The sequence below is a fragment of the Sebastes fasciatus genome, chromosome 15 (assembly GCF_043250625.1).
Source record: "Sebastes fasciatus isolate fSebFas1 chromosome 15, fSebFas1.pri, whole genome shotgun sequence".
Lineage (NCBI taxonomy): Eukaryota > Metazoa > Chordata > Actinopteri > Perciformes > Sebastidae > Sebastes > Sebastes fasciatus.
The window spans coordinates 23,586,994-23,659,082 of NC_133809.1; the positions used below are offsets into that span (position 1 = coordinate 23,586,994).

At 39.8% G+C, this 72,089-nt stretch overlaps 1 protein-coding gene across 2 annotated transcripts; it reads right to left on the reverse strand.

Annotated features, from left to right (window-relative positions):
- Positions 1 to 1,441: 1,441 nt before the first annotated feature.
- Positions 1,442 to 52,916, reverse strand: lingo2b (leucine rich repeat and Ig domain containing 2b). Of its 2 annotated transcripts, none has more exons than XM_074660124.1 (2): positions 52,586 to 52,916; positions 1,442 to 4,674 (listed from the first exon to the last, which is right to left on the reverse strand). In XM_074660124.1, the coding sequence occupies exon 2, from the start codon at positions 4,629 to 4,631 to the stop codon at positions 2,763 to 2,765; it is 1,869 nt and encodes a 622-aa protein (XP_074516225.1). In that variant the 5' UTR covers positions 4,632 to 4,674; positions 52,586 to 52,916; the 3' UTR covers positions 1,442 to 2,762. The 2 variants fall into 2 exon arrangements, with proteins under 2 accessions (XP_074516225.1, XP_074516226.1); XM_074660125.1 differs by lacking the exon at positions 52,586 to 52,916 and adding an exon at positions 7,594 to 8,273.
- Positions 52,917 to 72,089: the final 19,173 nt, after the last annotated feature.

The following is a 72,089-nucleotide window of genomic DNA, read 5'->3' on the forward strand; positions in this document are numbered from 1 at the left end:
AATTTTCTTCCGGGGGTTCATGACCCCGGACCCCCCTAGAGGGTCAGACGTCCCCCACCACAGTCTCTCACAATCCTGTTGGAAACACTGTATTAGCCTACATCACCCAAAGCTGCCCCCTTCCCCACTTACTTAAAAACTCATTCTGGCGCCACTGGCCCAGGCGCTATGCTTTTATCACTGTCAGTGAATATTATTCACCATGTTGGGTACTGTACACTGCTCCTAATGTGAGTGTGTGATGATCAGTGTTCAAGCTTGACTAGTGCATTAACACCTGTAACCGCTCTGGACAGGAGACACAGACTGAGCTGTCAAAATAGCCTGCAAAAATGCAAGATGGAAACTGTAATATACAAATCACATCGCCCTTATAATATTATACTGTAAAAATGACATAAATGTTGAGTAGTTACAACAAAAGGTTTACTATATGACATGATATAAATAGCAAAAAAAAAGCTGGAATAGGTCATGACTGTAGATCAATACAATACTCAGTGACAGAAATATCATGGGTAATAGGAACATTTTTTTTAATATTATAACTGCTATTATAATTAAGAGAAAATGGTGGTAACACTTCATTTTACAGGTCAGCAAATTTCATGGTAATTAGGTGATAATTATGAAGTAACCTATTTGAAATATCTTTGGAATTACTGCCAAATTACCCCAATATTTACCTCAAAATGTATTAATAATGACTTTATTATAAACATTATTTAATAATTATATTCCGCTGTTTCCCAATAGCTGTTAATTCATTTAATACATTTCCAGGAAAAGAATACAAAGTTAACTGATATGTTTTATTTCCATGTCTGCTGATAAATAGATAATAATTAGCAAATTATTTATTATAAATTTCTTTAAAAAACTCACTGAATCATGAAATTAGCTACCAGGTTACATTAGTGTAGACAATAAGTCTGATCAGAAGTGTCTTCTATTAGTTTTTGGTTTTCCACCGCCGATGAAGAGCAGCGCACGGCCGCTTCTCAAGCCTAAGGGCCCTATTTTAACGATTATATGCTATTTTAGCAAATATTATTAAATCATGTTTATAATAAAGTCATTTTCGATCAATTTTGAGGTAAATATTGGGGTAATTTGGCAGTAATTCCAAAGAAATTTCAAATAGGTTACTTGCTAATTATCACCTAATTACCATGACATTTGCGGACCTGTAAAATCAAGTGTTATCAAATTCAAAGGAATTAAAGGATTTAAAGGAAACATCACTGCAAAGTCAGTAAACAAAACGTCAACTACTGGAACTCCAATTTTTGGGGTATGATTAAGATTTATTTCCTTTTGAAAATATACCCATAAATTTGTCATATGAAAACAATTATACAACCTTGAACATTTTTATCACAACAGGATCACACAAGTTAACACCCACGTCCCTGCATTACAAAGAATTGCCCTTAATTGGTTTCACTGTTTTTTTTTTTTCTAAACATTTAAAACATTTTCAACAAAAAAAACTAAACAATACAAGATTCCACTACGACTTTCAAATTTGCCATCTATTAAATACCCAGAACCCCCTTGGTGCCCTAGGGAAGAATCCGGACACGCTATAGTTTGAAGTGGTGCGATCAAAGAAAAAATGTGAGAGGGGGGAAATTCAACCCATAAATCTGTGAAGCTCAACTTTGTCTTGTCCCAAAGAGGGCACCGGCCCGTAAATCTTTGCCATTGTGTCTGGCCACCGACTCTTTTATATCATATCAGGGGATTTGTTTGGCAGGAAAATCTGCCCATGATTTATTATGTTATAAAACGGGTTTAACATGTCATTTCTGTTGCTGGAAGCTTTTCCAGAGTAATAACAGCACTGACCACTGCAATTTCTCAGGAAAAGTGTTGCTGGTAAGTGCGCTCTATGGTGAAGACAAAGCTCAGACTTCACACTGTAACTGTGTGTGTGTTTCCTTGAGTTTAGAAAAATCCCCATCCAATTCTTGGAGTCCAAGGGGGGGAAAATGACCTATTTCAAAATCTATGCAGCATCTCTCTTGAATATAATAATTGTGATTTTGCATACAAACATAGAGAATCCTCTGTTTTACCCAACAGTGACAACACTGCTGTTACAACGACCGAACAAGAACAAAAGGCCTGGAAAAACTGCTTTGGACCCTATCACTCGTCTCAATTGTTCCGTCCAACGAGAAAGGCAATGCGTGCACATGCACAAGGAAACGCACGAATGCAACATGCGCACACGGATGCACTCACGCAGACACGCACGCACGCACACATGAACACAACGCACACCTCTCGTACTGCAGCTAAGATGGGGGTTATTTAGACGATTCAGTCCCGGCATGTTGCGGCGATGATAGCTCTGCGCACCGCGCGAAGATGTCCCCGTCGCTCCCGGCGGCTAACCTCCTTCACCTTGATGTCACGGTGAGTCGACAACATCATTACTCATCACGTCACCACTGAAACACATGCCTAGTGCAGCACTATATCACTCCCATATTGATATGTTGGTTATAGTATTATATTCAATGTACTGTATGAGAACATTATGCCATATAAACACGTCCACGGTTTCATATATCACTTTTATATTCACATGCCCACTGTATCACTAGATCACCGTCATATCGACACCCACTATATTAGTACGTCACTTTCGTTTGTCACACAAATCCACTATGTCATAGAAAAAAAACATTTTTTTCAGCTGATATGTGCACTTAGTTGTAGACTTTTGCTATGCATCAGTCTTCATTGTTTTTTTAAATCATTTTCATGTTGACCCGTCGTGGGCCACTTGATTCTGTCGCGTCTGCTGACGCCCCGTTGGATTTGCGAGGGACATACTCGATATCAAAGTTGCTCTTATGGCGTCCTTTCCCTCGGCTCCAGATGAACAGAATCAGGAAGCAGAAGATGACCACACCTAGGAAGGACAGGCAGCCCATGGCTGTAGATATAATGATAGTCTTAATGTCTATAGGGACTGTCATGTTGTACAGTACTGTCCCATTACCCCATGTGTTGTTAGAATCTGTCAGATAGTTTGAGCTCCTGTTGCTATAGTGAGGTCTGTCCCTAATGCCCAGGCTCTTCACAGCTAAAGAGGCTGACAGGCTAGCGTTGCCAGCAGGGTTGCTGGCAATACACAAGTACACGCCGCTGTCATGCAGCTCCGCGGCCTTGATCTCCAGGGTGCCATCTGGTTGGACTTCCACCCTGCCACTGCTCTTGGTTGTGATGTAGCGTCTGTGAGGTGTAATCCATACCACTGAGGGCCGTGGCGCTCCCTCTGCCATGCAGCTCAGGCGGGCGGGCTGACCCTCATCAGCCATCAGCAGCTGGGTCGTGTTGGGTCCAATCCGTGGTTTGGTGCAGGTCATGTATCTGGAGACCAGAGGCTCCTTGAGGTCACGGAGAGGTTTCCCCAGGAGGTGCTCGGGGGCGCTGCACTCTGGCTGCACATCCAGAATCTGCAGAGAGGGCGGCTTGTGGCTATTGAGCAGCCAAAGCAATCTGCAGTCGCACACTAATGGGTTTCCACCCAGACAGAGCCTCTGGAGGATGTCTGGTGAGGCAAACACTCCGCTCTCCAGAGAGTCCAGGCGGTTCTCTGACACATCCAGTAGTTGCAAAGATTTGAGGCCCACAAATGCAAAGGGCTCGATAGTAATCAGATGAGACCCTTGGAGGTGGAGCTCCAGCAGGTGTGGGAGTGGGCCCAGCTCTCCCTGATGGATGTGCTGGATGCGGCAGTAGGACAAGTTCAGATGTGTGAGGTAGGGCAGGCTGCGCAGGGCGACGCCGGGGAAGGCAGACAGGTTAGTGTTGGTTATGAACAACGTCGTGAGGTTGAGGCCGTGCAGTGAGAGGGGAGGCAGCGTGTCCAGCCAGGGCCAGTAATCAATCTCTAGTCGGCGGAGACGTGACAACCTTTTATAGGAGAAAGGCTTCAGATAACTAATGCTCAAGTAGCGCATGCGCAGTTCGACCAGGCTGTGCAGATGTGCCAGAGCATCGGTAGGAACCACGGTCAGATTGGAGCGTTCCAGGGTCAGACTTTGGAGTCCGAGTAATCCCGTGAAGGCCCGCTGAGAGACGAAAACCAGCTCGTTGTCACCCACTTCTAGGGACGTGAGGTGGCGCAGATCTTGGAAGGCATGATCCAGGAGAACCACCAGTCGGTTGTGGCTGAGGTCGAGGCGGGTGAGGTTGGTCAAGCCCGAGAGCACGCCGGCAGGAACCAGCTGAAGCAAGTTACTGCGAAAGTTGAGCGAGCGCAGAGCGAGCTGGAAGCGAAACGAGCCGGGCTCGACCACGCTGATGAGGTTGTCGCTGAGGTCCAGGTCCTCCAGCTGCTGGAACGAAGAGAAGTTGTCCGGCGTGATGATGCGTAGCTTGTTCTTGCTGAGGTCCAGGACGCGCGTCTCGATGGGGATGCCTTCGGGGATGGTGGACAGGCGCTTACGGTGGCAACTAACCGACTTGCTTTGGGCAGAGCACTCGCATCGGGCGGGGCAGCTCAGAGCTGGGCTGGCCAGGAGAAGCAGCAAGGCCCCGCCCAGGAAGAGGTGGCAGTGGTTCAGGGTCGGGTGTCGCATGTCTCTTTTACCCACGTTGCCCTTTGTCATGGCACAGCTTCTCGTCCATACAGAGCACCATCACGAACAAGCCCTGCAAGACACAATACAAGAAATGTGTTAGAATACTCCACACTCTTAACTGCCTTCACCTCTTTACCCCCACAACCCCCGCCTATTTTACATTTCAACCTTTTACACTTTACGTCTCTTTAAACTGCCATGTCTTTTCTCCCTTAATGAACTGTCCCTTTTTCCTGGCAAGGTGGATGTAACGGAATTAAACTCACAGCGGGGCAAAGACACAGCAAGAGAAATATCAGCTGCAGAAAAATGTGAACGTTCATCAACTGTGTTAGCAGAAAAGGTTGCAGGCTAACTGGGGATGTTTCACGAGAAGAGAAGATGTTTCAGCCCGATGGCGAGAAATGACCCTCGTTAGAGTGCAGCGAGGCTAAATGCCCATGTGGATTTAGTGCTGCTGCATGTGTGCGACTGTGATGTTTGCATCACCGCTAATGGTTTGTATGTGTGTCTGAGGGGGTGGGGTGGTGAATGGACTATGTGGCAAGGGTTCAAACTAAGATACAAACTAAACAGGAAATGAAATGGGAGCTTATGTTTGCTCCTATAAGTGAGTTTAGAGCAGCGTGTGCTAAGTGCACATAACCTCAGCAACAAATATATATGGGTGTTTCTGCAACTAGGGTCAGTTTTGACTACCAAATAAAAAAAATAAAAAAATCAAACTCTATGAATTTGAATTTGAACCATCACAGTATGTAATACATATAAACAGATACACACAATTACATATAGTCGTTATGGTCCTTACCGTAAGGACTCAGAAGTGTGGGACAGGTGCATTTTGATAAAAAAAGGATATAAATGATTTGTAAAAAATTATAATTTGGTGTCAAGTAATATGTATATGAAACAATTCCATTTGAAATAATGTAATATTATAATTGAATTAGCTCATTTTATGTATCTCAACATTGAGACCACAGTTGAGAGACATGAAGAAAAGTGGTGTTTGGAGCCATAACATGCTTCATAAAGTAAATTAAATCACATTATTTGGTAATATTTATTTTATGTCAAGATGGTTAATAACACTGTGTATATATTTATCAAGCATTGCACTGCAAATTTTGCAGAAACACCCATCTATATACAAGACTCAGTATGTTGATTACTTATTAAGGAGTCATCTCAGTGGTTCTTACATTGAATGCACAGAGTTTCTATATGTATCACTAACATCTTGTGTTTAAACCGTACATCATCTTTATGCAGAGAATGCATATATCTCCTTTTAAATAAATCAATAAAAAAAGCAAGCAATGAGCACAAGAACTGTGAAAAATAACAGATGCATACATTTACATAATTGCTTCAACAGTTTCTATTTGCTTTATTGCTCTTTTTTTTCTCCCCCTGTTTACTGCTTATTACTGCAAATGACTTCTGCTTCTTTATATTCTATATTTGTCTGTATATTTTTGCTGCATCACTTGTATTCCCTTAAATGACCCGGCCTTTCCGAAGCAATCAGTAAAGTTTTATCATATGACACAGCCATTTGATGTTTAAATGTTTGCTGCATTACTTGCAGGCTAAAATCCCAGTCTATACAGTATATATGGCGGGGTAACATCTCTGCAGTCACTGCTGTGCTCGTCTCTGTAGTGCACACACAGTATCAGCTCATGAAAGCATACAGCAGTTTCTGCTTTACATAACAGGATAACTGCACTTTACATGTGAAAAGCAAGCAATAAAATGCCACATTATTTTGCCTTTGTACACTGTAAACAATTGCTGTTAATTTACAGCAGGATTTCAACAGTATTAACCTGTTATTGCTAAAACAGTGCTTTACTGTTAATACAAAAGAAAACCTCATAGGCCGTTTTATAACTGAACTATAATGCATTCTTAAAAAACAGCACTTTACTGCTGATCAACTCTCTAAAGTATCACCAGTAACAGTTTCATGCAGTATTTTTTTAATTCTGGGACCTGATCTGCACATGTGAGGCTTGTACATTGTACATGATTGGAAAATCAGTGAATTAGCTCTGTTCTTCACTCACATGTTGTTATGGTTGCATTCTGTGCTTGTAGCCAGCTATAGACCTAACAAGTGCCTTTAAATGTATTTAGTGTGACTATTCCTATGTCTGTAATCTGCTAAGTCTATTCATCTATAGGCAAAAAATAATGTTTATTAAAATGTATGAAAAAAATACAACTTAAATAGTGCATTAAAACAAATCAGTAAGATAATGTAAAAGAAAGGTGAAAAACAGCTATATAATGTATCTTTAGACAGTAAATTAACTGTAAAATACTGCGAAATTAATAAAAAAAACCCAGTTCAAACTGTATTTTTCATTAACAGTACAAAGCTGTAAATTTCTCAATGAAACATGGCTCCAGTTCCCAGCACCGCCATACACTGGGGGGTGGAGGGGGTTTACGGGAAGAAGAGAAGATAACAGCAGGGTAATGAGGGGGAAGGATTCATCGCTCAACTGTACAACATTATGCTCTCTGAGAGCCGTGCCTCCTCGACACAGACCTTGACAGGAAAAAAAACACCTCTCAGCAGCCACAGGTTGTTGAATTGACAGATGTAGACAGTGAGGCTGACCATAATTGCCTCATTACCAGTACTATCTGCATTCTGCTCATGGCTATCTTCGTCAATTAGGTGTGTAAGACACATCTGTGAGCGTTGGAAAATTTGAGTTCACATCATAAAGGCAAAGCAAAAAAATAAATAAAAAATGCTGGGAATATGAAAGGTGCCTTTTTAAAGGTCTTTTGACTGCTCTGTCAATCACTGCCGAAGCACAAATGCAGCCAAGGTAAGCAGGTGATGAGCACACAGACAGACACTTTGATAGCAAAGTGAGTGACATTCAGAAAATAGCTGAGATGAGGCAGAAGGAGCCGGAGAGAGCACACACACTCACTCTTCTTCCTCTTTCCCCACAGCACTCACCCCTCCGCCCGGCTCAGCAGCTGCACTGCTCGCATCTCCATCCCTCTCCTCTTTTTTCTTCCTAGCGCTGTTTTATCTCTCCGTCCTCCCGTTCACACATCTTCCACCTAACTCCTTTTTCCTCTCTCCTCCAGGTCCTGCCTGGTTTGGCAAAAAGCCCCAGTCCGTTCATCAGTCCCTGCAAGCTGGCTTTTTTATCGATCGCAGCGCAGAAACATCAGATGCCAGGAATGTAGCCTTTAACAAAGAGCAGGCCGTTGCCACAGCAACTACAAACCCTTACTCCCATCCGCTCTATGTAGTCTGCCAATCACATTAATGAAAAAAAAGAGGAAGAAATAGAGTAAGGAGGGTGAAATTTTTTCATATACCCTCTTTCCCTCGCATTGAGAGAGCACACAGATTGAATACATTCCTGGAAAATTCAGTTTCAGAGCTATAGCAGAGCCTAGTTTAAGGTGTTTCCAATCTGTCATTCTGGCCGCCTTGCTATTTGTCGACCTGTCTTGTTGCCCATCCATCTGGTGCTCCGGTAACTATCTCTGTCTGTCTACCTTATTATCCGTCCACAAGCTTCGCTTCTGTCTTTGTGTATTTATCTTTCTGCCTTTACCCGTCAGCCTCTGTTCCTCTCTGCTCTCTCTGTTTAATAATTACAGTCCAGTTGTCTGTTGCTGTTGCTGCTGCAGTAGTCTGGTCTGGTGATCTGCCGGAGAGTTGCGTGTGTCAAGCAGCAGGCAGTCTCTCTGCTCAGAGAGTTGGTGCGCCACATGAAAACACCACAGCCTTGTGAGTTATTTAAACTCATATCAGGGAAAAAAACAGCACATGATGAATTTGTTATGCTGGACCTTGTTTTTGCTTTCTCTGGAGTTAAGAATGAAAGTGCTGCTCCTCTGATAGGCCACTAAAAAAAGAATGTCTTTAATGTAAATATATTGGATTTTACAGAGACTAACAAGTCTGACACATTTACAGTAGATACATAAATAAATCAAAATCTGTCCAGATCCAGTGCAGACACTGAAATAAAGATGAGTCTCCAAAGACTGTAAACACGTCCTTGGATTAAAATACTATTTCAGCACTTGTTTAAACCTGCAGTAGGCAGAACGTTTTTGGCATCATTGGGCAAAAATTCCATGATAACCTTTCAGCATATTGTAATTCAAGTTTTCTGAGAGAAAAACTATACGTTTTTATTTCAGGCTTTAAAAATCTAGCCCTTGATGGGAAACTTTGGCCAATCACAGGTCATTTCAGAGAGAGAGCGTTCTTATTGGCTGTTCATTCAACAGAGGCAGCTGTCACTCACTCACTTAAAATGTTTTCTAGATTAGACAGTGGATACCACCATTATAGCAATAATGGCATGCACAGAGATGCCACTGAATTTACTCAGCAACTCCTTGACTAAAACTTTGCCAAAGCAGGTATAAATAACACAAAGCACATAGATTCTACAAAGGTTTTAGTAAGGATAGGACCAGGCGGACTCTCCATTTGGCCACTTGGATACAATACTAGCTTGTCGTGAAGGAGGCTAAATAACGCTCCAAACGAGCTACATTTTGGCGAGGAAAAGCTGACATGGCCGTTTTCAAAGGGGTCCATTGACCTTTGACCTCAGCATATGTGAATATAAATGGGTTCTATGGGTACCCACGAGTCTCCCCTTTACAGACATGCCCACTTTATGATAATCACATGCAGTTTGGGGAACATCATAGTCAAGTCAGCACACTGACACACTGACAGCTGTTGTTGCAGCATATTTGTCCACTCCAATGTTGATAAGAGTATTAAATACTTGACAAATCTCCCTTTGCGGTACATTTTGAAGAGATAAAAAATGTGTGATTCATTTGCGATTAATCACGATTAACTATAGACAATCATGCAATTAATCGCAATTAAATATTATAATCGATTTACAGCCCTAGTAATTATGCCAAAAAACTAAATATACTAAACAATAAAATAATTTTTAAAAATATTTAAAAAATCTAACCTAAATAAAGTAAACATCTAGAATAATAAATCAAACAATACTACTTATTATTAGTGAAACAATAAATAAATACTAACAATAAATAAATAGCTCCTATGCTGTAATCCTCCTGACAAATCTGACATATTTATAGTAAATACATAAATAATTCAAAATCTGTCCAGATCCAGGTTTCACAGTGCAAACACATAGGCTATAAAATAAAGATGATTCCCCAAAGACTGTAAGCATGTCCTTGGATTAAAATACTATTTCAGCACTTGTACAAGAGCATACACTCTGAACGCTTTGATTCTGCTGAAGACCAGAAGTCTGTTTGATGTCCCAATCCATATCTGGCATACAACTGCTTTTTTTTGTTTTCAGTTATTTGCCTTAAAGACATGTTTCTTTCACCACAGAGTGACTGAATGGGCAGCTGATAAGGCTTGACAGGATGTAATACAATATAACAGTATGTGGTCCTTCAAGTTTATATGTCAGAATGCCGTTTCAAAGAAGAATACAATACGGAGAAACAAATATCCAAGAAAAAGTGCTTTGACAATGGCAGTAACTGCTCGCAAATCCCTAAACTGTAGCTAGCGTTTTAGAAAATCACTTCTTCAAACATTGGTAGGATTACAAGAAATAAGTGAGGTCACTGTTGAAAGAAATTGGTGGCTTCTGCAGCTTCTATTTTCTTTTGTGCTGTGTGGCACCTGTTCAGAGTTAGCCGGAGATTTAGTAGCTTGTTTTAACGAGGTCTCTGTTTTTCTAGCTAAATACTGTAGAGCTAAAGCTTTTCAGACTCTCTGGCAATGGCAGATGGTGGTAGGAGTGCAAGGCAGATGGAAACAAAAATCATTTCCAACATGGTAAGGAGAAAGAACAAGAAAGCTGCTATAGCTTCATGGGAAATGTGGTCTCACGTAACATTCGAAGGATACCAAATTCTGTGCTCTGTGATCTATTTGATTGGTGGTCATTGAATCAGAGTATCACAGCTAATAGCTAGCACATTTGCAGATAATAACAATGACCTTTTAAAGCACCATTATTTTTATATTAACAATGAGGAAAATGACTATGTGGAATGTGTTTCTAATAGTGATAATTATCCCTTAACTCTGAAGTTCCCCTCAGCGCTAAGGAGCATTTTAGTGCCTTTCAACTCATTGTTTTGATTTTTACGTCCCAACACTGTTTACATTTCTGATAAACCCACCATTGTTACCTGCCTAGCACTGCATTAGCTGGTGAACATAAGGAGCCATGCCATTGTTTCAATGGCCCATTACATCACATTCTGATGCTTTATTAGCACCCCTTGATGTAACTTTCTAACACAATGGGTAGCCCAAATTAAGATGCTTAAGTTTAGAAAAAAAAACATCATGGTTTGGCTTAAAATTTCTACGTAGAGTGAAAATGAAACTTATGAACAGCGGCCCTGTGTTTGTTGGACGAAAAATGTCCCATTGGACCGAAAGCCCATTTGTCCGACAGCCCGTTATCCCAAAAACAAATACCCATTGTTTGGAAGGCCCATTGCTCCGATAAAACAATCTCCATACAATGAACAGAAGCACATGGCTAATTATTGTGCTAAATTACATCATCGACCCTCCCTGTCACAATATGTTTTCCTACCATGGCGAAGGCCAACCCTGCTCTGCCTCTAGATGGCTTACCCTGATAGGCTTACCCATTACCAATCTAACTCCTCATGCCTAAACCTAACCAACCCAACCAACGAAGGCAATAAGTAACAAGATGCAGAGTGGTGGTGGTCATGCCTTCACTAGTAGGAAAACAAATCAGGAAGGTCCGATGATGTCATTTTACATAATAATTAGCCACGTGCTTCTGTTTGTCGCACGGAGAGTGTGTATTTTAGGAGCAATGTGCCTTCGGAACAATGTTTGTTTTCATGATAACGTCGGACAAATGGGCTTTCGTTCCAAAGGGACAGTTTTCGGACTATTGGGGTTTCGGAATAATGGGGCGTCGGAACAAGGAGCAGTCCCCGAACAATAGTGTAGAATATAGCTACGAAAGAGCCAGATATTTCCCTCAAGAAAATAGAGCTAGAAGAGTAAATATTTGACTTTTATTTACTAGGTGGACAGAAGCACAACTCCAAATGAATGCTAATGTTGCTTCATGTCTCTTGGATGAGTAAATAAGCTGTTTGCTAACATGTTCGCAATATCAACTTCATATAATAAAGTTATTAATGGAAGTTCAAATAAATAATTTACAAACTTGAAGTCATCTAAAGCACATAACTGGCACATGACTCTATACTCTGAGTGGCTATACAGCTATGTCTCTGATAGTCTGACCCAGGCTGACCGAGGTTGCACACATATACAGTTCTGTAGTGGCAATTTCTTGACTCCCTTCGAGCTCCGCCATACTTTTTAGAAACACTCAGAGCCAACCGTGTCATGGGCAAGATGGAAAACATACAACATCCCATAGAATCCTGGGTAAATGGTAATGGTGAGGGGGGTCATTGAGAAGGGCAGCCTACAGGGTTGAGCGTTTTGGGATTTGGTTCTGAATTGGATTAGAGTCAGTGAAACTGTAGAAAATCTGACAGCCGAAAAAGGAGCTGTAGGGTGATGCATGAGTCACTGTGAGAGTGAGAGCGAGAGAGAGAGAGAAGAGGGAAGAATAAAGAGAGCGGCGTATAAGATAAAGCAGAAATACATGAAGAAATGAGGAAAGCCTCGCTTACGAGATTACACAAAACCCTTGTTTGCTTGAGTTGACTGTGATTTCTAATGTGAATTTAACCGAGTAAAGCTGGAGAAAGTGATTCCGGCTCTTTCAGGAGATCTTTCGCAACACTCAAGCAACACTCGGTGCACAATGTTGATGTTAATTTGTCAAGACGAGCGTCGCTAAAGCCCCGTTCATTATCACACCGCTTTCCAAATCTGCGGTCTTTGACAGGAGCAGAGTGAATGCATTTTTACACTGAGAAGGACTTAATTGGACTGCACCAATTAATTTTTAAAATGACTCCAAAGTACAGTATTGATCGCCGCAAAATTATTTATGAATTAGTAATGACTCTTATTGACAGAATGTGTGCTTGACACTTCTCTCTTTTTTGCCTTCGGATGTCCATTAAACCTGCAGTAGGCAGAATATTTTTGGCATCATTAAGCAAAAATTCCATAATAATCATGGCTCTGTTTTTCAGGCTTTAAAAAATCTAGCCCGTGACAGGAGACTTTGGCCAATCACAGGTCATTTCAGAGAGAGAGCGTTCCTATTGGTTGTTAATGCAGCTGTCAATCACTCACAAACTCCGATCAAACGGTCAAACTCGGGAGCCCTTATCAAATACTGTATGAATCAATATTCTGTTACTGTAATGCCTTTTTCTCTCCTCAGACGTTTTCAGAAACATCTTTTTTCTGACATCTTTTTTTTTTTTTTTAATTTAGATTGGCTTTTAATACCTAGTAGCGCTGTGACATTTGCTTGTGCTTTTTAGGTACCTTTTTATGATTTTATGATATGTTGTGTTTTTTATTCCTGTTATTTTTTTATGTTAATGTGAAGTGCTTTGGGTACCTTTTGGTTACTGTAAAGGGCTTTACAAATATATGCTCATTGATTGATTGCTGTAAAATTCGAAAGTTTGCTCCGGCTGGTGGGCGCTGCTTGATATTTCCTCAACTGATCTCAACATGGCTGCCGGGTCACAAACTTTCTCATTTTACAGCTAAACAGTACACTACAAGATGTTTCTGAAAACATTTGAGGTGAGAAATAGGCATTACAGTAACAGAATATTGATTCATATTTGATCAGCGCTGCCTAGTTTGACCGTTTGATCGGAGTTCGCGATTGACTGACAGCTGCTCAGGGACGGCAAGGTTCCAGCTCGGCTCTGATTGGTTGTTTTCTTGCGGTCTGTGAAATCTTTTAGATGCCATTCGGAGCACCGGAGGACACAGAGGCACATGATTTTTTTTCAGATTACATGTCTCATGCGCTACTGTCAAGATATAGTGACAGTTTTATAAAAATAACTTTTTTTAATCACATTTGTTCCAATTCTACCTACTGCTGCTTTAAATCAATGCTTTGTGAGAAGTACTATCTGCAATACTGCAATTTAATGTTATTAGCACACCCAATATGTGTGGTTAGAGGTGTACATATTAAAAGGTCTGGGTGGCTGTTGTGGTGACCGTGCATGTTAATGTGGACTATAAATCCTCCCTCCTCCTCTTCACGCAGCCTTACAAACATGGGACTCGGAATTCACTTGCATGGATGCAATTATCTTGCACCAGACTCCTTGGAAAGAAGCCATTGTTATTCCCCTCAACATAAATCTTATTCAATACAACCTCTGCAAAGATGTTTAATGCACAAATTTACACTTATCTGCTCATTTAAAAAAAAAAAAAAAAAGCGTATGCATTTCTTTTAAGTTTCCATTTGTCACTTTGGATCACCAGAGTCGTAAAAAAACTGCACAGTATTCATTCATCCTGCTGTTTTCCCTTGAATTATTAAAGACAGGCAAGACTGTTCTGCTATGCTCATTCCCAGATATAATAGTGGCATGAATAATGGAATTATTTCACATGAGAGAGTTCACATGTTGGCAATTGTTGCAGCAGAGTGAGCACGTAACATGACATACTCCGCATGATAATTGACCTGAAAGGACACGCAGTTAAACGCGATTATCCTTTTACTGCGTCTACGTGTTGATGCTCAAACAAACGTGCATGCAAATTGTGTTTACGGACCCGATAGCGGCGTTTTACATGACGATGATTCAAAGGGAGACCTTGTTGAGATACAGTGAATTAACAAAACATGAGGGTTACATTCATCAAGTTGTCTGATGAAACAAAGAAAATCCCTGTTTGATTACTCTTTTGTCCATAGCATTACGCTGAAGATGTAAGGAGAAGCAGAGGAGCGACGGGACTTTTTAAGCTTTGAGACAATTGAGATGTGGATTGTGCAAAAAGCATCAAGCAATCCCTATCGCTTTGTACTGCCAGCCCGAGCTCAGATTAATGATAATTCACTGTTGCATTCACAACAAATGCTAACAAGCCGAGTGCATTTTCTATTCTGGGAATTGAGGCACTCTGCACACCCACTGACCACCCTGCAGAGTGCGAAATGTCAGCGGCGTTTTCAGGATGCTGTTGGGAAATCGGAAGTTGAACCGTGTTCTTCGCGGCTAATTAGTGCTTGTGCATTCAAACTCTGCCAATTATTAAGCAGCTCCTTTCTGCACCACTGGCCGTGTTTCCTCTGAAGCGGCGCCTTGTTGAGCCATCAACAGTGCATCCTGTCTTCCACCATGTGGCTTGTTGTTCGTCTGCTGTGCTGCAGGCTCACAAGGGATATTGCTTTACCCGGCAGTCTCTGGATTTAGAAAAGTCCAGTTAATACTTAGTCAGTGTTTGCTCATACTGATAGACGGGAGGGAGGGGATGGCATAGTGCCTTCAAACTACAGCCTCCAGAACTGAAACAAAGAGCTCAAACACTCTGTCACTTTTAAATTCAAATTGAAAGCCCCTCTCACCCTTACCAAAATTAAGTTTATTCAAGTGTGCTATTAGTATACTTCTTTTGAACTTAAAATAAGAGAGTATACTTTCAGTTTACTTTTTATATGCTAATCAGAGATATACTTAAAGTATAGTATACAGGAAAAATCTAAGTATACTTGGCTTATACTGACAAGTATACAGAAAAATCGAAGTATACTTGGCTTATACTGACAAGTACACAGAAAAGTCTAAGTATACTTGGGTTATACTGACAAGTATACAGAAACATCTAGGTATACTTGGCTTATACTGACAAGTATACAGAAAAGTCTAAGTATACTTGACCTATACTGACAAGTACTGTACACAGAAAAGTCTAAGTAAACCTGACTTATACTGGCAAGTATACAGGAAAGTCTAAGTATACTTGACCTATACTGACAAGTATACAGAAAAGTCTAAGTATATTTGGCTTATAAGCCTACTTAAACTTTTGATCAAGATATAAGACAAGTATAATTAAGTATTCTTGCCTTGTAGGCCTACAGAAAAGAATACTTGGCCTGTAGTTGTGTTTACTAGAGTAGCCTATTAAAGTGTGTGAGAGTTTGAAAGATGATGTTTTGATATGAATTTACTTCAATTCATCAAGTTTTTGGATTATCCGGTCACTGTAGAGGCATACGAGAACAACACATTTTCTACATTTTTTAAATCTCATCACAAATCAGTTTTTGCAAGTCCAAGTCAAGTTTCAAGTCCTGATATGCTCCTCGTGACATAGATACGATGGCAATTTTTCGAATGTCGGGCTCATGTCTGAATAAACACCCAAGACATTTTACGTAAAGGTCGTGACAGCAATCTTATTAGCTCAGACCTCATGACATTTCTGTGACACTTTCAACATGGCACTGTCGGCACACGTCTGAATCAAATGCCGTCAGATTAGCAATGGATCAAATGACTGTGTATAATGTGAAAGATGTCACTCATAGTGACGAACCCACAGAGAATTATCACCCAACTGTGCAGTTCGTCACAGCTATCGGGGGCACTTTAGTGTCTTTTTGTTCATTGTTTTGGTTTCATGCTCGCAACTTTACTGTTTTGAATCAGTTTCACTGCTCTCATCAGTGTTGTTTTAAAGGGGACATATGCTTATTTTCAGGTTCATACTTGTATTCATGTTTACCTGCTTTAATGTTAAAAAAACAAAGTATTTTTCTCATACTGTCTGTCTGAATATACGTGTGTTCACCCTCTGTCGAAAAGCTCCGTTTTAGCGCCTGTCTCTTTAAGACCCCCTCCCGAAAAAGCCCCGTCTGATCTGATTGGCTTGTGAGACAAAATATGGTGTACCTATGCCAAAGAACATATATTGCCAAGAAGTGAAAGTCAATTAGTTCAATTGCAACATCAGCGCCCAACAGCAGAGCTACATTTCCGCCATTTTGTACTGAAAGTGACTATCAGACGCCAGTAAAACGTCCGCTTACAAAGTGCCGTACAAAAGTAAAACAAAATTATTTCTATTCTACTGAAGTGGCTTGTGTTGAACAATAAAATTGTATATATATATATATAACACACGTTTTCAGTCCAAAATGGCGTCAATGGCTGTTGTCAAAAACACACCAGAGTTTCGTCTCTTTGTTATCTTATGAAAAGTTATTCCCCATTTTTTGTGCGTTTTCTTACGGATGTGAAGCAACACGTGTCCGCTCGTTACATGCAAACAGTCTTTTCAAAATAAAACGTCCGTCTTCACAGCAGGAAACAACTTTTATGTAACAAAACTACTTAGTTAGGTTTAGGAAAAGATCGTGGTTTGGGTTAAGATAACTATGGAAGTGGAGTAACTTAAAGTATGGAAGTTATGCGACAAATAAATCAACGTTGACTTCTAGTTTCACACAAGGTACGAACACCGACCTCCTGGGCAAAAGTCTGATGTTCGGCGTTTTTATAACACTACTTTATAATACAAATATTTTTTTGTAGATAAAGCCACAAACGGTGTATGAGAACAGCCTGGCCTGTAATATAGGAAGGGGAGCCAAATGTGAATGGCTTGTTGAATCACATGTTTTTTGATCAAGTCCACAAAAAACTGACTCGGGTTTTCTTATTTCACAGTTGTTGGTTGGTAGGCACTCAAGATACCCAAATGTATGTACACAAGCACTAAAAAAGTGAGTTTTTCATGACATGTCCCCTTTTAAGATGCAGCAGGCAGCTGTGTTCTGCAAAAAAACACCAAATGTACAGTAAGATGTTAACAACAAGCTGGTGAACATACTGAAGCATTTCACTGCTAAAGAGCCAGATATTTCCCTCAGGACTTGGTGGACATAAAAACAAAGTAAAAAGGAGAGTGATTATTGGACTTTCAGGTAGATGCAATCACGACTACCAATTAATGTTTATGTCGCACATACCTCAAGTGGCCAAAATAATCAATTAAGATGAATGTCTTGTCATTTTATGCTCACGCTGGTGATTAGGGCTTCAACAGCAAAATATGTTTTGAAATCCATCGCTGATGCAGCCTTTTAGAGAGCAGAAAACATGCACCAAGTACGAATTATCTCCAAATTATCTCGTAGCACCACGTAAACTAACATTGTTATTATATTCTCTCTCTCAAAGCCAGAGAAAAGTACGTGTCAAACTTGTGATGTCATCAAACAGGGCAATTTTAGACTCTTATTAGGGGTGCTCAAGCACATCTAAATTTCATCTCAGTACACCTAAAAACAAATTATCAAACCCTCTGAGACGTCGAAATTATTGTCTTTAAGAGTCTGTAGCAAACTCAGTATTAATGCTAGAGTGAAGATATATTGTAATGATATGAAACTAGAAAACCTAAGGAATCCATGCCATGTTAGCTTATCGAGAAGGAGGTTAAATAACGCTCCAAAGTTAGGCTAAATTTTGGCGAGGAAAAACTGGCATGGCACTTTTCAAAGGGGTCCCTTGACCTCTGACCTCAAGATATGTGAATAAAAATGGGTTCTATGGGTACCCACGAGTCTCCCCTTTACAGACAATGCACACTTTATGATAATCACATGCAGTTGGAGCAAAGTCATGCAGTTGTTTGCATGCAGTATAAATGTGTTATTTTCGCTTATTTTAACATGGTGTATTTGAATACTTCTGCATACTGGGGTCCCTAAACAGTCTTGGAATTGCATAAATTGGGTATCGCTAGAAAGCTGAGACTCATGTGGATTCAATTTGTGATGATGTTAGTCCCCATAGTAGCCATGTCATATTCATATCGTAGAACTTGACGTCAACTGTATAAAATGACCTAAAAAGCCCTACAGAGCCTTACTGCATTATTCCATCATATTTTTGTTAAGATTTTTGAATTGTCACCTGGTGCCTGAATTTTGTGTTTTCCTTTACATAAATAAAGACATTTCCAACATTACTTGATGCAGAAAAGGCAGAAATGGGTGCATAAAAATTAGCCAGAATGCAGGAAATTAAGTGTTTGACACTCAAATATTCCTGGAGGAGGACCCCCAGATCCCCCACTTAATATGTCTCCATGGGCCTCCCCCCCCAATGTTGAAACAACATCTACAACAATGACTGTAGGGCACATTCTAATTGGGGGAAAATGACCTAAAAGTCTGATCCTAAAATTGCCCCCTGTCATAAAGTATAGTATGGAGCTGCTCCATAGACAATGAATGGGAGACTGATTTTGTGCACCCACAGAATGTTTGTTTTCTTTTTCATACCCAAATGAGCTTTTTCTGTTGTAGTGTTGTCAGTTGTGAAACAGAAAATGTTCCCATATACTCAGAACATTCCCCTGGGTGCTCTCAGTGTCATCTGTAACATCTCTCCCAATTCATTGTCTATGGAGCAGCTCCACACTTTATACCCTATGACATCACACGTTAGAGTTTTAGCACTCTGGTTTTTGGATTTGGGAGAGAGTTGTTCATGTTTATTAATATTTTTTGGAATGTCTTAGACCATGGGAATAACATGTATGAATTTTGAAAACAGGCACAGTTCCCCTTTAAAAGGTGCTAAATGCGAGCATTCCTATTGTCTCTACACAGCTCTCAACGTAGTGAAGGCCGAGCCAGGCGGCTCGCAGCTAAAAGCGCTAACAGCGCTAACAGTGCTAACAGTGAAAACAGCGGCAACACCGCTAACAGCGCTAACAGTGTTTACCTGTGGGGGGAAACTAGAGGGTGGGTGCTACGTTTTCGCAATGGTGCCGTCGGTCGGGACGGCGTTTTCAGCTGTAACCGCCATATAAGAGCAGTGCAGAGCGGCGACCGTTAGCCCAAATGCACTAATAGCGTGTCAAACCGGCCCGGCTATGTCAACAAAGCACAGAGAAGCTTGGATTATAACACACAAACAGTGGGAGAGTGACTTCAGTCTCTGCTCAGGTAGACATTACTCCACTATATCTTTACATAGAAAATAGTTGTTTGCTGTTATATTAATGCTCTGAATATCGTATAGGCTACCTTTAACAATCTTGTCAAGTCTATTAAACCATACAAAAATGTATGCAACGGACACCTTCTGTAGGTTTGGATGAAAAAAAGCAATTACTTTCTGCTTTCAGACACAACAAAAACTTTAGAGAAGGTTCAGGGTAGTTTTTGAACGACTAACAGTAATACATGAATAAAAGAGCTTTAATTGATAAATTAATAAGCCATTAAGCCTGCACTTTTTAAATGTTTGTAAGTAATTAATTACTGGCTGTAGCTACAATTGCTTCTTCCAGAAGCTAAAGGACCCAAAAAAAAGTCCATTAATTAAGGTCTTTCCTCATTAATTAATGAACTAGTTAAGTAACACATCTATTAGCTGCTTGCCAAATTAGTCCACTTGAAATGTATTACCCCAAAACATCAACATGCAACACACTGAAATCTGTGGCTAACAGTACAGAAAATTGTGTATCAATATTCATACTGCGTCGTACATTTATCCTTCGTGCCATTTTATATTCTACCTCAGCGCCGTTGTCACTCAAGGACAGTCACACAATAATCACATTGTGGGAAATGATTGCTCGAAAAAGACGTCATTGCTTCATTTCAATGGCTGCTTAGGTATCCTCCAAAAGGAATAATCAGATTTTCCACGGCGTGTCGACCGGCATTACGCTTCTCTACCTATCTTGGCAAGTCTTTTGTGGAGTAGCAGATTTTTTTTCTCTCACCCCGTGTGTCTTGTTGTTGCTTATAAATCAAAGTGTTACTTGAAGGACACTCACCATATTAGGTTCCTGTCTAATTTTAGTCTCGGGAGGTAGAGCTCATCCATTTTTCATGGTATATGTGTACCACCACTGATTCACAGGCCCTCGTCCCCATTCACCAAAATGAGATTTGTCTTTGCATATTACAGCAGTTTTTTTTGTCCCTCGCACCCATTCTAATAATGTTATCTTCTGCAAACAAGTTCCATGTAATGAGTTTCAAAACTGCATTATCGTTCAGTTCAGAGTTTCAGCAGTTTTTGTAGGAGTGCCGTCCAAGGCTCACTGCAGCTGGGGTATAGGGGTTGGGATTATCTTTAGTTGAGCTTGTGTGAAATCCTAACAACCATAATAAAAATAGCCCACAAACAGGGTTTTTACTTAAATCCACACACAATGTAACATGATTTTCTTTCCCAGTAGGTGAACAAACTCCCGTGGCTCCATTCAAATCTCTGTCTCTTTCGATTCCAGATGACGCCAAACCACAACAGCAGAGAGGCGTCGCCAACCCGAAAGGTCAAGTGTTAACTTACATCTATTCAAAAATAAAAGGGGAAAAGCAGCTTGTTGATGACGGTCTCTTGTTGTAGACATTTTTATGTTCGCCACAAAACTCAGGGGAGGCATTTGTACTGTCCGAGTAGGGGCCTGTTGCAATTATATGGTGCGCACATCAATCCCCGAGTATTGATTAAAGTCCGTCCTTGATTTTAAGATTCAACAGGCGCGTCTCTCCATTTCAGAGGAAATGAGGAACAATGGAAAGTGCTCTCATTTGAAAACGGCCGGGGACCTCATAAATAAGGCATTTTTATTTACTTTAAGAAGAGAAGCATAAATGACTTCCTACGTCTTGTGTCTGTGTTGTGTTCATGGGAACTGATGCCTTGATAAGAGCCAATATAAACAGCAGGATTCAATTATTGGGAGAGATAAAGCAGATATGATGCCATAGCCTTTTTTTTTAAATTCACTTTTATAGTACAGATGGTATATTGAAAAGAATCAAGTTTAATCCATCATAGCATTACGACATGAATACAGGAAGCAACACATCTCGCTCGCTGTATGCAGGTTTTGGTACAATGCCAGTTCTCCATGTCCAAAGGCTCTCAATATACTTATCTCATATGCACAAATTAATTAATGAGTGGAACATGATAAACGTCCATGTAAGTATAATATTGTTACTATTTTAATTGTAGTGTAAACCGGGAATTTTTTTTAGTGACTGTTGAAAACCGGGACATTGAATGTTTTTTACAGATATTTGTCGGGAGTCGGGACATCCAGCTTGAAACCGGGACGTCTGGTCACCACAGGCGCATCAGCTGTTTTGCTCTTTTGGAAGCGGCTGCGCCTATAGCGACGCGTCTTGATGTGATCGGCACTTTAGATGAGAACGTCTTATATCTGTCCATTCAAAGTGAAGCTGGAGCCATGCAGAGACGATTAGACATTAACGCGTCATATTGTGTTTGCTTGAATTAATTATGGAAGATTATGTGCCAGATTATTTTGTTTAGTGATTCCTGAAGTCTTGTTGTCAGCGGAGACTCCAGCAAGTCACTGCTCCCGGCCAAGAAATAGTCCCACACATAATCCCCCCCCCCCATTTAACCACATTTTGTTGTTTTTACGCTTCAATTTTGTACGGATTAAACAAAAGAGATATAACGTGTTAATTAGTGAGCTCTAGGGGTGCTGGTAAGCGGATTTTGTTACCTTGGACAGACTCAAGCTCGCCGTTTCCCCCTGTTGTCAGGGTTTAAGCTAAGCTTACCAGCTGCTGGCTGTCGCTTTATATTCAACCCACCATTTGTATCATATTTGATATACACAAGTTTCTGAGACCTCTGCATTGTGAACAAAATCAATAATTGCCTGACAAACCTATTGTATACCATCTGTCACGTTTAATGCCCTCTAGCAATGTAATGCTGGAAGAAGACGGCCCTATTTAACAAATTCAAGATGACTTGTTGGATAGTGACTCACATGACTGATCAAGCTAATGATTTTGCTAATATTGAGGAATTTGTGGTAAGGTTTTTAAATGAGTGTATCAAATATGATACTATAGGTAGCTATTTATCAATGTACTGTATTGCATTTCATGTTTTCATGGTTTTAAATGTTGCAATAAGTAGAGGAGAGTGAGAAATAAAAATTAGATGCAATACCCTTAGTCCATGTACATAAATGTTTTATATGCATAAGTAATTAGTAATATTTGTGCAAAGAATGATTTCATCCAATAGTGGATATTCCCGAGGATAGTGAGATAGTGATAGATATAATAGTATATTAAATAGTAATATACTGGACTAATAAAATATCAAGAAATAAATAAAATAATTAAATACAACATAAATATGTATATGATGTTATATGTTATCAATCAATATGTACGTTATACGTGTTTTAAACTGTATAATGTAATATGAATATAATAGTTTATACATAAATAATATTGTATATATGTAAAATATTAGTAAAAACAAAACTAAATACATAAATATAATGAAAACATATTTTTGTTGACAACAAAAACCATTGAGATAAATAATTTATCATAAAAGTATACTCTGTGATACAAACAGAAAAAGATATATGCAAATTAAATTTCCATTATATATATATATATATATATTTTAAAATCTGTCTAAATGTTCAATAAACACCTGAATTACATTTTTTGATAATTATTTCAGACAGAGTGATCTTCTCATCTATCAACTCTTGGCAAGCAAATGAATAAGCGTATTTCCTTAAAATGCCAGATCATTCCTTTAACTTTGTCCATTTGTCTGCAAGCATGCTCTACAATCAAAAGATCATTTTTAGACCTTTATGTCATATCTCTCTGTCTCATTCCCTCCGAGCTTCAGGCCTCTCGTTCGGTCAGAAACGATGATTCATCTCCGTGAACGAGAGGCCCAGTCAACAATACTGTAGTTGCATCCGAGTGCTAATAATTAAGCGAATAAGTCATGCAGTTTGAATACAAGTTTCCAATTCATTTGCAGTGCTTGGGGACATAATGCTTCTATTTTTTGCACACTACCGCTGGGTCACTGCTCATTTCCATCATTTCCTCTTAAAAATAAATTATATCAACTTATTGTAGAAATTAAGTATCGGAAACTAAAGCAAGATGCTCCTGACAGCTCTATAATTAATACCAGCTTTAAAAGTCACTCACTTCCTATTAGCTGCCAAGGGATTTGCGTTCATGATATGCTCTCATTCCCAATTTCTTTTCTCTTAGAACTTACACTCCTCTCATTCCCTGGAAAGTCTCCCCCACTTACAAACTGTGTCAGCATGGGACCTATAATATTTTCTCTGTATTCAGCTCCACATTTCTAGGAAGTAATTTTTGCCTCTTACCAATTATTAATAACAAGACCAAAGCCTGAATGCTGGGTGGATCTAGGGAGCAGCAAGTTTTTCAGACAGATGTTCGAACTCGTGCGGACGTTTTGTGCCAGAGCCACAACATGTTCTCGCTGGCTTCAAATCAGGTTGTATTCAGGAAGCCGGATGAGAGAAATAAGCTTCTTTCAGTAGCTACACTTTTAAATTACACACACCAACCAAACATTTAGTGAGAGAAACATCTTATTATCCAATATTAATGATATTTGAATGTTATGCTTGATATCATATTCAGTTTCTCCACTGAAAAGATACAAAAAATTAACCCTGAAACAGGTTCAACTTTAAAAAAAAAGGTTTTTAAATTGCACAGAATTCCCCATCATGATTTCTATTCGGAACAAAATGTCTTTTCACTCTGCTGTCCATCACATTAAATGCGCTTTTGGCTTGGAATCAAAAGATATTTACTACAAAAATACACAGAGCAGCAGTAAATATTGGCGGTGTTAATATCAGTGTGTATTGGAAGCGTGAACTTTCTCCCATCATTTTTTTCCTAGAGAGCCGTTTAGTTGGCGTCATCTCTTTTTACATCAGACCCTCAGCGAGGGATTAGGCAGTCCTCACTGGCACTGAATAACATGGGAGGATTAGCACTTTCGCCTGTCACCAAATCATTCTGACGGATTAGCAATCTCCACCGTCACTCCCGAGAATTCACTCGGGCTCTGGGCGAATTCAAGTCGGTGTGACAGCCAAGGTGACATTGGAAGGGAAAGGGGAGAAAGAGTCGTGCTCATCAACCCTTGCTGACGGAGTCTGGCGCCACGCTCAGAATGGACAACATTAGCATTTAGTGGGTCAATAGACAGCATGAGCATCAGGTCGGCTTACATACTGTTGAAAGAGTGAATCAGCTATAGCTCAAGGGTCCTGTTTGTGAGCTGCACAATATAAAAGTTCACATTCACAGTAAGTCAGGTATCTGGGTAGGAAAAAAAAGAAAGTTTAAAGGGGAACTACACCCATTTTCATAATTCATACATGTTATTCCTATGGTCTAAAACAGTCAACAAAATATAAGTAAACATGAACAACTCTCTCCCAAATCCAAAAACTATAGTGCTAAAACTCAAACTTGTGATGTCACTGGGTATAAAGTGTGGAGCTGCTCCATAGACAATGAATGGGAGGCTGATTTTGTGGACCCACAGAATGTTTGTTTTCTTGTTTTATACCCCAAATGAGCTTTATTCTGTTGTTCTCAATTGTGAAGCATAAAATGTACCCATAAACTCAGATCATTCCCCTGGGTGATCTCAGTGTCATCTAGAACATCTTTCCCAGTTCATTGTGTTACAACCCGGCCTAGGGGAAACCCTGGCGCAACATGAAAATGAGGCTCCCCTCTTCCAAGCTCTCAAGAACCACCAGCAACAAGGAATTTGCAGCGCTTTTAAAGGTTGATTTAGTACATGTATCTTCAGGGTAGGCTTGCAGCAAAACAATAAACAAAAGGAAGCTAAACAACCTAAACTTAACTACTCGAAAAGAAAGGAAACAAAAGAAAAATTAAAGCTGCAAGCAGCAACGATCGGGCCCTCACACCTTCGCGCAAGTCGGGGTTACTGGTGGGACACCGGTGGAAGCAAATGTGCATTTTCGTGACACAAGTGAACGTTATTTTCTTCGTGGATTGAGTGGCACAGGAAATTACGTATTGCAATCTTTTCACCACTTCCTGTGTCCACTATGTGGTGCTAGAGAACACACACTAAACATGCATTATGTTGCTCTATATCATGTGGAGACCATACGATATAAATTTAAGGTAAATCGGATGATGTTTGTCACATAACTCTGACTTCCTGTTGCCAGTAGGTGGCGATATGACTATGAGTCAATTTTGTCATGTAGATGTCCTCAAGCCTGGACTGCTATGAAGTAGGTCAAGTTGAGGCAGATTGGACCAAGTAAAGTCGAGTTACAGCACTTTGTTGTTTAATGGTGAATCATGTAAATTCTCCGCCATGCCATGGCAACGCCGTTTTTTGAAAGCTCAAACTTTTAACAACATTTCATTGCAAAGGTCTTTAGAATGTACTGACCAAATTTGAAGTAAATTGTGTTAAATCTGTAGGAGGTTGTTTGTTAAAGTACAGAGCCTGGAAATGGCCAAAAATTCAAGAAAAATTCACAGAAAATTAAAAATGGCCGACTACCTGGTGGGTTTAGAGCATGGCCCCAAGACACTTTTTTTTACGTCTACATATGATGCATGTGCCTACCAAATTTTGTATATCTAGGTGAAACCTACTGCGAGGGCTGCTTCATTGAAATTTTGTAGGGGGCTGTTACACTCTCCCTTTTTCCTCTGAGGAAGCAACTTTGGGTTAACTTTTAATTTGTTCTTAACTTGTTTTTTTAAACCTAATATTAAATAAAGTGCATTTTTAATCATTGTGGAGTTGCTCTGCCCATGAGGACCATCTTTTCAACCATTTGAAGAGCCTTTTTTGGACACTCTAAAAGGACTTTTAATCATAAAGACTCTTGGAACCACCCTTTTAGCTTTATCTTGAGTGTTTTTATCAGAAGAAACAGGACATCCATCCTGCCTGATATCACCACCACACCATCAACTGCAGCTAAAGGCAACCAGCCAAGAGACTTTTTTTACATCTACATATGATGCATGTGCCTACCAAATTTCGTATATCTAGGTGAAACGTACTGCGAGGGCTGCTTCGTGGAAATTTTGTAGAGGGCTGTATTGAGCCACCGTGCCACGCCCAAGCACAACAACCATATCGGATAACACATTTTAACATTTTTAATGGTTGTGCCAAGCTCTGGCCCTAATTACTAACCTAACTCCTGAACAAAAACAGGAGCAAAAAGGGTTAAACAAAAATGCAATCCAGCACCCTACCAAATCTGGGCTGTTATATTGATAAATTTGTATCGTTAAATTTCAGTACATTCCATATGGTGCGTTCTTGTTGACAGTCTGGCTGTAAGTGGAAAGAGGAGAGCCCACAGCGGCTGAGGGAAGTCGGCCTTTTAAACCACTTGCTTGAAGGCTTCACCAATCAGCTCCATGGAACCACCTACAAACTCCCGCACAATCAATCAACCACTCAGACAATCAACCAAGCTCACCTGCAACTCATCACACACACACACACGCAGCAGAGAGAGAAGAAAATCCAGCATGTTCCAGCATGAGATAAATGGGATCTTTGGGTTGTAACAATTGTCTATAGAGCAGTTCCACATTTAATACTTGATGACATCACAAGTTTGAGTTTTAGCACTCTGGTTTTTTTATTTAGGAGAGAGTTGCTCATGTTTGCTAATATTTTTTGGACTGTCTTAGACCATAGGAATAACATGTATGAATTTTGAAAAGTTCCCCTTTAAAGAAAAACTCCTAATCTATCCTCGCTGGGGTTTCCACCAACCAAACTAAAGTGGGTCCTACCTAATATCGTGGCCCTTTCTTTGTTGTGTTGAATCATATTGCCTCAAGCTGATTGACTCACAGAAAAACAAAGACCATTTAGTACTCCATCAGGTGTACTTGATTGGGACGGGGGAGATTAATAAGAGCCTGACAAAACATGTTCACCCCGGGGTCCCCCAACAGGTTAATCCAGCCATGGCTCTACACAACACATTTCACTCCAACAAGCTTAAAAGCCTTGTTCCCTAGCCAGTAAACAAAAAACAAATCAGTTTTAGCATTTTACAATTTTTTGCAAGATGATTACTTCATAGGTTACCTCTTCACTAGAATGTTTCTGTTTGCCCTGTTTTCACAAAGGTTTGGATATCTGTCAGAAATAAGATATTTGTTGGATCATATTTTTGTAGAGCTGCCATTCTTGTTTAAGCAATATCCTCAATGTTACTGCACATATGAATACAAGACTCTCCCACATAATGTCACAATACTGTAGGTTTATGTTATTGCTTCTGAGAAATCATGTTTTAGCTTTCCGATGCTAATATAGTGATTAATGAGTTAGGATGGACAGCAATAATCTATAAACAATATTGATCTACCTTCTAACATCAAACTAATCAATGCATAGCATTTAGGTTCAAGGACCATTACAGTCTAACGTTACATTCATAAACCTTGAATTTGATCCGATATGTGCTACTGACGTTTCTACCCCGGGGACCACCCTCAACATGCCCACAAGCAAGGGCATTTTCATTAAATTTTCATTTTAAATGTATTTATTGAGAATATTATAGATGCAAATAGCATGGACGAGGTAGTAGGTGTGCTGCAGCAGCTCCTAAAGCAACCATCAACTGATAAAGTTTAAATTTTAAATGATCTCATATCAGCAGCCAGGAACAACTCGACCAGATTTCAATAGAAAGCCGAGCCCGAGACCAAGACAAGTCAGAGTCCAACAAGGCAAGAGTCCAAGACAAGTGCAAGACTTCAAAAAAGTGGACTCAAGTCCGGATTCGAGACGGAGACCGGTCAAGTGCTACAGCCCAGCCTAAACCTAACAAAGTGGTTTTGTGGCCTTAACCTAAAGTGACGCCAAGGGGCGCGACAAAGCGGCAGTATGTGACGAGTTGGGATGAGTTGATTATATTGTTAGGCCAATAAAATTGTCAAAAACAGCAGAGACAAATGTGACAAATAGCCTTTTTTAATTCAACTGACAATTCAAAATCCAAAGGTATTCAATCAATAATATATAAAGCAGTTAAAAGCGGCATCTAAAAAAGTTGGAACTCGTAAAAAATTTTTCTTGATAAATTAGTTTTTCTGTCAATCAACTAATCGATTAATCACATTGTTTGAGCACTATTTCAAATACAAACTAATTTCTTAAAAGATCCGGTTCCTCAGTTGGACCAGCATTGCTGCAGTTTGTGCTGGTCAGCAGCGAGGATCGATAATTACTTAATTCCTCTAATGTATCTGTTGTTTAGGTGAAACTCTTGCAGCAATAAAAGCACTGACTGCAGTCTACTGTTTGTGGATTTCTAACTACAAATGTGACAGAAGCCTGAGGCTCTCTGAGACTGAGAAGCTCTTCTCCTGTGATTAGTTTACGCCAGAATGCAGATCCACAGAATTAATGTAACAGCATCAAATTAGTGTGTGTGTGTTTGAGATTACTGGATGCTTTCACAGGATATTACCTGCCTTTTAGACTTGCTGTGTAATTGGCTGCCTGCGAACATAGTCTGAGACTGAACCCTTTTGGGAGCGAAGCGGGTCTGGACCGCTTAAATGTGCCTAAATGCACTTAAATGCACTGAAATCCCAGGCTATCTCATATTCACATGCATGCATAAATATTCCGAGACATTATGCACAGTCTGATATCCACTTGAAAGCTTTGTGACTAAGTGAGAAGGAAAAAATTCTAGCGCTGCACAATGACTCGAGCTTGTACTGTTTCTGCTCGAAGGAAGTGTGGTTTGGATAGAGCTTCTATTACATGTTTAAACAGTGTTTCCCTCAGGTAGTCATCAAAACCACTGGTATCCTAAAATGTAAATCTCCTGGGGAAGCTAGTTTAAAGACCATCCAGCTGAGAAAGAAGCACAAAAAAAACCATTTAGCCCGACTCCTTTCTGGCAAAGCGAAGCCGCGTGTTTTTTCCTACAGACTTCTGTGTGTCTATATGAAGCGGCTAAGCTGTCCAAACATTCTGGATCTTACAAATTGTACCATTCAAGAAAACCAAGCATATGCCAGGAAATCAATACGGAGAAGCTGAGGACAAAGGGGCCTCTGTAGCAAAGCCCGTGTCTTACACAGGATGGAGAACTACTGGTGGCACGCATCAATTAGCACCTCATCTATTTTCTATCAACGGAACACAGAGCAGCAGAGTAAATAATGGCAGCTGCTCCGGCTAGCAGAGACATGTCGAAGCAATGGATGCTATACCTCTTTCTAGTAGTGTTTCAAATCTGGACCTTAATAATTTGTAATCCTGTTTTTTGTTTCCGAGCGCCCGAGTCAGATCCCTGTACAGGTGATCTAAGGCAAGTAGAAAAGGAGCACTGCAGTGGAATTCTGAGTGTGCCTTTTCCTTACAAAACGAACCCTCATCTTACCAACGGAGTTCACATAGAAGGACTACAGACTGGGGACCCTAGGGAACCCAAGAATAAGCTACTGCAAGAAGCAACCATCATAGCAAAATTATGTCTGTCAATCGATTCAAATATTTAATTGCGGTTTATCGCATAACCTGTTCGAAATGTACCTAAAAGGGAGATTTTTTCAGGTAGTTAATACTCTTATCAACATGGGAGTGGGAAAATATGCTGCTTTATGCAAATGTATGTATATATTTATTATTGGAAATTACATAACGACACAAAACAATGACAAATATTGTCCAGAAAAACCTCACAGGTACTGCATTTAGCATAAAAAATATGCTCAAATCATAACATGGCAAACTCAAGCCCAACAGGCAACAACAGCTCTCAGTGTCTGTAAAGGGGAGACTTGTGGGTACCCATAGAAGCCATTTTTTCATTCACATTTCTTGAGGTCAGAGGTCAATGGACCCCTTTGAAAATGGCCATGGCAATTTTTCCTCGCCAAAATTTTGCGCAAGTTTGGAGCGTTATTTAGCCTCCTTCACGACAAGCTAGTATGACATGGTTGGTACCAATGGATTCCTTACATCTTCTAGTTTCTGATGCCAGTATCTTCACTCTAGCTTTAAAACTGAGCGCGGTACAACCTCCAAAATATCTAATAGTGGCCGGGCCCAATGGCGGCCTGTTGGATTTTCGCAAGTTATGTTAATGCGTTAAAGAAATTAGTGGCGTTAAAACAAATTTGTGTTAACGCATTAGTATTGCGTTAACTTTGACAGCAAAAAGCAAAATGTTAACTTTGTATCGTTTTCACCTTGTGAGTCTGTATTTCTGTGTGTGTGGACAGATTTTTGTGACCATGATAGCGTTGCAATTGTGCAAGATGCAGTCATAAAACTTGAAACAGATATGAAGTCGACACCAAAATGATGGCCAAGTTTGAAGGTGGGTGTGGTCCGAGCAAGGGTGCCGGAAGTGTGGGGGGGGGGGGGGGGGGGGGGGAGAGGGGGGGGGAGGGTTTAGACATCAAAACTACTTAGTTAGGTTTAGGAAAAGATTGTGGTTTGGGTTAAAATAACATCGGAAGTGGTGTAAAGCCATCCACCCCAACCTCCTCCCTTTGCAGCGTTTGTCACTCTTTATACTTCCTGGTTACCAATTACGTGAATTACATACAAATTGGTTTTGTGGGATATATACGAATTACAGTACATTACTTGTTCGTCGGTATAGCTACAAACAGTGTATGAAAACAACCTGTCCCATTGCAAGAACCAGTTAGTTATGTAATCAATGTCATCTGAAGAAAAAAAAAAAGAGATTATTATGATTTTTGACAAGTTAATTTGCATGTTGTGTAAAACGAAAGTAGACAGAGCACATGAGGAAATCTGTGTCAGCTGCATCTGTGCCTTCACAATGATTGACAGTGTCCCCTACCCCCCCCCCCCCATAGTGTGTGATACTATTTAATCTATTTTATCAATTAAAACTGCATAATTGGATGCTTTTGACTGGGATCCTCCAGGGCCTCAATACATTGGTATTTAATTACAGAAACATAAAAACAATGACATGAAGTCATTAGGAACAAATTGATTGACAACATCATGAAAAATTGGAATGATGGAATAAAGCACCTGTGAGATATAACAAAAAGTGATGAGGGTTGAATACACTGGACCCAATAGTATGCAACTTTAGTTCAGGTGTTTAATATTCAGTTTTAACTATGTCTTATTTTTACTTACCGAAAAATCATAAGAATTTGGGTATCAAACATATATTTTAAATCTAATGATGAGGTCCATCCTTCTGTTCAGTCACAAGCCATGGATTTTACTGCTCATTTCGTTCATATCTTTATGAAAAACCAACTAATATTCTTATATTACCAGGATTTTTGGAAACCCGAGAAATCAAAGCAACTTTTTTTGGGGATGAAAAGCGTGTAAATAACACATGAAGAGATATTGATTTCAGAGACATGAGCAGCTTTGCAAATGATTATCCGAATATGGCAAAACCCAATGATCGTGGTCCTGTTCATGTGGGAAGGCTGAGTGCACTCTGCTGGTTCCTTCTCCTTTAATGACCCATTAAAACTGATAAATGGCCGGAAACATTACAACCACTTAGTTCCCCACAGAAATAGTATTCTTACCTTTCAGAGAGCGATCAGCAACAAATTGCTTAATTAATTTCCTTCAGGCTTTTGTAGCTCAACAAGCCATGTCCTGTTTGGCACAGGTTAGTACACAGATTTCTCCTTTTTCCAGTTAAATTAGACTCAATAGACCACAATGCAATGCAGCCACACAATATTTTTAATACGGGACGTGATGTTGATTTTCTTTGGAGGGATATTTTGCTCTCTTTGTATTTAATTTACATTTAATACCCAGCTGAATGCTGTTATGATCCTATTTCTGGCAGAAATAAAAGGGCATTGTGAACTTACTTACTGTATGAAATATGAAGTAGGCGATGCAGTTTAAAGTGGGAACAACAAAAAGGTAAAATTACAACACTGTGTCACACCAGAAATCCCTTAATGCACGTAACAAGAGAATGATGCATATTGTGCAACACTGCAAGTGTCTGATGGTGAAATTAGACGCAATGCTCTCGTGAAAACTCTGACTTCGGGGAACTTCGGGTGAAGGAAAAGAATTGTTCTTAAGTAAATGACTCCGGCAATAATTCTTCTCTAATGAAGCCCAGGGCGAGTCACTGAGCACATTATGTCTCCAAAAAGGAGAGAAGGGGATACAACATCCCAAATAATCCTCTCAGTTTATGAAGTTGTCGGGATCTGCATTTAGAAGTTGAAACTTTGAGTGCATTAACACATTCTGTAATCCACTGACTTTACTAATATAGCCTACTATTGACGGTTTGTGATTTTAGAGTTATAGTCCTTAGGAAACCCAGCTTTATTGTATACTACTTATGGCTGTCATTTATTCTGCTATAGCCATTAAATGTAATTACACCCATTAGTTACCTCTTCATATAGTAGTTTGCATTGTCAGTGGCGGAGTCCGCCATTCCCGCACTGGATCCAAATGGCATTCACAAGGGATTAACAGAAAATGACGCATGCTCACTCTGCACGAAATTTGAAAGACAAGAGCCGTCGAATATGCACATAGCACATAATGGCATAATGATAATTACAGCGGGAACACTGGACAGTTTTAAAAATGTACCAATATAAAGCTGATTTTCAGCAAATGCTTCAATTTAATAATAATTAACTTATTCCTGTGTGTCACAATAAACAGTTTCTGTTGGCCCTAAGCTAACGTTGGTGGGAGTAATGGACACAATAGGCTTGTTTTATTTGGCGTTAATGGTCCCCATCTGTAGATATGAACTTTATAATGAACACAGCACAATTTTTTTAATTTATAGTAAATTATTTTCGCGGACCCCCTGACAGAGTGCCATGGACCCCACTTTGAGAATCACAAGTTTTGCCTTGCAGAGACATGAACATTACACTCCTGTATTAACGTGCAGTACCAGCAGGGGGCAACAAAGCCACTGACTTAGGTTTAGGCAAGAAAACCACTTAGTTAGATTTAGGGAAAACATCATGGTTGGGCTTAAAATAAGTATGTATACTAAGTAAAACACGTACGGAAACAATCAGATTACACGTGGCAACCGTCACTACACAACGCGTGACAAAAGTCATTAACGTAACTTACAAAACACCGATCTCGAACACCGGTCTCCCGGTTGAAAGTCCTGTGTTTGTTGGACCCTTCCACCTTTCCACCCGCCAACCATAAGTAGTCTTAATCACATTTTTAAAAACGTTTCCTTCTCCCAGTGATTAACAAACGTGTCATTTTGAACAGAACTTTGGAACTTGTGTTATTAAAACATTCTTAGCGTTCCACCAGTAGCCTATCCGCAGTTGTCATTAAATCAACCAGAACTGAAATCTTAAGGATTATAACAACACAATAACCTCTTAGCTGTTCCAAAATCACCTAAAATCAATCTAAAATGTAAGACAGCCTTGAGTAGCTTATTGTATCAGGTGTAAAAAGCAATAATAGTAATGAGCTAGAAGATTGTTGCACCAAGTGATATGACCCTCGAGCAGCAAAGTACCTGAATTTCAGTGAACACATTATACCTGTAAATAATGAACTGTTAACAGTCTGGTTTCACCCCTCAGCTGAAACTGAGAGAGTTAACAGGTTCACAATGCTGCAATTAAAATGTGTCAAACTACAAAAAACAAAGCAGCATCTTAATTTACACCCAGTGTAGGGCACTGTAATATTATGGGGTAGTGAAATTAATATAGTATTACTTTTGATACCAAGTAATAAGCAATATTGCAATATTGTTACTTTTAAATTGAGTGATAAGTAAAAACTAACTTATTACATTTTCGGAGTAAGTTGCCCAACACTGTTTACACCTTTAGATCTGATGTTAATATGACACTGGATTTGTTATAACAGCTGACACTTGTAAATAAGAATTTGTTCTTAATTGACTTGCCTGGTTAAATAAATGTTAAATCAAAATAATAATAATAATAATAATAATAATAATAATAATAATAATAATAATAATAATAATAATAATAATAATAGGAGTTTGCATGTTCTCCCCGTGTTAGCGTGGGTTTTCTCCGGGTACTCCGGTTTCCTCCCACAGTCCAAAGACATGCAGGTTAGGTTAATTGTGGACTCTAAATTGCCCGTAGGTGTGAATGTGAGCGTGAATGGTTGTCTGTCTCTATGTGTAAGCCCTGCGATGGACTGGCGACCTGTCCAGGGTGTACCCTGCCTTCGCCCAATGTCGGCTGGGATCGGCTCCAGCCCCCCCGCGACCCCTAACGGGATAAGCGGTTGCAGATGGATGGATGGATAATAATAATAATAATAATAATAATAATAAAATAAAAATAAAAATATCTAATTACTCATTTATTTATTTAATTTTAATTATTTCCTTAATATTTTCACTTAGTTATTATTATTATTATTGTTGTTATTGTTGTTGTTGTTGTTGTTGTTGTTTTCTTTTTCATTTTCAATTTATTTAAGATGTTATTACTAGAATTATTATGACTATTATTTCATCTTTTTTTATTTTGTTATGTTGGTTTTGTTTGGTATTTTTGGTTTGTTATGTCTCATGTATTGTATGTCTCTGAGCGTCACCTTGTTTTCTTAGTCTTTTCTTGGGTATTTCTCCCCTGCTCTAATAATTATTGCACTGCTTGTAAAGTCACTGTCGTTTTGTTCTCACTAAAAAAACGAAAAACAACAACATTGCTGCAAAGATCCTCTTGTAAAACAAGTATTTTCAGCACGAGTGGGTAAAGAGGTCACGGTATTATTTTACAGAAAGGTGCATGTGACATTCCCCTGTTTGACACAAGCAACACCTTGCTGTTTCTACTCTCTATCTGTCGGTTTCCTGAAGCATGAGCTGTCTATTTCTGTGGGAGCGTGATGCTGGCCCACTAAACAGCGTGCGAAATAAGGGACAGTCTCATTCTGCACTGGATCCATTTCCAACACTGCTATGCTAATTAATCCCCAAAGCAGCTGACAAACACAGTGAGTAGGACGGCTTGCACATTTTGCAAGATTAGCGAAATGCAACACATTCAGGATGTTCTCTGTCACTGTCCCAACAGCAGCTCTCTCCGTTCGCTTACCCTCTCCAAAGTGTGACATTCAGATTGCTCCGCAATGTTTGTTCTGCAAAAATCTGGCTCTCACCAAGTCAGACGCTTTAATTCATTCCGGCGTGTTTGCCAGCTGGGTTGCGAGAATCTTACAGCATTACAGCAAATGCTCTTATTTTGGCAAACAAGCAATTATTTAAAATATGCACAGCTTGCATTAATGCTGCACTCAGCTAGATGATTATGCATAAACTCAGCCATCTTATCTTATCTACATCTCAGTGTGGAGTTACAACATCCCGTTTGCAAAGATCAGCTTCTTCCTATTTACTCTAATATTCTTTCGGTGAATGTTTACAGATGTCAGATTTTCATTGAAATGGATATATATTTTAATATATCATTATCAATCTGATTTCAATTAGGGCTGTTCATTGATTTAAATATTTAATCATGATTAATTGCATGATTATCAATAGTTAATCACAATTAATCACTCATTTCTTGTCTGTTCAAAATGTATCTTAAATGGATACTCTTATCAACATGGGAGTGGGCAAATATGCTTGCTTTATGCAAATGTATGTATTTATTATTAGAGATCAATAACCAACACAAAACAATGACAAAAATTGTCTAGAAACCCTCACAGGTACTGCATTTAGCATAAAAATATATGCTCAAATCATAACATGGCAAATGCAAGCCCAACAACAGCTGTCAGTGTGTCAGTGTGCTGACTTGACTATGACTTGCCCCAAACTGCATGTGATTATCATAAAGTGGGCATATCTGTAAAGGGGAGACTCGTGGGTACCCATAGAACACATTTTCATTCACATATCTTGAGGTCAGAGGTCAAGGGACCCCCTTGTAAATGGCCATGTCAGTTTTTCCCTCACCAAAATTTAGTTTAGAGCATTTTTTCTGGTTTCATATGACACCAGAATCTATCTCTAGCTTTGAAACTGAGCCCGTTACAACCTAAAAATCACAAGTTGTGTTAATGCCTTAAAGAGATTAGTGGCGTCAAAATGAATTTGCGTTAGCGCATTTATTATCGTGTTAACTTTGACAGCCGTAATTTTTACTAATTTTTACTACCCAGGGAACATTTCTGCGTTAGTTTTTATGCCTCCTTGACGGCAACAGCCGTGGTCGGAGGCATTATGTTTTCAGGTCATCTGTCCGTATCCGTATCCGTCCGATCCATTCTAGTGAATGCGATATCTCAGGAACGCCTGGAGTAAACTTCTTCAAATTTTTCACAAAAGTCCACTTAGACTCATGAATGGACTAATTCGATTTTGGTGGTCAAAGGACAAAGTCACTGTGACCTTACCTCGGTCCCATTCTTGTGAACGTGATATCTCAGGAACGCCTGATGGTCAAGGGTCAAAGTCAATGTGACCTCACAAAACGTGTTTTTCGCCATAACTCACGAATTCATATCCTAATTATTACAATTTCATACAACTGCGAGTTGGTAATTCTAGCATAAATACTAAAGATAGTTTTAGTCCTCATTTTTATGATGTTTCTGCCAACTAAGTTCTCATTATTTTTTGTATAATTTTAGTATTTCAACACCCCCTGAAAATCCTGTTTTTGCTGACTTCCAGTGGTTTAACTTCTCTCCTGGTTGCAGTGATGTAGAAGTGTACTCCAGGTTGTGTCAGTACACCGTGACATCACTGCTGGGTGTGGTTACAGGTGCAACAGAGGTACTCTTTAATGGGTAAATTGCCTACAGTTTCAGTTTTATTTGCTGAGGTCTTGAGATGTCTGCTGCTGCATCTGCCATACAATGGAGGTGAATGGAATTTGAATTAAATTATTTCTACTGCTCCTTTGTCATCCTCCTCTCTGCCTGTCTTACACTATAAACTTTTTTCTGCACAGTCAGATAAAGCGAAAATTATTGATGAAAAGCCATCTGTGGCTGTCTCCCGAATTTTTGATATACAGTATTCAGACAAACAACCCATATCAATGCAAACTTTTCTGCAACCAAAGTTCCAGAGTTCCTCTCTGCATGGAAATGTGAAACACTTTAGAGAATATTACAGGTCACACTGAGTGGGAGACGCTATACGAAACACTCTCCTTGTGTGACTTTGTCTCAATGGAGAAAGTCACAATCAAGCTACATAATTCAAACTTCCCCAGTTAGATTAACTCTTAGGTCACTTACTCTTTTCCAGAGGGAATCAAAACAATGCCAGATGCCAAGGACAATTTGTTGCCGCTTCTCGCCTCGAGTGCTTTGAGCATGTGGCGCGTGCACATTTCAACAGCGAGGATACAGTCAGTCAGCATTAAAGATTACTTGGTGTATCTGAGCAGCACACTATAACTATTAATACAAATAACTTGTAGAGAAATTTTGTATATATTTATTTTGTTTTATCTATCTATCTATGCACATTACATGCATTATGCCAGTGATTAACAAAGTGGGGTCTGTGGCACTCTGTCAGGGGGTCCACGAAATAATTTGTTATAGATTATTAAATTGTGCTGTATCATTAAAAAATTGCATATCTACAGAAGGGGACCATCAAGGATATTGTTCCCATTACTCCCACCCATGTTAGCTTTTGGGCCAATAGAAACTCAATATGATTGTGACACATAACGTCAATCTGTCATGAATCAGTCTTTTCACTCACTCTAATGCAAATATTCCAAACCAAATTTTCTGAAGTAATATGCTTAATTACTATGATGTGTTTTTCAACACTGTTATGATACTGTAACTTCTGTTATGGTTTGTTCAGAGCTTTCTGCCAATGATTTCAATAAGGAGCAATACGTTCATTGTTTTAAAGTTGAAGCACTTACTGAAAGTCAGCATTAAACTGGCAATTTTATCTAAATTCATTACAACTTCGGTATTAATATGATTCAGTTTTATTTATCACTATGAAACAGGTCTGAAGTATTTATGTTAAAAAATTTTACCTAAAAAATAGTTCCAATGGCTAAGAGTACAAATGGTAGTAAGCATATACTTATTACGATTGTCGATTCCGATTAATTATTATGATTATGAGGGGGTCCTTGGGAAAGTTTTCTACCCTGTAAGGAGTCCGTGGCCCCAAAACATCTGAGAACCTCTGTGTTATGCCACCAATACGCAGTGTAAATACTCAACGTATCTTCATACAACGGTTTGTATGATATCTTACGAAAAGATGTTCCTTATTTTTCGTGCGTTTTCCTACAAATGTCCAGCAACGCATGTTTTTGTGGTTTGGGTTGAAAATAACCACATAAACAAAGTAAAATATGTATGTAAACAACGTGACATAAGTACAGAAACTAAAAGTACTAACGTAACTTCAATCTAACTCAACAACACTTTGGGACACAAACACCGGCCTTCTGGTTTTAAGTCCTGTGTTTGTTGGACCACCTCCCCTCCCGCCCACCTTAAGCAGTCTCATTCAGTTTTTATTTTACTTCTAGCATATTCACTTGAATGTGTTTAAATTGCTTTCCTACGAATGTCCAGCAACACATGTAAATTTCCGCTCATTACATGCATACAGTCTTTTCAAAATAAACTTCCGTCTTCAGAGAAAACAACTTAGGTTTATGCAACAAAGTGACTTAGTTAGATTTAGGCAACAAAGTTACTTAGTTAGGTTTAGGCAACAAAACCACTCAGTTAGGTTTCAGCAACAGAGACACTTAGTTAGGTTTAGGCAACAGAGCTTCTTAGTTAGGGTTAGGGTTAGGTTAGGAAAGGGGCGCTGCATCCTAGCTGGGTGCACCGAGGGGCCCGGGCACAAGGGGATTTATGTTAGGGTTAGGAAAGATTATGATTTGGGTTAAAATAACTCCCGAAGTGGCGTAACTAAAGTACATAAGTTACGTGACAAATAAATCAACGTTGGCTTCTGGTTTTACACAGGGTATAAACAGCGCTGTCCTTGGTGGAAGTCTGGTGTTTTTTTGACCCACCCATCCACCCCAACCTCCTCTCTACGCGGCATTTGTCGCTCTTTATACTTCCTGGTTCACAATTATGTGGATTACATACAAATTGATTTTGTGGGATATATACAAATTACAGTGAATTACTTTGCATAGGTATAGCTACGGACGGTGTATGAGAACAGCCTGAAATACACCACATAGAATGTGAACTACATACTCAAATATATATTCAAATCCAAACCTAAACTAAAACAGAAAATTCGAATTACCTCGACTGAGAGGCAGCTCTGCACACCAGTTTGGGTTCAGATGCTCAGTGTGGCAGCAGCACAGAAGGACGCAGCCATCGCAGGGCATGTGGCCCCCGTTGACGCTGTCATCCTAAAAAAGCCACTGAAGCTGTGGCTTTGGCCGTCAACCAGCCACACATGGCCCCGCAGCAAGGAGTGTGCTCTCAGGCAGGAGGATCAACCAGAGCGCTGGCGTCCACACAACAGGACAGCTGAGAGGCCACGGGCTCCACAACCGGAGACACACGCGGGCTCTGGCGCTACGCTGTCTGTTTAATGGCCTTTGTGTTCTTTGAAGTGCTTTATAATGATGAGGGGTGTAAGTGCATTACTGACTGCAGCTCGCTGGGGCCGATCGTATTGACAGGGTGGTTACTAAAAGTATAGCAGGTGTTCCCTGGGAGCGCTGCTCTGTTCCCTGCCCGAGCAAACAACCTGTTCCGTGTCTGCACTCGCTGTTTTTTATTTGTGCTATTACCGAGCACTCCAGCGAAGCCATCCTGCATCCTGTCACAGAGGCGAAATAACACCATATTGACCACCTTAGATTGGAACAATATTTGTTGTGAAATGTACAACAGCGGGGCCGTCTCTCCCCCTCTATCATACATGACAGGCAATCAGCAGTTGTTTTTATTACCGCGCATATGATGTCAGGAAATCAGTATGATTTGTGTTCGTCTATCACCCGGTGTCATTTATTACGCTGCGGTTGGGCCAGGAAGCCTAACATGCATAGTAGCTATTTATACTGGAGTTTTATTCTGCTCCTAATAAAAATATGATGTTGCATGATGACAGCATTGTTGAAGACGCTGCCTTATCTTTACTTGAATGAAATGCTTAAGGGTATGGTGTGTTATTTATCTCCATTGCTGCTGCAAACACATCAGAATCCAACACATCATAGAGAAAAAAACATGAAAGCAGAAAGAATCAATATAAGCCTTGCAGAAAATGAACTTTCAAGGCAAAACATCTCATTTAGATCATGCACCCACTCACCTATACCACCCCTCTCACTTTCACTTCCTGTATCAGATTTACTTTATTTCATGCTGCGCCGTTCGTGCACTTTAAATGACATTCCAAAATGCCTCCCTGTTGACTTTTGGCATCGTTTCCGCTCTATTATCAAGTTCAGTAAGGTCTTTACAACCTTTCCGTGCTCATTTCGGTCTCCTTCTGTTTTAGTTTTAAAAAAAAAACTCCGGGCTCTCACTTCTATCACCTGCGCGATGTGTAATCTATTTCCCTCGTATGTGTTTCTATCATTTTTACTGTACTTGTGACTAAAGTAAATTTGAAGTAGCGGAGACGGAGGGGAGGCAGCGGGAGAGAGGTCGGGGGAGCTAATGATGGAATATGGGCCAGATGCAGGCAGAACTCCTGGGGATGCAGGGTTACGGTCCCTGTTGAAATAAATAAATACCAAAGTGGAAAGAGATGAGGGTGAAGGCGGGAGGGCCGGCAGGTATACTCTGACATTTTGATATCAAAGCTACCTTTTGGCTTAATTCCTCACGTCTCTGTCTGTTTCCACAATAGTCTGTCTGCTGCAAAACCCAGTGAAACACAAATATGTTGTATGTAATCTTTTTTGTTTTGTTGCCTTTATAAAAGGTTTAACTTTTTGGACTAGAATATGTCTTGACCAGGATCCAACCAGGGTCCTTTCTGACACTTGTTAGATGTTAAAGAACACAATTTCCATATAGCTCAGGTATTATTTTTTTCATCAGAAAGTAGTATTAACAATGAAATTGGGACAGATGTCATTTGTTTCAGTCATAGAGGGATATCTCAACAGTGCTAAAAACATTTTGTTGCACTGACTTTTGAAGTTAATGGTGTTGAATATCATTTAAAGGAACAGTGTATAACATTTCGGGGGGATCTATTATTATCTATAATATTAATAAGCATGTTTTCACTAGTGTCTAATCACCTGAAACTAAAAATCGTTGTGTTTTCGTTAGCTTAGAATGAGCCCTTCATATGTACATAAGGAGCGGGTCCTTTTCACAGAGTCCGCCATCTTGCTCCGCCATGTTTAGCACAGAACAGACAAACTTTCATGTTTTTATGTTACCTGAAGGCCACCGTAGTTCTCTGACACGAAACTGGGGTAATGTGAGCTGCAGAGTGCAAAGCTGTGGTACCGCCAGACGCCATCTGACTTCTGTTGCTCCTAAAGTAGTGTTATTATGGTGAGGCCAACTGCGTTACCATGGTTCCATGGTTGGTTGCAATCTGCAACCACACCACTAAATGCCACCAAATCCTATACACTGTACCTTAAAAGTAAAAGAAATGACCGTGTTACTACTAGAAATCTATATCATTATGCTGCGTCATGACCCGCCTTACTCTGCCTCTGATTGGTTGTACTTGTTGCCTTCATTGGTTAGGTTAGAGTGAGACTGCTTAGGGATAGGGTAAGAATATCAGGGTAAGCCAATCACAGGTGGAGTAGGGTGGGTCATGCCTAATGTAGCTTTCTGGCTAATGCTTAATTAATTGAGATATTGGATGAAGCCAGTTAAGGCTTTTTAAAGGTTGTGAAAAGGTGAAACTGTTTGGATATTCATTTTATATTAGCCACCCAGGAGAAGCATACTGCATGCCAGAACTCCTCGTTAGCTAACAATGACAGAACTCGCATAAAAAGCTCCGGAAATGTAATTCAGAGGGGAGAAAATATCTTCCTTAAAGTACACTACTGTGTTAATGAATGTGCTTAAAAAGGGCACCCAGCTCATTTTACTGACTGTGCTCTCTTAAATAATGTAAAAATAGGCTTCTGAGGAACAACTGATGTCAACCTTCCTCTCGGTTTGCGATAATGCCAGAGGAAGGGAAGCCCACACTAACCTGAGAACGCCATCGTGCTGAAAGCCGTTTTTTTCCTATTTTACTGTCATCTCTTGCAGGAGTGTGTCCTCCAGAGACCTGCCTGTTGCTTTTGTTTTCTCATTTCTCAATGGGAACTATGTGTACCATTACATGCTCTTGACATTGCTGAGAGCTGAGCATCTTTATATATAGCAAGCAAGAGTGACAGGTACAGCTACTTATAAACATTTTGGCTTTTAACATCTCAAAGGTGTTTTCAGACATTAGCTTGTCTGTATGTGCTGTGCTACAAGACAGAATATAGATTACCTTACATTAAGGAAATAAATAGCCTTATTAGTTATTAATGCAATGAGTAATTGCGGTGGGTCAAGACCTTGCAGAGCAGTATAGACACAGAGCTCTTAAAGATGCCCCATGTGGCATTTTAATGGGATTAAATTGATGAATAAGGCAGAAATGTGTGAGAGAAGCTGTAACAATAAATCAATCTCTAAATTGCAGTTATCACAGTTTATTTGATAAAACATACAGATCTTTTAAAATACTACACAATACGTCATACCATCTGTACATCAACCAGCTCCAATCCTGATCTGTGTTCGTATTAAACTGTGTTTCTGTGTCTGTGGGAATATGTGTTCCTGACTTAGATAAAAGCTGTGTCCCCAGTTTGGCAAAAGATGATTTTTGGGTCAGTGTTTTTGGGTTAGGGTTAGGGAAGTAGTGGTTAAGGTTAGGGTTTGGGTAAGTCTACAGTAAATTAATGTATGGTTGCATTCACACCAAATCAGGCATTGTGGCAATTAGCGCAGGGTTGTGCATTGGTTTGGGAGTGTCACTTAATGGCCCAATACCACCAAGCAACTGCACAACGATTAACGTCTTTTGTTCCCACATGGCTGGCTTGTACAGCTCTGGATCGCCGATTACGCGATTGGCCACTGCAGCGTGATGTTGGGTTGTCGGATACTTCAACTCAAATAGTCACAAATAGACTCGCTTCTGTCTCTTTGTGTCTATTTGAGTCCTTGCATTGACTTTATACTGTATATAATAGCCTTTGCATTGCCTTGTATGTAATCGCGCCACCCAAAAAAGTTCACTTGTTTCACATGTTCACATGTTTGGTAATACGTAATGTCCCCAAAAGTGACTTAAGTAAACATAGATGTGTGCGTGAATGTGTGTGTGTTACTAACTTAGGCTACTTTTGGGGACACACGTCAGACTAAAGAACAGTTAACTGGGGACGGCTTGTCCAATTGGGGACAAAAGCTTTGTCAGCATGGAAAAAGGTAACGTCTGCACACTACTCCATGCTACAATATTTTTACTGACTACATTTCGATCCTGCTTGGATGTTCGTCAGGTCAAAACGTTTCTGTGACCTGACGAAGATCCAAGCAGGATCGAAATGTAATCAATAAAAATATTGTGGCATGGAGTAGTGTGCAGACATTACCTTTTTCTTTACTGACGCTGTTCTGATAACCTCGCACCTACATGATGTTCGTATAATTAATCTTCTTTAACAGACAAAAGCTGTGACCCCATTTGGGAAGAGGCTGATTTTTAGGTCATAGGTTAAGGTTAAGGTTAGGCAAGTAATGGTTATAGGGTTAAGGTTTGTCTCCATGAAATGAATGTAAGTCAATGTAATGTCCCCAAAAGTGACCTAAGTAAACATGTGTGTGTATTCAGCAGGTTGACACCAATACAGTATATGGATTTTCTGATAAATGACCCGATACTACAGGCTTTCATTAAAAATCTGCTTCTTACTGTTGTCTACAGCGATGGATATGATGCAGTGTGATTGATCACATATTTATTTTAAGATGGATCAATACTGCGCTGGTTGTCTGTGTGAGGACCGTGACCTGAGTAAATTTTTTGTGTCTATAGGACCCCCTCGGAAATGAGATGCTACATCTCAAGGGGCTATCCTATCCGTTCAATAAATTCAAATTCAAGATTTTAATGTAGAATTTCAGCAGGGTTACATAACCATGCATATGGTATTATTGTTATGATCATTATTGTGCCAATGGGTGTGTTTGTTATTATGATTAGTGTTATGTTTATTACTATAATTATGACGGTGCTTATGTTTACGACTATGAATTTAGTGCAGGATTATGATTATTTGAAAGGTTTTTTAGCAGTGCTCCTGTTCCAGAGTTGTCTCCACACTGCCAATTATTGTCTTTTGTCCTTTGTATCTCTAGGAAATTCACGTGACTCACATTTCCAGCAATGTCCTCCTTCACATTCACACATTAATTTTTGATATCGAATATATGCAGAAAATAATAGCTGTTGGCAGCTTTGAGCCAATTTTGGCTCCGCCGTCGCAAAAACCCATGTGGGTCGAGCCCTTGTGTGTATTTATGTTTCGAGAGAAAGAGCATGAGAGCGTGTGCAGGAGGAGGTGCGTAACATATACCTGAGCAAAAAATAGGCTCTGTGAGTGTCGGAGCATAATTCTGCTCTTGTGAATTTCCCACGCGCGACTGTTACATTTTAATCATGCACTGGAGACGGCGGGGGGGGGGGCCTTGAGTTTGTTGAAACTGACGCCTACAGAAATTTGCATCTGCAATGCTAATCACACTCCAGCAAAGGGCCCTATGCACAGACTAGCCTCGTCTCCCCTGTCAAACTAAAAAATTCGTCTTCAATAACAGGCGAGCGCTCCACAGCTCGCTGCATGGCTAATGTGTTGCAGGGCTACATCTGGAGAGAGCCTTCACTGTCCTGTTACTTTGGCTAAATCTGTATTCAGAACAAGCGCACGGAGAAGTGTCAGCACACTGTCTGCTACACTGACTGTATCATTTTTATCCCACGATGATGCATGTATGTATGTTATTTTCTATTTTTGCTTGCTCTGTGATGTTAGTTGAGCGCAATCCATGTTCTCAATGTTTAATTCAAACATCTGTGAAACCATTTATCTGCCACTTCCTTTACATAACGGTTAAGTTAAACCTCAACAATCCAAGATTTGCAGAATCTTTTTTTTATGAAGTTGTCTTTTAGCGTTTTAGCCATTTTGGCAGAGCGCCGATCAGTAAACTGAGATGCACCCTGTTTTTGAGACTATTTTGAGAATACTCTCAGAGAGCTCTTAACATCACCTAAAAAGCAGTTCCAGTTTAGGAGTTGTTCCATCCCTGCAATTTGAAGCACTTAGCATCCGAATGACTTTTCATGTCATCACTTGTTGCAGTCACCCCTTTCTATACTTAAGACCAGTGGTCTCAAACTCAATTTACCTGGGGGCCGCTGGAGGCAGAGTCTGGGTGAGGCTGGGCCGCATCAGGTATTCCACAAAAAAAGCTTTGTTAAAAAAAAAAAAATCTTCTCAAACGTCATTATTAACAGTTCTTTAACTTGAATGGGTTCTTCTGAACATGGCCTATTGCGTCTCCCACTTTTCCTGAAATTGTCTGTGCTCGTCACCAACCTTTCTCTTCACTGCAGGCTTTGAAAAAGACATGATTGGGGCTGTGTGACAAGATATATATTCATTCCACTTGGTGTCACTCCGCAATAAAGTTGTGCCTGCTGTGTTTGTGTTGCTCTGCAATTACACCACCAAACCGCTAGTTGGCGGCGGCGTCTCTATGAGTTTCCTCTTCTTCTTGTACTACAAACAGAAACTGAGCAGAGTTGGAGCTCATAACTGTTGAACCACAGAACTTTTACTGACATTACTGCAACGCCGAAAAGAGAAAATATATCTGAGTCGATTTGTGTGAACAAACATTGAAAAGATGGAGGCAGCGAGAAGTAGAACTTGGTCCTGGCCGCTCAGCATCGCTGAGAGACTGGACCAATCACAGCTGTTGCGGTCTGCGTCGCCGCGACGTGTAGTTACATTTCTGGAGAGGTGCACGTCAGGCTACGGCGTCGATTCAACGCAGAAGTATAAATCAAGCTTTAATCGAGCTTATGCGATGTAACACGGGCGCCGCCATAGTTGTTGTTTCTCTGCTTGCATCAAGCCCGGCCGATTGCCCGCCTCCGGGAGCCATATACCCCACTGTGATTGGTAGGTTCGTTCAGCTCGGGCTCGCGCGCTTCCACGGCAAACTGCCATTCACATAAAACTCGCGGGGTGAGGGCGCCTGGTTAGCTCAGTTGGTAGAGCGGGCGCCCATGTAACAAGACTTGGTCCTGACCGCGGCGGCCCGGGTTCGAATCCGGCCTGTGGCCCTTTCCGCATCCACTCTCTCTCTCCCCCCTTTCCAAGACTCTATCCACTGTCCTGTCAATAAAAATTAAAAAATGCCCCCCCAAAAAAAAACTTTATAAAAAAAAAAAAAAAAAAAAATGTGCGGGCCGCACTAACATTAAACTTTCATATCAAGGTGGGGGCCACAAAATATCGTCTTGCGGGCCGCAATTGGCCCGCGGGCCGCGAGTTTGAGACCCCTGCTTAAGACCCTGTCTACACATATACAGATATTTTTAAGAATGAATATTTTCCTCCACGTTTTGGCCTCTCGTCCACATGCAAACAGAGTTTTGGGTCACATAAACGGATATTTTTGAAAACGTGCAGATAGAAAAGGTGCAGATTTTTTCAAACTTCGGTTATATTGTATCAATGTGGACATGTAAAACGGAATGTTTGGGAAACAATGACGTCCTCTCTTCATTTTGTGCGTGTTCATTATTGCGTTGTGTAATGAGCATGTGCCAGAAACAATAACAAAGATGGTGGACTAACAGCTTTTCTACATTTTATTAGTACCGCTCGGACTAATTACTACTTTACATTTGAAAAAAGTGACAGTCACAGGAGGCCAAAGCAGGCAACACATTAAACATGTCGAGACCGAATGGTGATTGAAGATATATTTTGTAAAACGAAGGTCGTGTGGACAGATTTCTTTTTTTAAACAGAGGGGAAAATTTCGTTTTTAAAAATATCTGTATGCGTGTAGAACCCTGAACTGAATGCACCTCACTGACATCTATGCAACCTGGATAGCTTTTATATTTTTACTATGATTTAATCTTGTTAGAGAAAATCCTTAGAATACGTCACATTTCTATTTTTTGAATTTCACCACTGGGGCCAAATAGTACTCAACAGCTTTGTGTATATCACTCTTCAGGTGTGATTACATGTTTTTGCAGAGAACATCCTTTTAAATGAAAGTGAAGCTTTTTGTCTAATGCTTCTACTAGAACATGTTTACATGCTTTAATGTTCAAAAAGCACTTTACTTTTCCTCATACTGGCTGTGCAGCAGCACCTCTTTTCACCCTCTGTCTGATATGCTTTTTGAGCTCCTGCCCAGTCTGCTCTGATTGGTCAGCTTGCCCACTCTGTTGAGATTGGTCAACCGAACCAAACTCTTCGGACTCCGCTCCAGCGCCGCTCTAACGAGTTTTATTTGAGGGCGTGCCAAACTAGCCGCCAGGCAGGTATTATGGAAATGTGTTACTTGGTGACATCACCACATTACGGAAGAAAAGGCGGGACTTCAAGTAAGGCGTTTTACCTGGCAGTTCAGGAGCAGAGTTTCCTAGAGGGATAGTAACCCCCTGTGGCGTGGACTTGGACAAAAAAAACTATGTAACACACTAAAGGAAAGGGAAAAAGCGCAAAAGTGTAAGAGAGAAAGGTTTTCTGCGCTGACTCATACACATGATGACGTGGTGGATCCTTTGCTGCTTTAAGACCTGATGACCCCAAGGCCTAGTTACCACAATCTACACAAGAACCTACAAGAAAGGACCTGGATTAATGATATACTCTCAAGGAATGTTACTGAATATTAATACAATACACTGCAAAGCACTACAATAGTGGTTTTCCAGTGAAAATCGCTTTTCTCTTGTTTGTCTGTCAAGACTACACTGGTGTTGTTGCAAAGGTGTCTGGCATGTTTGCATACTACAAATCAGATGATCTTTACATTACTGCATTTTTGCAGCACATGAGTGTTTTGCAGGCGGTTTAATGTGTTTAACTATCATCCAAGCATCCACTTTTTTCAGATAATCTCAGTACACTATTAAAATAAAATTGAAAAGTCTTGAAACTGGATTGGACTTGGTAATCCATTACATTTTACATTATCATTACATAGTAGGCTAATAGGGCTGGGCGATAAAACGATGTTGAAAATGTTCACGATAAAATCTTCCACGATAACGATGGTTTATTTATGAGATATATTTTTGATAGTTATTTTAGAATCTGTTTTCCTATACTTACAAAAACACTAGATGAACATTCAATACGTCGTAGGCTCCGCCGTAGCTTACTCCATCGTTATTGTTGTGGCTGTAAAACGGTGGATAAATTGTTCCGGAGTGTCACAACCCCCATGAAATGACTCGTTTCACTATCAGGATTTAATCAATTCGGTCTGATAACATTTGGAAAGTCTAGAAGAGCCACATAAATTAATTATTCGTCACATACTGACACTTTGTCAGGACCCCTTGGCGTCACTTTCTAACGCACTGCGTAGCCCAGCGCGTCAAACTATGAGGCGCTGTGCTTAAGGTTAAGGAAAAAACATCATGATTGGGCTTAAATGACTAAGTTTATGAAGTGAAAATGAAACGTTGTTGACACACATGAGACGCATAGCGGTCTCCTGGATGAAAGCCCAGTGTTTGTTGTAGTTCTTTTTATGTTTCATCCCATGTCACTATGTGTATGTAAATTTATGTACATGCATAATGCATATGTCATTATCTTAGTGAACAGATGTAGATGTGTTATGCAATATTCCAGTAACTTGATTGTCATATGAAATGTCTACTCCATAATGAATGTATTATTATTATTATTATTATTATTATTATTATAAGTACTAGTAATAATAATAATAATAATAATACTAACAAAAACCATATAATAATAATTGTGATAATTGTTGACATCGATCATGAAAAAAACAAATCTCGACTACATTTTTGGCCATATTGCCGAGCCCCCTACACAGTAAAACAATTAAAAAGCGTGACATATTTTTGGCCGAAACAGAGTTTTATTCATTAGTTATGCTGTAGAAAAATTAAAACTCAAAAGGTAATTATTAAAGCAATTAAAGTTGTGTGTGTGAATTTTTGCCAAGTCCTTGCATTAATAATGGTGCTGTTCGGCAGCCAGCTGTTCTTTTATTGTGGGTATAATAGTTGATTGCAGAACAATGACTTTAAGTGTGTGCACTAATAGAATAAGGACATACACACAGCTCTAATTTGTCTGAATATAAATAATTTTACTCTCTAATTTGGCTTATTAATTTCCATTCTTAGCCTACTTTAGCAAGCACAATAAAACAGACACCGGTTGACTGACAGCTGATCATTAACTATTACTAAAATGATCTGGTAGGAGCTGCACTTACACACAGTAGACTATAGGCCTCACCAATATGTCAGCACACCTTGCATTTCTTTAAGTTACCTTATCCTGCATTCACACCATTAGAGAAAGACAAGTACAAGTTAATACCATATGTTATACAGTATACCATATATCAAATTCCAATTTTTTTTTCTCATGCATAAAATTAATGAGACTAAACTATTTTAATTCACTAAGGTATAATATGCTCAACATCTATGAAAGTAGCAGATCATTTTTGAAAAATCTGGATCTTTAGGTGACACCTGTTGCAGCAACATGTGGCTAATGTTCCTCTACCATGACAATAAATATTAAGGATATATTTTACATCATCAATTCAAGAGCTTTCATGTTCTTGCCTATAAATTCTTACATTTGGCTTAAATGGATTTCCTTCGCTTTTTGGATGTAACAGAAATGTTGGGCTCTTTATAGATTGCTGTGGTGGGTGTGTCATATGGATGTGGCCAGCTGTAATGTGGGTGTTGAGTTGAAGCAAATAGCCAACAGAACATGGAGGTCCTTACAATATACCAATAAAGCTAATCAGCAGAAGTAAACAGAACTAAACGCCCAGCAGATAAAGCCCAAACTGGCGTTGCATCATCGCATTATCGCCACCATCTGAGGGAAATAAAAGTGCCAAGAAGCAACCAGCTGGTTGGTGCTGCGGCCACATGGGTGGGACGTTAACTCGTTAGTTAGCTCATCAGGAGGAGAGCGATAAATGCAAGGGGTTTGAACTTTGGCAAGATCTTTGGTCACGGTTAGTATATGAACTAAAGACGCATCAAGGAAGTGTTAAAGTGCAAAAGTCAAGTTTCACGCACTTGATGACAGCCGTGAAACCCTTCCCCCCAATGTGACACAAACACACAATGTGACCTGCCAGTTACTTCCAGATGAGAAGAGGAGGTGGCGTGAGGAAAGGTAAAAGGAAAGCCCGCGAGGAGAACACAGCACGGGAAGAACAAACAATAGGAGGTGGTGGTGGTGGTGAGGGAGACAATCCCACCTTCCTCCTCTTCCCTCCATTATCTCCTCTCCCATCCCCCCCTCACCCTTAACGAGGGATAGTTTTCTCCTCGCCTCTCATCTCTCTCTCCTCCCCTCCTTTCCTCACCGTCTCCGGGGACCAAACACACCCCTGACAGGTTGCCATAGAAACGCCTCACACACACTCTCTCTCTCTCTCTCTCTCTCTCTCGCAGACACACACTCCCTCTCTCCATCTCTCTCTCTCTTGCAGCGGTAACGCCTGTATCCTCTCTCTCCTCCATTAGCATCCCTCTTGCTTGGAGACAGCAGGGGCGGCAGTTTGTCGGAAAAAAAAACCCCGACGTCCAAGTCGCTTGAATCCATTTGTCACAAGAAAAAAAAACTTTGGTATTCTGGATTTGTGTGGGCGCACAAAATGTAAGAATTTTTCTGATAAATTATTTCTCTCCAAACTGTCTTTATTTTTAGATATGGCTTACACAAATGCATTCCTGGCAATCCCTCCCCCCCCGAACTTTGCTCTCCATTATATAAAGATAAGGAACAAGCAAAATTTAATTTGCACACAATTACCGTTAGCCATGCCATACTCAATTAATGCCCAACCAAAGTCAGACGAGAGACAGTAGCTGAGTTCCTTTTGGCTGGAGCATAACTCATTTATAATTCAGTCCTATTTCTCATACTTAAGGTCAGGATAGAAGTGTGTAAAGTGATTTTTTCTTTCTTTTTTTTTGCTTGCAAGCACTCATCCGCATGAAAGGATATATCTACACTATATATCTCACCCCCGCAGGCTTTTTAGAGATCCTGGTCCACTCTGGGGGGTGTACAAAAGAAATAAAAAAAAGAAAGAAGGACTGTGTTCCTCTGCTGCAGGGCCACTTTGACTCACACAGCAAGAGCACCAGTCGCCAACTTCATACAGTGCATGTGTCATCCCCCCGCTGTGCAGCTCGGGGAGGGTTTTTATATCCACCTTGTGAAGTGTGTGTTGGTGTCATCATGTCGTCCATGAGGGTACAGATGCAGTCTCTTTGCTGCATCAAAAAAAAAAATCCACAGGCGTCACCGAAACCATTCACACAGGGGCAAATTTTATTATAATTTAACATCACTTAATTCCCTTTTTTTCATCCCACAATGCTTAGGGGAGGATGGAAGTGTCGTCATCCACCCAAAACTCACACACAGTGAATGCACCACATTTTTCTTCCCCTTCAACACCTACATCACTCCCAAAAACTGAGCTTTTTTTTATCTCCATTCTCATTCATCACAAGGCACCATGGGGACTTCATCAGCTCAACCTTTATTTATTTATTTATTTATTGACTTGCATCCTTTCCCAAAAAATCCTCACAGATAGAGACTACGCCTTATAGTCTGCTGATGAAACCAAGTGTCAATATCTTCATTCATTCATTTTTTTTTTTTTTTTAACACAGACAGTTAATATTGGAGTCGTGCAATGAAAAGATTTCCATTCATCTATATGGGCAACAGCTTGGAGCTCCAAAAAAACTGGAGTCAGTGAAGTGTCATCATGAGTCTTACCTTCTACCTGCTCCTCCACATGCCAAAATCCACCTTCACGTTTTTACATCACTGAGCGAGGAGTCCGAGGCTGACACACACTCACACACCTGCTGGGTGACACAATCCTCTCACTGAGTTGCTCTCCTTCAGATCTGGCTTCCATGAAAAACTACCTTCATTTAAAAGAAAAAAAAAATTATAATAAAAATCCGTTCTTTCCTTTAATTTTTTTGTTTTTTTGTTGTTTTATCTGGTTTTGTCTCCGGTAACCGGGCAGCTCATCCTTCCTGGCGGCGGCATCCAGGTTTAACGAGGCTTCAGCACAGCGCTGGATGACGGAGAGGAAGAGAGAGAGAGGGAGGAAGAGGAGAGAGAGAGAGAGAGAGATGTGCGTCAAGACAGCAGCTGCAGCCACAGCCGGGCTGAGGTGCTTCTGCCTTCAAAGTAAAAGCATGAAACAGAAAATATAAACCCCTTAAATCTGCAGTAGGCAGAAGGTTTTTGGCATCATTGGGCAAAAAATTCCATAATAACCTTTCAGCATATTGTAATTCAAGTGTTCTGAGAGAAAACTAGACTTCTGCACCTCCCCATAGCTCTGTTTTCAGGCTTTAAAGGTCCCATATCGTGCTCATTTTCAGGATCATACTTGTATTTTGTGTTTCTACTAGAACATGTCTACATGCTGTAATGTTAAAAAAAAACTTTATTTTCCTAATACTGTCAGCCTGAATATGCATGTGTTTAACCTCTTTCTGAAACGCTCCATTTTAGCACATTTTGACGGAATTGCAACAGAATTGCGTTGCTATAGGCAACAGCTTGGGTCCATGTGTACTTCCAGTCAGCTGATGACATTCACATACACTGCGACCAGGAAATAAACTGGGACACATTTAGAATGTTTACGTTTAAAATTGTGTCAAGGGTCTAAATATTGTATATTTGTGACATCACGAATGGGCAGAAATCCTGACGGCTTGTTTCAAATGCAGAGTTTCTGAATACGTGCTGTGTCTATTTCCCTGTGGATTGAGTGTTTTGATACTTTCACAGTATTTATATAGAACTTAAGCCTGCTTTATAATAAAAAAACATGAAAAATCTCACTTTTTTATAATATGGGACCTTTAAAAAATCTAGCCCGTGACGGGAGACTTTGACCACTCACACGTGATTTCAGAGAGAGAGCGTTCCTATTGGCTGTGTTCCGGCTGGTGGGCGGTGCTTGGTATTTCCTCAACTGATCTCAACATTGCTGCCGGGTCACAAACTTTTTCATTTTACAGCTAAACAGTACACTACAAGATGTTTCTGAAAACATTTGAGCAGAGAAACAGGTTTACAGTAACATAATATTGATTCATATTTGACTGGCGCTGCCTAGTTTGACCGTTTCATTGGAGTTCCCGTCTGTGAAATCTTGCAGATGCCATTAGGAGCACCGGAGGACACCAGAGGACACCGGAGGACACAGACGCACATGTTTTTTACTAGATTACCTGTCTCATGTACTACTGTCAGGATATAGTGACCGTTTTATACAAATCCCTTTTTTAATCATATTTGCTCCAATTCTACCCACTGCTGCTTTAATACAGATGAAAACATTCAATGACGATAAGACAAGGTGGCTGACGTCACTTGTGTGCACTGCAAATGTTGGTATAGAGGATCACACAGACAAAACCTGCAGGACACCTTAATTGTGGATGCAAGTCAGGTGTGTCCTGCTGCTGTCATACGGAGGAATGAATGAACTGAAGTAATGAATGAATATGTTCAAATACATTGAGAAAATAAAAGATAGATACAATTCACAAATAGGAATATGTCTTCTATAAGGATTTATTTTTGCTCAGGAGTTTTCTTTCACCAGTACTTTCCTTTTTTTTTTATATGATATATAGTATATGATTAAAAAGAAAAATGCTGAAAGCTGAAGTAGGCAGGTTGGAGTAAATTTGACTAGTCATGGACTCAGACCTGAGCTTTAACAGCCATATTAAGACAATTACAAAGACAGCCTTCTATCACCTGAAGAATATAAGAAGAATTAGAGGACTGATGTCTCAGCAGGATTTGGAAAAACTAGTCCATGCATTTATCTTCAGCCGTCTTGACTACTGTAACGGCGTCTTTACCGGTCTTCCTAAAAAATCGATCAGACAGCTGCAGCTGATTCAGAACGCTGCTGCTAGAGTCCTCACTAAGACCAAGAAAGTGGATCACATCAGTCCAGTTCTGAAGTCTCTACACTGGCTGCCTGTCTCTCAGAGAATTGATTTCAAAATACTGCTGCTGGTTTACAAAGCACTAAATGGTTTAGGGCCAAAATACATTTCTGATCTTCTGCTGTGTTATGAACCATCCAGACCTCTCAGGTCATCTGGATCAGGTCTGCTTAGTGTCCCCAGAGTCAGAACTAAACATGCAGAAGCAGCGTTCAGTTTTTATGCACCAAATATCTGGAACAAGCTCCCAGAAACCTGCAGGACCGCTCCAACTCTCACTTCTTTTAAAACAAAGCTTAAAACTTTCCTGTTTGCGGGTGCCTTTTATTCTGACACTGCACTATAACTTTTACTCTTTTGAGTTTTATGCAATTTTAGTTTCTATCCTAGCTTTTATTTTTAGCTTGTTTTTATTTTCTAATCTTTAATGTTTTTATGTTTTTATGTTTTTATAACTGTTTTAATTATGTCTTAATGATCTTTTGCATTTTGTCGCAATGTTCTTGAATGTTTCTGTAAAGCACTTTGAATTGCCCTGTTGTTGAAATGTGCTATACAAATAAAGCTGCCTTGCCTTGCCTAAAAAAAGTTATTCCGAGATCAGCTTTTATCCGCTCTTACCTTTATCCTTTCTGCTCACACACACACACACACACACCACACTTTCCCTTATCTTTCCTGTATTAATCTTCTGTGACATCCCCTCACACAGTGAGTCACAGGGGACACCCGACTCACATGTGGCATAATGAAGATATGTGTGTGAGAGTGTTTTCTCACATGTCTATCCTTATGAGGACCAAATGTCCTCACAGGGACAGCGAGGAATGAGAAAAATCCTCCAAAGTGAGAGCGGGTTTAATAACGTAGGCTATTATACAGGTTTGTTTCAGGGAAGGGATTTAGATTATGTGCTGGGAGACGTTAGCTTAGTTTGGCATATAACACGTTATATATCTGGTTTGTTTAATCCATGCAAAAACCAAAGAAGAAGAAAACTCGTGGCTTTATGGGGAGTTTTAAGAGATACAACATGTTAACTAGTGAGCTTTATTTCATATAGCGTTTTAGGTACTCAAAGGCACTTTACATGGTAAAAACAGAAACAGTAAAAGCAATAACCATGAAAGACAATCAAATTACATTAAAACAGTATAAATACAATTAGATCAAATTTAGAACGGTCACTATATCCTGAGAGTAGAGCATGAGACAGCTGATTGACAGCCGCCGTCTCTGAGCAGCTGTCAATCACTCGCAAACTCCGATCAAACGGTCAAACTAGGCAGAGCTGATCTAATATGAATCAATACTCTGTTACTGTAATGCATATTTCTTGCATGAAATGTTTTCAGAAACATCTTCTAGTGTACTGTTTAGCTGTAAAATGAGAAAGTTTGTGACCCGGCAGCCATGTTGAGATCAGTTTGAAGAAATACCAAGCACTGCCCACCAGCAAGAGCACACTTTCTCAATTTTCGCCATATTTTGGGAAATAAAATGTTCGATAAATCAGGTTATGAATGATATATGAGCAAACCCTTCTGTGAAAACCTTCAGAATATAGATAGGAATGAAACTGGAACGTTTGGTGCATATAAGTGGTACTGAAGTGGAGATTTCTGGCTCAGAGCCTGAGAAAAAAACTCATTTTGAGAAAACGGCCTTTGAAGATATGTAATTTTGCAAGACACTACAGGGGAATAGGGTAAAAAAAATCTTTAACGAATTGATAGCACCAAGAACATTCCCCAGTTGGTTTACATTTACATTAAGATGATTATCTTTTGTATTACAAGTTTTCTGAAATGTTATGTTTAAATGCAAATGAGGCATCATAATGCTAACTTTTGACGAATCTACAGACACAATATACAAAGTGTAGTAAAGTAAACACCTAAATGTGTATTTTGGATCAGTTAAAGAAGTCATTAATAGTAGATTACTGGAGAGACCATGAACCAGATATTAACAGATGAAAGTCAGTATAGGGCGTAGAGGGAGACCAATTGCACAGTTGAAGGTGCTGGATAACTGCTGGGAAAGAGTAAAGACTACTGGTGAGGAATGGCTGGCAACTAGTGAACAGTAAAAGACTGGCAAGAGATAAAGATATGAAGGTAATCATCTGGGACCCGGAGGGCTTCATTGGCTTGTAGTCCAATCAGGCCTCTTTCTATGGCTGTTTGTCTTGTGTCTTTTTGTCAATATGTCTAATACCAAAGTGGTTCCCAGCGTCTTGCTATCAGCTCTGATCACATGGTGGGTCAATTTATTTATTTCGCTTTTATTTCTCTGGTCATTTTAATCTATTTCCCTATTTGATCTGTTTTAGTTATATTATCCATTTATCATGTGTCAAGTTATTTATTGACTAACGTATTTGACCATCCATCCATCCATCCATCTATCCATCATTTATTCATAAATTCATTCATTTTCAAATAAGTCAGTATTGGTCCTCCGTACAGTAGGATATTTGACCAAAGTGGGACAAATCACCAACACACTGACTCTAGTATGGCCATTTTCATGTAAAAAAGAAGAAGAAGAATTCATTCACTATGCATAGGGCACTAAGCCTCTTGTGACAACCCCACATTTAGAATAATGAGAAGCACAAGGAGACAACGAAGAAGACGGCGAACACACTCATAATTGTGTGTGTGGAATCAGATCAGAATGTCACATTAGCATCAACTGAAAGGCTTCTCATATACAACCAGCGTTCAATCAATCCTCCAATCAATGTCTGTTGAAACAAATGAATCATTACATCAGCGGTGGCCAACGTTGACTTCGAGATAAGCTTATCTGGGTTTTAAGAACGGGTCGATACCTGGCTCACATATCACTCAAAACCCTGATCACATCGTTCCTAAGCAGGAATTGAATCCACGCCAATATATATAGACAGCAGCGACTACTTTACAACTAGTGTATCCGATGAAAACGTGAACAATATATATATTTTTATATGACTGATTTCAGGCGGGGTTGCAGTGGTTAGCATTGTCGCCTCACAGCAAGAGGGTCACAGGTTCGAATCCGGCTTGGGGTCCTTCTGTGTGGAGTTTGCATGTTCTCCCCGTGTTAACGTGGGTTTACTCCAGGTTCTCAGGTTTCCTCCCACAGGCCAAAGACATGCCGTTAGGTTCATTGTTGACTCTAAATTGCCCATAGGTGTGAATGTGAGTTTGAATGGTTGTCCGTCTCTATGTGTCAGCCCTGTAATAGTCTGGTGACCTGTCCAGGGTGTACCTTGCCTTCGCCCAATGCCGCGAGCCCGAATGAGATAAGCGGTTACAGATAATGGATGGATGGATGGATGGATGATTTCAGACGATTTCTTTTTGCCGTAGAAGTCTGAAATGTTTGTAAAAAGCACTCACGGCTAATGTTTTATTTTGAAAGTTTTCAAAGGAAGCCTTATTTGATATTCTGTCTGACTTGCCACTAGGATGGTGGGAATCCAGTCTTCCAAGTTAATCAGCCTGCTATTACCAGTGAACAGCAGCTCACAGCATGAGGCAAAAAAGAGAGGAGTGCCTATGGGATCTATTCCGTTTCCACTTCACCCTTTTTTATTATTTCTTCTTTCTTTTTGTCTCCCTCTGCTCTGTGTGACTTTTATTCCGAGATCAGCTTTAATCCGTTCTTACCTTTATCCTTGCTGCTCACACGCATACACCACACTTTCCCTTATCTTTCCTGTATTAATCTTCTGTGACATCCCCTCATACAGTGAGTCACGGGGGACCCCCGACTCACATGTGGCATAATGAAGATATGTGTGTGAGAGTGGTTTCTTACATGTCTATCCTTATGAGGACCAAATGTCCTCACAGGGACAGCGAGGAATGAGAAAAATCCTACAAAGTGAGAGCGGGTTTAATAACGTAGGCTATTATACAGGTTTGTTTCGGGGAGGGGATTTAGATTATGCGCTGGGAGACGTTATCTTAGTTTGGCATATAACACGTTATATATCTGGTTTGTTTTAATTCATGCAAAAACCAGAGAAGAAAAAAACTTGTGGCTTTATGGGGAGTTTTATGAGATACAACATGTTAATTAGCGAGCTTTATTTCATATATCGTTTTAGGTACTCAAGGCACTTTACATGGTAAAAACAGCAACAGAAACAGTAAAAGCAATAACCATTAAAGACAATCAAATTACATTAAAACAGTATAAATACAATTAGATAAAATTTACAGCATGGCGAATAAACAACGCGAAAATGCAAAATACTCACCTGCAAATATTATATGTCTAGGGCTTTTATTGTGAAAGCTATGGACGCAACTCACCCATTCCGCACAACGTGGGTTGTTGATGTCTTTATTCATGGTGCGAAAGCTCAGAAAATCAACCTCGTTCTGAAAAAAAATGTACGTCGCTTTTTCGCCGCGTAATATTCGCGTTCTCTGTGAAAGTATTCATGACAAAAAGCAGAGTATATTGACGTACAAATTAATTGCATGCAAAAAAATGCCCCCGGCATGTAAAGGCCTTAAAGGTAAGGTTGGTAAAGATTTTAGATTTTTTTTTTTATTGTATTAGGCGAAATTCTCAAATACATCCCAAAAGCAATCATTAAAAATCAAATGCTCTGACAAAAAAAAAAGGAAAAAACAATATGTTATCTGTGGCTGTCGCAGGACTGTAATAAACCCATCCAATAATTTAATTTGGCCTGAATGTAACGATTGGATTAACTACCTGTCAACCTGCCTGCGCGCACTCTCCCCGTGCACTCATTGCACGTCACCGGAGTTTTCCACAAGCTGCTATAGCTTAACAGCTGTGACTTCTAACAATAGCCATGTTCGTTGTTTACATTCGTAATGATGATTTTGGGGAAATGGCTTTGACGAGAGGCCTGAAGGGACCAGGAGGGGCCGGTGTTGCCAACTTGACGACTTTCTCGCTATAGATTTCGGGACTTTTGGAGTTAGTGCTGCTATAGCTACTTTATTAGAAAAGAGTTGGCAACACTGGGTTTATTCTTTTAACATTACTGGTCTCTTAGAATGCATAATGGTTTACAAAATGCATTTTGAGAAATATGGAGAAGTAACTTACTGAAGTATGGAAGGCAGTTTGAAGCAAAGTGGGTTCTCCAAAAAGTACTGAATACAATGAATGAATGATATTTAACAGTACAGCATCATCAAGGTTGTACTTTAGCTTTCAGGTGCAGGACTCAGGACTAAATGTATTCAATGCATGGACGGTCCTCACAAGTACAGAAATACAAACGTGTGTGTGTGTGCGTGCGTGTGTGTGTGTGTGTGTGTGTGTCGCTGCAGGGAGGGATGGCAGGAATATTGATTCCACTGTCTTCATTAGCATGTACCTGTGGGGCTGATGTCTCTATGGGGTTCTGGCTAGACAACCTAACACTCTGCTCCTGTCCCTGTGGTGAAAGGCTGGCTTGCCACTCCCCTCCTGCGCCGCCTGACACTTTGGACTGAGAGGGAGACCAAAATAGAAGCAGTAAAGACAGAACCGGAGACCAAACGGGAACACAGTTCTGGCATCTATGGCAACCGTGCCGAAGGAAGAGATAAAGCCTAAACTAAAACGTCTGTAGCTGTTCACACGTTTCATCGCTCCGTAATTCATTACGCTCCCATTACTCGTGATGTTAACATCAAATTTTTCCTCACCCAGTTTGATGCATTGCCCATTTTTTCCGTTGTAAAGCAACTTTAATTACATTTACTTCTATAAGGCTCTATAAAAACACTTAATTTGATGGCTTGAACGTTACTGAAACACCTCAATTAAAAAGAAGGAAAAACAATCACAGTAAATGAGAGGATTTTTTTTATCCATCCATTAGCTTTTTTTTCCAAGACAATACTTTTATTCAATTTGCACGTCTTAAATTAGGGTCCAGAAATTGAAATCACAACAAAATAAAACTAATTTATTCTCATTTGCTTTAACATTGGTAGCAAACATTCTGTTCTCCCATATAGAAACATCTCTGCATGCCATTTATTTTCTGTAATTTGCTGTTTATGTTATGCAGACAGTTTTGTGATGCCAGAACATCCGTGTAATGATGTGTCTATAGGAGCCTGTAAGTATGTTCATTAAATCTCTGTTGAACTGCTGTGCCTAAAATATACCTGCTGTATATAAATGAGCTGATGGTCTGCAGTCCGCTTCGATTTCCTTATTGCTTTTTGCCTATTATTTTTAAGTTTTACCTACAAGTAGGCAAAAAAAGTTCCTTATTTCCTTTTTCAGATTTTAGGCATGTTATATAGCAGTGTGGCTCTAGGGATGGAAATGCCGTCTGTTGGTCAGTTCAATATCTCTACAACTATTGGATGGCCGCTCTACCTCCTGAGCCAAAACTGCCCCAAAAACATGCAAAACAAATAGCGTTCCCATTAGTTCTACCGGTGTTTAGAGCAAATTGGCACATTTCAGCATGTCAACACGCTAAACTAAGGTTGGTTGACATTATACCTGCTAATCATTAGTGTGTTAACGTTGTCGTTGTGAGCATGTTAACATGTTGACGTCAAATGAGTATCATTCTGAGATGAGCTTGAAGCATTTAGCTCAAAGCACCACAGCGCCTCACAGAGTTGTTGGTGTGGCTGTAGAATCTTAGGCTGTGGTCGAATAGTAAAAAAAAAATGACATCCTATGTCGTCTTGAGGTCAAGGAAAGATGTGAAGGAGAATTCATAAAGACTTAGGAAACGACCACCACGGTGCTAGAAGAATCCTACTGCACTTGCACACACTACACACAGTTGTTGACGTGGGTCTGCCGCGGCCATGCCAAGGACTTGTGAGATGACAATATCTCCTTTCCTTTCATAAAAGATAAAATAAGATATTCATTTATAAGTCCTTCAGTGGGGAAATTTGCAGTGTACAGCAGCAGAGGGGATAGTGCAAAAAACAAGATGCATCAACTAACACAGTAAAAAAAAAAGAGCTAAACAAAGTGAATCAAAATATGAACCATTCAAATAGAAGGAAGTATAAAAATAGGAGCAGTATATACAGTATTGACAATAAACAGACTATTACAAAAAATTGCACAAGTGGAAAAAATTATATTACACATTGAGAATGAAATTAAATTCGACCTGAAAATATTGCACAGTATGAATGAATTACACCTGAGTAGTAATGATATTGCAGTCAATATACAGTATAGTGCAGTTATTGTCATTTTTTGGTGTCTAACAACAAATATATATAGCAAGATTTAGAGTTTTCGACCAGCTCTTATCATAGCTGCCACTTAGATACTTCCGGGTCATTTCACTCAAAAAAGACTCTTCACAGCCTAACACCTCTTCCTAACATACAGCGACTGAGCGAACTCTGGCGAATGGAGCGCGAAAAATTGTCCAGATATACTACAATCAATATCACTCTCTCTCTCTTAATCAATATCACTCTCTCTATGTAATAAACCGTCAGTTCCTGTCAGCGCCAATTTTGACCAAAATAGGTTGGAGGTGTGCGAAACTTCACATTTGTCACTGCTATATAAAACATTAAAAAGACAATCTTTTAAATAACGTGTTTATATACTAATGTTCAAGTAAATTGTGTGCTGAATAGCAGAAAAAAATTAAATAAAACAAAAACATTGAGTGGTTCTCTGTAGAAAAAAGACAATAAAATATGACAGCCCCGGTAAGGTAAGAGTTAAAATGAATTGTTTACTTTGTTAATTAGTTAAATTCACCTGCTGGAAATCAGCCCCTAATTAAAGCTACAATGAAAAATAGCTGAGAGCTGTGGAGGTGGATACAGTAGTGGAACAAATATAAGTAAGTGAATAAATATTACTATTAATAAGTATTCTACTCATGTCTGCACAATTACAGACTCCTTTTTTGAGAGACTATTTTCTTGACTGAAGGTAAATAATGACGGAGGCAGGGTTATAAATACAGGCATCTTGCATTTTGACATTTCATATTGATAAATAGGAAATATTATATCCACTGTATTAGCATCCCGAGTGATTAAAACATAGGGTGTGTGACATTTCAATTTTCTTGTTTCTAATCTAACTCGAAAGGTCAGACGAGGAGACTGTAAACTTAATTTGAGACTGACAGCCCTTTCATAAATGAGGAGCGCGCGCTTCCAGATCTGGATGACAGTAATTATGCTTTATGAAGTAAAAGTCACTTTTGCAATCATCTAATTTGTCCTGAAATTAATACCTGTGATAATTAATATCTGTTTGCTTCTCCCACTCTTACTAGCAGACTCGTTATGTTATTAGGTAGATATAGCCAGGGAGAAAATAAACACATGATGCCAAGGAATGGGAGAGTGTAAAAGGAAAAAACCTAAGCTGCATTGACATATTTTACATGTAGCTAATAGTGTTTGAACTTCTTGTGTAACCTAATAAACCTAATTTAAAAAGATTTGAGCAGCAAAGTGAAAGGCTGCAGGTCGGGCCAGTACTCATTGGTACGCAGTACCGGCACTTCTACATTTGACTCTTTGCCGCACCGTGACTTTTTGTTGCACACTGGCACTTCTCCCAAGCTGCCGGTACTCTTTTTCTGCCCTCTCCATATCCGGTTCTCTGGGAGATTCATAATGGCGATTAATAATGGCGATTAATAACGGCGCAGTGGCAGCATATTTGCGCCGTGCCTCATAAGTCATATGAATGTAAAGCATAGAGCATCGGGACGAGCTGACGCACGGCACGGGAGAGGGGGATTGAGAACCAGAATCTAGGGTGCTGTAAATTATCGATACAATGTTCACGTCCTTTTTGTAAAATAATTATCGAACTGTTCGTCGTAACGTTTTTTTATTTGTGAACAATATAATTAATGAAACATTATTTAAACGTTTTCTGAATCTGTTCTTTAAGGACAAACATTTCCAGAAGAATTAAAGCAGTAGTGAGTAGAACTGGAGCGAATATGATTAAAAAAAAGTTATTTTTGTCGCGTCCAGCAGCCGTCTATGAGAGCCACGAGTCAATCACTCACAAACTCCGATCAAATATGCAATCTGACCAAATATGAATCAATATTCTGTTACTGTAATGCCTATTCCTCACCTCAAATATTTTCAGAAACATCTTGTAGTGTACTGATTAGCTGTAAAATGAGAAAGTTTGTGACCCGGCAGCCATGTTGAGATCAGTTGAGGAAATACCAAGCACTGCCCACCAGCCGGAGCACAGCCAATAGGAACGCTCTCTCTCTGAAATGACCTGTGATTGGTCAAAGTCTTCCGTCACGGGCTAGATTTTCTAAAGCCTGAAAACAGAGCCATGAGGAGATGCAGAAGTCTAGTTTTCTCTCAGAACACTTGAATTACAATATGCTGAAAGGTTATTATGGAATTTTTGCCCAATGATGCCAGAAACATTATGCCCCCTGCAGCTTTAAATGTTCAGACGAAAGCTGTGATATGCGTAAATAAGAAAATAATCATTTAACTAGTAATAATAATGATCCAAAATGATGTAAAATTGCATAATTTTAAGTAAAAAAACTTAAGCCACAAACCCAATATCTCCTAGTAACGTTTATTCACTCTAGAAATTCAGAATGTGTCTCTTTATGTTGCTGCATAACATGTAGGAGAATCCTGACTGGGACACTGCTCTTAAAACATGAATGATACCCTACTATAGGCTACAAATAACACAGGAAAGCACTTTGACTATTAACACTATACACACCACCTTAACCCTGTAGGATAGGCCTGCTATACAAGATGCATAACCCAAGTATAATAATATAGCAATAAAACCACAGCTGATTATGACTGACACACTATAACGTGCTTAAAGAGATAATGAATAAATAGGAATAAGTCGCAAGAGATTGATGATACCGGCTGATACACACACCAACATGTGAATAAGAGGAGTACTGCCACTTGTTTTTTTTCCAGCACTGCTTCCACTTGTCCTGGAGCCTGTTGGCGGTTAGGTGGAGCCTCAGGATCACAAGCATCTGGCTTACATTGTAAATGTCGCCTTGTACTCACGCAGAGGTTGTGCAGAATGGCAAAAACAACACAGAGACAGAAGGCACACCATTTGGTCTCACTTCCAAGGCCTCGACGAGAACAATCGTGCCATCTTGACTTCATCATTCCAAAGGTGAACCCTGGATGTACAATGTTGGTGCCATAATGCTGCAATGCTTGAACAACAGTGTCGGGGACAGATCTTGGCTCGGCTCATCCATTCCTCCTCTTGAGGACAGAAACTGTCAATATGCATCATGAACAACAGTATTCATTGAGGCAAAAAGTGGGAAAGTTACATAACCCCTTACACCTTCTCCACAAGTCCATAGTGGCATATCACCCATATGCTGGTGATCTTGTGAACCACAGTGGGGGTTGCGTAAGTCCTCGGATGGATATTAGGTTGTGTGACAGCTCGCATTTAAACAACCGGCAGCACCTCCAGCTGATGTGCTCTGCCACGGCCGTTGCTGCGGTCCAGGGGTTGAGTCAGGTTGTTTATCGCCACTCGGAGCAGTCAGAAATCTGCTTAAAAGGTCACGCTCCGCTGTAAATACACGGCACAGAGATGTTTGGTTTGCTCTGGCTTTGGCGAAAAGTCAAATGTTATTTGACATTTAGTAATTGCTGAAAACTGTAGACTCATAAGAAATAATTTTCATGGATCTGGAGTGGACTTTGTGGTCAGGGTCTTTTTAAAGGAATAGTTAGATATTTTGGGAAATCAGCTTATTTGCTTTCTTTCAGAGAGGTGGATGAGAACATTGATATCACTCTAATGTCTGTACGCTAAATACAGCCCAAGCACCAGGACATTTTTTTGTCATCGTACGTTTCTGCAAACCACAGTTACATTGAATGTCTACGCTTTCACATTCGGTTAGAGCAGGGGTCTGCAACCTGCGGCTCCGGAGCAACATGCGGCACTTCAGCCCCTCTCCAGTGGCTCCCTGTGGATTTTTCAAAAAAATTAGTGAAAATGAATAACTGTTTTTTTGTTTACATTTGAATTTTTATTTATCATTGTTGTAGGTCTATGGTACGACCGTACGACCGTACGACCGTACGACCGTACGACGGAGTATTAGGGCCACATTGAGGAAAAAAAATAAATCTGAGATTTAGAGAATAAAGTCATGATATTACGAGAATAAAGTCAGAAGTTTACAAGAAGAAAGTTATAATATTATGAAAATAAAGTCATAGGTTTACGAAAAAAAAGTTGGAATATTATGAGAATAAGTCATAAGTTTAAGAGAAAAAAGTCGTAATGACTTTATTCTCATAATACTACGAAATTTTTTCTCATAAAGTTATGACTTTATTCTTGCAATATTACGACTTCTTTCTCGTAAAATTATGACTTTATTCTGAAAATCTCAGATGTTTTTTCCCCCAATTCTGGCCCTAATACTCCGTAGTACATTTGCACTTGGGCCCTCACTGCATTAGACTTATATACTATATACTTAGACTATAAACTGTGTTACCTTCATCACAATGATCAAATGTTTTGCGGCTCCAGACAAATTTTTTTTTGCCTAAAATGGCTCTTTTTATAGTAAAGGTTGCAGACCCCTGGGATAGAGCAAGTGACGCAGTATAACGAGTGACGCACAGAGCAAGTGACGAAATATATCCATCAACCATTATTGAAAGCTACGTGGTAAAATAACAAGTGTAACAAGCGAGAAAGTCCACTCTGGGCGGGTGGGAGCGGTGGTGGACGGGTCCAACAAATGCAGGACTTTCACCCCCAGGACACCGCTGTTCGTGGCCCATGGTGAAACCAAAAGTTGACTTTACACTTGTTATGTAATGATGTTAAGCTTGTCACGCTTGTTATGTAATATTACGTAAAAAAAAGTCTGCTAAGGGTGGTTTTGTTATAGTTTTTATGCTCATATGATGGTAAAGGTTAGGGTACAGTAAGGGGCTTGGGAATGCATTATATCAATGAGTGTCCTCACAAAGATAGAAGTGTACATGTAGCACAGGTGTGTGTGTGTGTGTGTGTGTGTGTGTGTTGTGTGTTCAAAATAAGGGAAAAAAACAGAGGCTTCAGTTGCTGGATATCATTTAATCCACATGAAAGTGATTAGGTTTAGGATTAGGATTATAATCTGTCACTGAACATTGAATATTGATAAAAAAAAAAGAGGCAATTTTTTTTTAAACTTCTCTACCTCCACAAAAATGTATTAATGGCAGCATTTGCAATGACCTTGAATCTTAAAATATTTCTGTTTAGCTCACCTTGGTGTGGCTTTATTTTCACCATCTGCACTATTTTAATTTAGCCTATTTTGTAGGGAAAGAGATGCAGGATGTTGGGAAATAGAGGATAAAGTGTGGATAGCATTAGATACAGGACAAGTATTAACTATCACTGGTCAAGCGCCCTGTGACTAAACACCACCAGCATGGAATACTGTGACATCTCTTCCTTTTTTACTGTGTTGTGGGAGGCAAATAGGTCATGAGAGAGCAGCAGAACCCGGTGACCGCCTGTAATAACAAGCGGCCGGGTGTTCAGGACGCGTAATGAAATCATTTTACCACCTGGTAAATGAGAACACGGAGGCAGTGATCAGATGATGAGGATTCAGATCACAGAGCCATAAACAGGTCATTATTGGAATGGCACGGAAGGCAGACTGCGCCTAATGTTAATAAAATATTCAGGGTATAGTGATAATTTTCAAGTTAACTGGCAAATTTAAAGCTTTTAGATGCTTCGTCTGCTCAGTGAAAATGTGTTTTGTAGAACAACAAGATGCTGAAATAAACATAAAAGATCAAATAACCCCTTGTTTAGCCTTCCTTCCTATTGCCGTTTGTAATTACTTTAAATGTTCATTAGCCTGAGTTAGGCTTGAAAACACATTGTATCATGTCAGCTGTAGTCATGTAACTCAAGCAACAGTTCTGTACTGTAAACGCCTCAGAGGAGCAATTAAACCAAAAGCAAAGCCAATTTAGTGCGCACATTAAAATCCACACAACCCAATCCTTTATACAGTCTTGCACAAATGCACATGTTTGGAGAATTACTGAGAGATAACAACCGTGAAAAAGTGACAAGTGGCTCCGAGGTGGGCGTTGAATAGTTGGAGGCTGCATCGGTTGGTTAACGCGAGCCAAGTGCACAAAGGCAGCAACTGACTGCAAAGTACTCGAGGCATTAAAAACAAGCAGCAAAATGAAATAAATAAATAAATGTGACAGTCGCCAACACATCTAGCTGAAAATTACTGGAAAACACTAGGTTTTTTAAAAGATAAAGTTTGGCTGTATGTCCTCAGACTCAATTAAAGTCAATTATGTACATACGTATTATGAATGTTTGCTGATTTAAATGAATCATTTATTTAATATATTCAAATAAAGGCAAGCTCAGTATATCACTACAATTGTGTTAATGATTAGGCTTCCCTCTAGGGATATCCAAAAAAAAAATGTATTCTGTGCACTCATTGACATACTGGTACTAGAAAGAAACCCTGTTTTGAAGGACATCCGTGCTTTTTCAACAATAGCAGCAATAATGCTGCTGAAGTCCTCGTAGGGCAGTAATGGCCTCAAGGATATACTGTATAATCCACAAGAATGTGGCAGACAGCATAATGTGTTTTCCACCTTTTTATTGCACGCATACAGTGTAGCTTTAGAGCCTTAAAGCAGTGATTCTCAACCTTGGGTCCAGGGCCCCCTTAAGGCCCTGACACACCAAGCCAACGGTCGGACAGTTTGGGGCTGTCGGTGAGCGTCTGTCGGCCTAGTTTCGGCTCTAGTCTGCCCTAGTCTGCCCGTGTTGGAGTTTTTTCGGCCGATTCAGATTGTTGATTCAGTGGCGGAGCCCGTCGGTGAGAGAAATCGCTGCGATTGGTTGTTCAGCTTAAACGAATCAGCGCACAAGAAGAGAAACGGACGTGAGGAAAGCAAAGTCAAGAGGTAAAGTCAAGAGGAAAAACGCAAAGGGCTCTTCTCATTTTTCATCTTCACCTCATCTGATCATTCCAATACACAGATATTTTCATACCGACATGGCCATCTGGAATGAAGCTAAGTGGTGAGTGAGAGTGGTGTGAAAATGGTCGGCAAACGCTGCTCTGTTTCATGTATGTACAGTATCATAACGACAGCTTGTATATCCGCCGTCCTCGGTCTTCCGGTTTTCCTTTTTGAATGATGAATACAGACTACCGCTACCTGCTTGTGTGGAGAGTTTTTTTCTTCTCACTCAGGCGCAGAACGTCCGTGCTAACTGGCCATACTAACTGTATACACTATATGCACCATATGCTAATTGTCATGGTGTAGTGTTTTTGCAGTTAGTATACAAAAACATCTTTGTACTGACAGGAAATAATGGGTACGCCGACAGATGTCAACCAGTTGCAACTGTCAATTAAACTTCACTAAGAGAAGGCAAATGTTTTCCAAAGGTTTAATACGTATCTTTTTTTGATAATTTATGTTTTGTTATGTTTTATTTGCACATTTTTAAAAAGAAGGGTCAGGCAGAGAAAAAGTAAAATAGAAATTAAATGCATGTGCAGGTAAGGAATAAACCCACTACGGCCTTGGCTAAACACCTCACCTAAAACAGAGAAAACAATATAAATATATATATAAATAAAAAATAACAATCCAAAATAAAATATCAATTAACATGCGAATCGTTTACATGCCTTGTCATGTTGCAAATTATGATTAGCTACTAATGAAAAGACAGCACTATGAACAAACAAAAACAAAGCAAAATCAAATGATTCATTCCTAGATTCGCCAAGGGGGTGCGACAAAGCGGCGGTATGTGACGAGAACAAGCTGGAAACTATGTTTCCCTTGAAACGTAATTAAGAATGCAGTTTAGTCGCATGGGATTGTAATTTTGTAGGAGACAGGGTTGGCAAGGTAGTATTAAAAATCTTCAAATGGTTCAGAATGCAGAATCTTAACTAAAACTAGAATTTTTTTTACCATATTATACCAATTTGATCTTCACCTTCATTATCCATCCAGCTCACTATCCATGTCAAATCAGACTTAAAGGTGCTTCTGATGACTCGCAAAACACTAAATGGGCACGCCACTTTATACCTGTCTCATCTCCTTAAACCTACTTCATCCTGTGCCTTTGCGCCCTCAGAATACAGGACTCCTGTGTGTCAGACCTTTTCCTATCATGCCCCCTGAGGTCTCTTCAATTTCTTTTCCCCATTAGTGTTTTTGGGGGATTTTTTTATCTGAATCGAGGGTCTATGGTTGGGGGGTGTCATATAGCTGTACATATTGTAAAGCCCCTTGAGGTAAATTTGGGATTTGTGATATTGGGCTATAAAATTGACTTAACTTGTCTACATGGTGTGTAAATAGGACATTGTTTGCTAAAAAGTTTGCCATAGCAACCTTATAGGCTTAAGGTTATATAATATGTCAATGTTCAGCTTCATATACCGATCCTAATTGGCCAAAACAAACTGATTAATGCAGCTTTAAGTCTTTGGTTACAATAAAAATCTGCAGACCCTTCTCAGTAATTTAGAAAACAGTGTCACCATTAAATGGTGGATTTTTCAACTGTAAAATGTCTTGCTCAGTATGTATCTTGGTCACAATTAAATAAATAAACTAGAAGGGCACTGGGAGAGCGCAGACCTCTACCATGGCAAGTCTTTTCCAAAATTGAATGTGTTCTTCCCTGACCCTAAAACCTTCCACCAAATTTCATGAAAATCTAGTAGTAGTTTTTCCCCAATGCTGCTGACAAACAAACAAACAAATTCATAACCTCCTTGGCCGATGTAATAAATACATTTTTTACATTGCCAGTGGATTACGGGTGGAACATAACAAAATAGCATGAAGTTAAATGTTCGGAAAATATTCACCTCGATGAATCGAGACAACAAATTAAATATGCCTACTGAATCTCTGGAGCTCATTTGTCGCAGATGAATGAGGCGTGGAGAGCACATGGGGTTCTTATTACCAGCCAATTTAATACATAACTGCAAGTGCAAACACTGTGAAACGTCACAAAAGGCTACGCTAATTAATCTCCGGCTTGTGTGAACCCTGCCAGTTGTGACTTCGCCGTCCTTTGTCGGTTAGATGAATGCACAGCTCGAATGAATGAGAAATTCTATTGATTGAATATCTTCAGCTGCTTCGAAAGTGCTCAAATTCATTGACTGACCCAGTTGTTTTAGCAGAAACAACCTTTTCAGGGGTTTTTTTTCCCCTCGCATTCTTTTTCAAAGCTGTGGTTTTACATCCTATGGTTTCACCTCAGCCATGCTGGCTTTTATACCAGGCATCTAATGAGGAGACTAATTGACACCTGCGATGCCAGGTGAATGTGATTAACTGCAATTAACCACCTGGTAAGATAGATAACCAACCAGCAGCACTGTGGGTCCTGAGGACAGGATTGAGAACCACTGTATTAAAGACACCAATCACTGTGTTAATTAACACAATGCATGCTAAATGTCAATTTTTCAATTAGCAAAGGGGAAAAAAGAGAAGGGCAAAGGGGATTGTAGCAATGATTAAATGAGAAAAAGTCAGATTCTGGAAGTCTAAACTAAATGACCACACACCAAAGCAGTTGGGATATTACAAATGGCTCAAAGGAATAGTTTGACATTTTGGGAAATACAAGTTATTCACTTTCTTGCTGAGAAGACATCACTCTCATATCTGTCCGTTTAATATGAAGTTAAAAAACTAAGAGTCGGCTAACGCAAAAACTGGAATTGTGGTCCCTTTACAGGTGCAGTGTGTAGGATGTAGTGGCATCTAGTGGTGAGGTTGCAGATTGCAACCAACTGAAACTTCTGTCGTGTGCCAGCCCGTTCTCATTCCCAGGGCTGTAAATATACCGAGGCTTTGTCACGCCCACCGGCGTGTGTTATCACCAAACAAGGCACTCGTTAGCGCCGGTATGAAACGCACTGGGCGTTCCACTAATGTTAACCCATCCACAGCAACAGTAAACACAAAGGGAAAGTGCTGTGGTGGCGTAGTTTAAAGATAGTTTCAAGCCCAACCAATTATAGTGGTTTGTTGCCTAATGCTAAAGTGACGCCAAGGGTAACTATGGTGGTTTTGATGTCTAATCCTAAAGTGACGCCAAGGGTAACTGTTATGGTTTTGTTGCCTAATCCTAAAGTGACGCTAAGGGTAACTATAGTGGTTTTGATGCCAAAAATAAAGGGACACCAAGGGTAACTATAGTGGTTTTGATGCCTAATCCTAAAGTGACGC

Bases quoted from the DNA above. Each gene is read 5' to 3' on its own strand.
- lingo2b (XM_074660124.1), bottom strand. From the start codon at position 4,631: ATGACAAAGGGCAACGTGGGTAAAAGAGACATGCGACACCCGACCCTG.